This window comes from Meriones unguiculatus, assembly GCF_030254825.1.
Source record: "Meriones unguiculatus strain TT.TT164.6M chromosome 13 unlocalized genomic scaffold, Bangor_MerUng_6.1 Chr13_unordered_Scaffold_28, whole genome shotgun sequence".
Classification (NCBI taxonomy): Eukaryota; Metazoa; Chordata; class Mammalia; order Rodentia; family Muridae; genus Meriones; species Meriones unguiculatus.
The window spans coordinates 3,240,920-3,313,008 of NW_026843644.1; the positions used below are offsets into that span (position 1 = coordinate 3,240,920).

The following is a 72,089-nucleotide window of genomic DNA, read 5'->3' on the forward strand; positions in this document are numbered from 1 at the left end:
TGTCCACCTTATTTTTATCGCTGAAACCCTTACTTTCTGATTTTGCTGAATTCAGTGGATAGCTTTACCTAGGTTCTCTCTCTGTCTTCATGATCATAAAGTTTGGATTACAAGCCTATTTTTCTGCACCCAACTTTTCTTCCATCCTTTCATCATGATCAAATTTATGTTTTCCTGCTAATGTGGCAAGCATGTTAAATACTAAAATATCTCTTTAGTTCTGTTTGATGACTTTAAATCAGAAATGAATCAATATATTAGAATTACATATATGTATATATACATACACATATAAATATACATACAAATGCACACATAATTCAGCTAATTCCTTAGCTAGAATTAGGTGAATTGAATTTGAATGTTTGTGTTCATTCATAATGCAGTGAATGAATAATTGAGAGCTCATGGTTATATAGAGGCATGTATGAGTGTTTTTATATGTAAACACACACATGCACACAAACTTATGTAAATTTTCACATATGTTAATTATTCAGGCTACCTGATACTCAAGCATGCTTCCATTCACACAACTCACACTCAAGTATATCAATAATTTTACAACGTTGTGAGCTAGCATAAATAATTAATAAGATATGGATTTGGACACAAGACATTCCTGTAAACAATGTACATGATCTGCTCAATATATGTGTCAGGAACTGAACTTATGTTTAAGTGCAAGAGCTGTATACACTCTTAACAGCTGATCCAGCTATCCAGAAACATACTCCTGTTAATATGTACATATTTGTTAGACAGAAACTGAATCCAAACCAAGGCAGAAAAGAGGTCTAAGATAGAAATATTTCCTGTCCTACAAAATTTCTAACATATAACAAACTAAAATTGCATTAGAATTTTATTAGTTATGTGATTAAGAATGCAACTGATGAAAGTCCAGTTTGATGATGTCACTAACGTTTGAAAAAGGCATAGAACAATCCCTAGCATTGGGAGTCAAGGGTAAAAAACACAGTAACGGATTATAATTCACCATTGCCAAAACCATTTTCATGAGAAAATTGAACTTCCTTTTGCAGCTGAATCAGAGTGCATTGGGTGTTACTACAAGATTGGAAATATAAAGGTAGAAACAAGTGTGCTTGGAGGCAAGTATGATTGGATTCTTGTCTTAAAATCCATCTGTTCCAAAAATCATACAATAAAATGAGTTCTGGCTTACTGCCTAACAAAACAGAATATGTTGATGTCCTACACATTTGACACAAGATAGGCAGTAGTGAGTCATAGTTTGTTCACCATAAAGGGATATTAAACATTTAGTATTGGAAAGTGTGGTAAGTTTAAATCTCCATTCTACAGTCCCACATTAAAACCTCAGAGTTCCTCGTAAATAAATACAATTTCCATAGGTTATGTGTATTTAGCCAAAATATTTAAACTGATGTTTGATATCATGATCAGTTTTTCTGTGTTGCCTTTAGACTCCTCAATCTGTATGTACACAGAGCTGTGGTCCAGGATTCTGGAAAGTTTTACAAGAAGAAAGACCTGTCTGCTGTTTTTCTTGTGTATTTTGTCCAGAGCAGCACATTTCCAACCAGACAGGTAGAAACAAAAAAAAAAAAAAAAAAAAACATTTTAACATTTTAATTTAGTTTTGTCATGGAATATCTTGTTTCCTCCATCTCTGTTGATTATAAGTTTTGCTGAGTTCAGTAGTCTGCTCTGGCATCTGTGGTCTCTTCGCTTCTGCATGACATCCCCCCAGGGCCTTCTGGGTTTCATAGGCTCTGTTGGAAAGCCTGCTGTGGTCCTAATAGGTCTGCCTTTATATGTCACTTGATCTTTTTCCTTTGTGCTTTTGATATATTTTGATATATATTTGATATATTTTTTCTTCATTGTGTAGATTTATTGTTTTGATTATTTTATGGCAAGAGAATTTTCTTTTCTGTTCTAGTCTATTTAGTGTACTTTAAGCCTCTTGTATGTTTAAGGTTATCTCTTTCTTAAGATTGGAGAAATTTTCTTCTATGATTTTTATTAAAAATATATTCTGCACATTGGAGCCTGGAATCATCTGTTTAGTCTATTCCTATTGTTCCTATTGTTTCACATTTTCATGGCATCCTTGAACTTCTCTGATTATATGTTTTCTTTGAGAGATAGATCAGTTTCTTCAATTGTATCTTCAATGCCTGAGATTCTCTCCTCCATTTCTTGTATTTTGTAGGTGATGCTTATCTCTGTGGTACTTGATCTCTTCTCTATGTATTCCATCTCCAGGGTTTTCTGTGTGTTTTCTTATTGATTCAAATTCCATTTCCAAGAATTGAATAATTTTAATAATTTCCTTCACCTGTTTAATTGTGGTTTCTTGTATATGATGGTCTCTGTTTGCCCTCTATTTCCCTCTATTTCTTTGAGACATTTTTTTCTTCTTTATATGTCTCTAATAACTGCATAAATGTAGATTTAATGTCCCTTTTCTGTGTTTCGGCTGTATTAGAATATCCATTGCTCTCAGGGGTGGGTTCTGGTGGAGCCAGGATGTCCCAGTTTTTGTTGATTGTGTTTCTCTGTTGGCCTTTAGCCATCTGGTTGTCTGTAGCCTTACCTGTTTCTTACTGGAAACTGCATCAAAGACTGGATCCTCCTGTCTTTGAAGTTTAGAGTAGTATTCAGGAAGATGTCAAATGTACAGTTGCTCAGGAATGGATACTGGCAGTTCAGATGACAGCATCTTGAAGGTCAGGGCACATGGCAGTGTATGGACACAAATATGTAGGGACTGGTGAATTGAAGGACAAGGGTGTGCATGCACTGGAACCATAAATTTTGGAGTTCAGGTACTGGTGGTCATCATTAGCAAGGTGCAGGTGCGTCAGGTTGTGTCTGTGGGATTCCTCAGAATAAAGGTGGGCTGCCGCTTACAAGCCTGCCCCAAACTGTGCTCGCTGTACTCAGATTCCTCTGAGCTCTGCTTTCTTGGATCTACCATCCCTGTAATTTTATTGTTCAAGTGGTGTCCACAGGGTAACCAGTAGAACAGTGGCTTGGTGGCTAAGATGCTCTCCCAGTAAACCTGAAGCTGCCCTACAGGGAGTAGGAGGGATCCAAAGTCTGGCTTCTAGAGCAAACAGTCCCTGGATATGGAGAGCCAAACTCACTGGAGTATATTAAGGGGCAGGTGACCCAAATTTTGCTACTCCTGATTCCGTGAGATGGCCACAGAGGGCCTGGATTAGATGGACTCCATTTCCTGGATGACATGTCCAGAACAAGAAGCAGCAAAGTTAATGCTCTGGATCTAGCACCTGTCCATACACTGGTTTCAGAGTCTCTGCATCTCTGCCCCTCAGATAAGGTGTACACTGGTCTCCACCATCTTGGATTCTCCTTGTTTTGATCTTTCATCCTTTTCTTTTTTGGCAGGAGCCTTTTGTAATTTTTTGAATTTATACTTGGGTCTATTTAGGTCTATTTAGGTTGATGAATTATTGTTGAATTCATCTTTGACTAATGGTTGCTTGGACAAATCTAAAACTTATCTATCTCATTACCTTTTTAAGCTGATTAGAATATAATATGTTTTAAAAATATTTCCTGAGAATATTATGAATTTCGTTGAATTCTGTAGTAATGTTTTTCTGTAATTTCTGATTCTGTTAATTTGAGTACTCTATTTTTTCCTTAATTTACTTGAGCTATAGGTCTGTCAATTTTCCTTATCTTCAGAAAGAGACAGCTCTTCCTTTGGTTACTTCTATGTATTGTGTTCTTTGTTTCTGTTTCACTCATTTCTATTACAAAGTTATTATTTCTTTTTATTATATTATTAATTAATTTGTGTACTATCACAGCATTTGCTCACTCCCCTCCTCTCAGACCCTCCCTCTCACCTCACCTCCCAACCCAATGTACCCTCCTCCCTTTCTTTCCAAAAAAAGAAGTCCCCCATGGATATCAACCAGCCTTGGCATATAAAGTTTCAATAAGAATAAGCACAACTTCTGTTATTGAGGCTACACAAGGCAGTCAAATTAGGTGACAAAAGAGTCAGAGAAAGCTTTGGTCTTGCTCTTAGGTGTCCCCAAAAAGACAAAGCTGCACAACTGTTATATATGGGCAGAAATCCTATATCTGTCCCATACATGCTTTACTGTTGGCAGTTTATTCTCTGTGAGCTTGTGCAAGGAGCCTTTCTGTGGGGCAATCCCGAGCATGGAAAGGAGAGGTTTTTGCCTACAGGGTGCTCCAGAGAGCAGATGAGGGGTCAATGATGAGAGGGAGTTAGTCAGCTGATGTGGTCAGTGGAATCTAGCAGCTGACTTATAATATTAAGACCTTTCTTTGGCTCTGACTTATTGTTGACAAGGCTCTTCTTGTTTATACAAGTTTCACAGTACAAACACAGATTAATTATACAAGTGGTACAGAATGGGTGTTTGACTTTTTTTCATTATCCAGGGATAAAAGTTCCGTTACAATTTAAAAAGTACACACAAAACATATTTGATTATCATTATTAATTAGCCCTATAACTCTACTTTAAAGAATCTAAAGAATGTCTCCTTCACAGAAAACACATTTAATATGTGAAAGCCTGCTTTTAGGCTGGTATTGTTTGCAGTATGAGTGCAGTCCAGAGAAACAAAAAAAAAAAAAAAAAAACATTTTAACTGGTCTTTTTATGCATAGCAAATACAAAGAAATATCTTTTTTACTATATGTATCATTATTTATGCTACAAACTAGAAAAAGTTTATTTAAGTCAATCTATGTTATTTACTAAGTTTTACTCCATCAGGAGTGTATCCTCTGTGACCTTCTATCTTTAAACTACATTTTCAGGGAGCTCTAAGCCTATAATAAAAGATCTTAAACCTATACATGAATCTCCAGGCCTCTCAGGGTATGCATATTGCCTTTGTTTACCCTGCACCAATATACTATTTAGGGGCACATACCCCAAGAAAACTCCTGAAATAATGGTCTCATCTCTCTATCTGCTTAACACTGCTTAACAATTTCCAGGGCATAAAGAAGATTTTCAAACAGTGGACAGATAAAGTTAAGTTTAGTATTTTCATAAAGCTCAGGTCTCATCAGGGCTGGCTGCATTGTCTTCCTCTATGACCTGGTAAGGCTGCTCCCTGTTAAGGGAAGGTGATCAAAGAGCCAGCCACTGAGTTTAATTCAGAGGCAGTCCCTGTTCCCCTTACAATGCAGCCAGCTCTGATGAGACCTGATAGGCTAGGGTTAGAGGAAAGAGGAGGAAGACCTCCCTATCTACAGACTTGGAGAGGGGTATGGGAGTATATGCGTGTGAGAAGGTGTGGAGGGCATGAGCAAGGGTGCTACAGCTAAGATACAAAGTGAATAAACTATAAATAATTAAAAATTCCTAATTAAAAAAAAGACTCAGACATATATATTTTTTTTATTTTTTTCTCAGACATATTTTTATGTAGAAAAAAAAGAACAGAAATTGAATCAAAGTGCAGAAAGTCCCCAGTAATTCAACAAACAATTAAAAAAAAAACCCAGAAGTTAGAGACAGAACAATTGTAACAATCTCAGCTTTGCTGGAATATCACTAAGCAACTATACTGGCTCATGACTCTCAACAATTTCAGTGAATATGGCTCTGTCATTCTCCCTTTGTGATTTAACATTTTTGTAGATTTATGTTATTTATGACATGCAGGTCATTTTTCAGTCTTCAGAATATTACTGGAAGAACAAGAGTGAAAATTAGAACAATTCCCAGAATTATTCTGGAATTAATAATGAAAGACAAGGAGTCCTGTCCTGAGTCAAAGGATGTCAAAGACTATAGAAATTTATTTGAAACTTCCACAGCTTAGATAGGTAATTATTGGTCTGAGATTATAGCTGGAGTTTGTTGATGCAAGGGCTGGATATTTACCACCAAATCAGAACTGTTTCATAGGTCATGGAGGTGAGACCTAACTTATTCCCATGTTACCTTAGAAAAATCATAAGAGTGGGATAACAAATATCCACTGAAAAAGTGAGTAACAAGAAAAATGAGAAGAATCCATGATGGTGGAAACAATGAAGTATATTTATACATTGATGTCAGCAGAATACAGTGTACACATACTTAGAAACTCATCGTGTAAAAAAAAAGATTTGAAGGCTCACTTGACAGTATTACTTTATCTGAATACAGGTAAAATAGATTTTACTGTCCTTGAGAAACAGTGATAAGCTGCTGAGAAGAAAGCTTATTTTTGATTAAACAAGATAAACAGTACAAATGTGAATTATAAAGATTTCATGTACTTGGCAGTAACAGGAAGCAGAATATACCCGAATACACACATCACTGGAAAGCACTTTAAATGTTCAACAAATAGATATTCATATAAGGTGAAATGTTGATCCAATTTCTCCATACAGACCAGCAGGAGTGCATCACTTGCCCAAGTCATGAGTACCCAAACCCTGAGAGAAACAACTGTCTGCCGAAGGCAGTGACCTTCCTTTCATTTGAGGATCCTCTGGGCATGGCGCTGGCATGCACAGCTATGTCCTTCTCTGTCAGCACAATTGCAGTTTGGGGAGTCTTTCTCAAACACCGAGAATCAGCCATTGTTAAGGCCAATAACAGGACTCTCAGCTACACCCTGCTCATCTCCATCCTCCTCTGCTTCCTCTGTTCCTTTCTCTTCATTGGACGCCCAAACACAACCTCCTGCATACTGCAACAAATAACATTTGCACTTGTGTTCACCTTGGCTATTTCCACCATTTTGGCAAAAACTATAACTGTAATTCTGGCCTTTAGGGTCATGAAACCAGGAAGAACAATGAGAACAGGCGTCTATAATGCTGTCATCCCCATCTGTGTCCTGATCCAATTTATTCTCTCTGGAGTCTGGCTGGGAACCTCACCTCCTTATACTGACACCGATGAACACTCTGTACATGCTCATGTCATCATTTTATGCAACAAGGGCTCAGTTACTGCTTTCTACTGTGTGCTGGCTTACTTAGGGACCCTGGCCTTAGGCAGCTTCACTGTGGCTTTCCTGGTAAGGAACCTGCCTGACACATTCAATGAGGCCAAGTTCCTGACATTCAGCATGCTGGTCTTCCTCAGTGTCTGGGTCATCTTCATCCCTGTCTACCAGAGCACCAAAGGCAAAGCTGTCGTGGCTGTGGAGGTCTTCTCCATATTGGCCTCTAGTGCAGGGCTGCTGGGGTGCATCTTCTTCCCTAAATGCTACATTATTCTCTTAAGACCTGATAAAAACTCTTTGAGATGTATTAAAAATAAAAAATGATCATTTTGATATATTAGTTTTCTTTTTACTAATAAAACCTATTATTATACTAAAATTAAATTATTTTAAGTAACTTTTAAGTAACTTTTTAAGTAACTTAAAGTAACTTTTTTAAGTAACTTAAAGTAATTTTTTTAAGTAACTTAAAGTAACTTTTAAGTAACTTTTTTCTTAAATGTATATTTAAACAAAATAAGAGCCCCTCACTTTGTAGAACAATCACAGACATTCTATTTTAGAATAGAAGCTGCTGCTGAATACACATTGTAGTAAGTTATGCATGTTTTTTTATTAATTTTTGGACAATATACATATTCAAAATGTAATTACATGATAGTAATTGAGATAAATAGTACATGAACAAATACTTGTTTTCTTTGTTATTTTGTGGAGTATACAGGGCTTTCGGTGATATCTGAGATTTTTCTATAGACGAGGCATGAAAATCAATTTCTGGAAAGGGGTCTGTGGTGTGTCTTTTTTTTTTCCAGAGATGAGGACTGAACCCAGGGCCTTGTGCTTGCTAGGCAAGTGCTCTACCACTGAGCTAAATCCCCAAACCCTCCGTGGTGTGTCTTTTAAACAGGTTAAGCCATTCCCGAAATCAAAGTAGAGAATTTTCTAAACAGAAATTATAAATCTGCTGCCTGACTCTGCTCTCTTTTCTTTGACATACGTAAAAATGACTTGACATCCCACTCTACAAGTACTTGCTCAGTCACCTTCATTGCTATTCTGTCCACAATAGATAGGAAATGAAAACTCATAAATATGTTTATCATGATAAATATCATACATATAAATAGATGTAAGTAAAAAAAAAATAATTTAGGTAACCCATATCCATAAGACAAATATCTTTCATTCTCTACTCTGGGGCATCTAGCTCCAAATGTTGATTTGTGAGTATTGATCATGGAATAACTATAGAAACAAGAAGGCATGGTGGGTAAGCAATACAATGGCAGATACAATTGATCCGATTGGGATAAACCAAGGGAGGTACTCTAATTATGAAGGAGGATAAATATAAAAGAAGGAAGTGGGTGAAATAATAGTAAATTTTTGAAAGAGTTTTAAGCAATCATACTGTGAATTATCTACATAAAATCCCTATAATACATGTAAGTCCATTCATGAATATAAATATGTTGCAATCTAGATATTTTCAATAATGCACACAGATAAGTATAGTTCACCACTGACCAAATTTTATGCTACTGCCATCTAACCTGAAAACTACAGTCCATTTCCAGCCTGAAAAGATGTTTTTTGTTCGGTCTGAAATACCTGAAAATAACATGATACAGGAGGAAGTAGGAAAATGAAGAGGAGCCATGCTAACTCCTGAAAGTTTAATTTCCACCAAGTGTCAGATTCTTGGAGCATAACTTTATAGTTATTCTCAAGTGCCTGCTTTTTCAACAATACATAAGACATTGAAGACATGGCATGCATGCTTGTGGGTGCTCGTGTTTCCCTTAACATTCACCATAGTCCACCTAAAGAGGAATGTACACACCAATCCAGCCATACACCTTTCACTCTCCAATGGTAACTTGCCTACAAGATTTGCTGGTGTGCTTGTGGAACAAATTTCATGGAAGTGACCAATTAATATTTGGTTGAGTTTCAGGAGGCCCACTCCATGAAAAGGAACCTTGATCCAACATGGCTTGGGTGGCCAGGAGCCTGCATCTACACAGGCCAGGGACATCAGAGAAATGTAAATGCTATAGTTGCACTAAAGGAGCACAGCCATAATCACAGATCGATGCCTTACTCAGCCATCATAGAAAACTTCTTCCTGAAGCAGACGGGAACTAATACAGAGACCCACATCCAGTTGATTTGCAGACAGTGAGAGGCCTTGGACCATTCCACCCTAAATGAGATGTCTCCAGCAATTCCCTCCCCTAAGGGCTCAAGGAACTCTGTGCAGAGTGTAAGCACCAGAGGGGATGAAGGACACGAGGGTAACAAGGTCTTTTAAACACAGCAGGACCAACACACATATGAATGCACCCTCACCCACAAGCTAGGTTTCTATCACATTCCCCTGTTGTGGCTACCTTGCCATGCCACAGGGGAAGAGGATGCACTGAGTCCTGATGCGACTTGATATGGTGGACATAGGGTAGGGGTGATCCCCTTCTCTGAGGAGCCAGGTGATGGGTGATAGGGGAAACAGGGAGAGTAGGACCAGGAGGAGAGGAGGGAGGAGTCTACGACAGGGATGTAAAATGTATCAATAAAAATTTAAAAAATAAAATAATAATAAACGATGGGGCTGGAGAGATGTCACAGAGCTTAAGAGTGCAGGCTTCTCTTCCAAAGATCTGGAGTTCGATTTCCAGCACCCTCGTGGTGGCTCACAACCATCTATAGTGAGATCTGGCTCATTTTTTCTGGTATGCATTCAGAATACTCTACAAATAATAAATTTTCAAAGAAAATAAGAAATGTACCATGGATCACCAATAAAGTTCCCTTCCCTCCAAATAGAACACTCACTACCTCTTTAAATAATAATAATAATAATAATAATAAATTTTAAAGTTAGTTTTCTTCAAGGGGCCACAAACCAGACTAACTGGTTAGCCCCATGAGCAGCAACAGATGGCAACAGAAATAACTTAAGGGCATATTTGTGAGTTGTCAAGGCTACAATATATATTCAGTTCTTTTGCATGCATATGGCTTCTGGTTTCATGCTTTCATGGTATTTCTGTGTGAGCGAATATCTCTGCACCCACGTTTCCCTCATGAATTTTCTTTGCTCTTTTTATTAATAACATTAGACACCTCAGCGGTATTATTGATTTCTGGAAGATTGGAGCCTGACAATTTCCTCCTTATGAAATATGAAAGTGTGTGCCTGTGACATAAATCCACCTGCCCAAACTAATAATCTGGTCTGCCATTTAGGGTTTTCTGGTCATGGGTTTGGTGCATCTCTGTCCTTCTTTGCTATCACTGCTGTGGTTTTGGGTCACTTTGTGAAGTATTAAGCTTGTCCTGGCCATTGTCAAGGGCAATCCCAGAATTCTAAGCCATCTCTTGATTGTCTGCTGCTACTGCTTCCTCTACTATTTATTCTTCATTGGCCACCACAGCACAGTCATCTGTGTCGCCCAGCAAGCCTCTCTGAGGCTCTGTTCATGAGTCATTTGGGGTGTATATGTTTGAGAGAGAGAGAGAGAGAGAGAAAGGGAGACAAAGAGACAGAGACAGACAGTCAGAGACAGAGAGAGAATATTGCTATATGTGTGTGTGTGGACATTGCTATAATTCAGAAACACTGACATGTTTGCTGGTATCAGTCGCCTGTCTGTCCTCATTTGTGCTTGGATTCGACTTGTTCTCTGTGGAGTTTGGTGGGAAGGTCTCTCCCATGTTGACAGATTTGCACACCCTGAACCTGACTGCCCACCTCATCATGGGAATGAGCACTTCCACAGAGGAGTGGTGTTGACAGAATCTGACTGACTGAGCAGAACTGAAGTGATGTGGAGATGTTTGTGTGTCCAGAGCCTAATAACAATTTGTCTTGGGCCATCTTTAGTACCTATTAGTCATTCCTTGCTAGCCTCTTTGTTGGACCTAGTGTACTAGGACTAAGAATGCCTTTAGGATCATGATAACTAGAACACAAGCCTCTGCCAAGCCTGATGTTAAGAATTTCACCTGATGGCACTGGAGGCCCATAGCTGAGTTCTCTATGCTTTCCCATAACCCTTTATTCTAAGGTCTAACTAAAGAGCATTTATGGCTGTTCTGAAAGTATAAATCCTTCATGGGACTGCCTCTGTTGTGCCCAGTTTGTGAGACCACAAAAGATCACCAGGAGTCGAGCTGTTGCAGAACACATGAGGATCTTTTTATTACAAGCTATAGCTTTGGCCCACACCCTCAATGACTCAGCAGTTGAGAGTAGAGTACCTCGTGCTTAGGGTAGGTGGACTTGACTCCTTTCTTTTAGTGAGTGCCAACTCTCCTAGTCAAAACAGGCCTGGTCTCAGGAAGGCAGACACATACACAGAAATTATAAATCATTTTAAAGATTATAAAAAAAGCCAGGTATGGCATCACAGACCTGTGACCATCAGTGGGGCAAGCAGAGGCAGGTGTCAATTTCAAATCATCCAGGTTTGCAAAGTGAGTCCAGGACACACAAGGTCACACAGAGAAACCCTGTCTCCAAAAACAAGGGTTTGTACCCCCTGCCAGCTCTTCACACTCACATGTCTGGACATGTCCTAAGTTACATAGTATGACTTCAACCGAGCTATAAGAACATCCTGCCAAGCATGGTGGCAGACTTTTAATCCCAGCACTGGAGAGGAAAAGGCAGGAGGATCTCTTTGACTTTGAGGCCAGCCTGGCCTTCACAGCAAGTCCAAGACAGCCAGGGCTACACAGAAAAACCCTGTCTAAAGAAGTCAATAATAATAATAATAATAATAATAATAATAATAATAATAAACCAAACATCAGAGCCACACCTGCTGGCAGTTTGCAGGGTTCCTTTCACAAGGAAGGCTCACAGTAGTTTATAGAAAAAAATAGTGGATGGAAGAAAGATTTAAATCTTCATTTTATTTCAATTTTTAAATCTCCATTACAAGAAATTCTTAATGGGTTGAAAATGAAAGAAGTCAAAGATGGCAGGAGAAACTACAGAAGACCCATGGCAAGGGCTAGGGGGAGACACAGGGTTCTATTTTTATTTTGTATAGAGAACATTTAAGATCCTTCTACTGAAGATGAATTGTGTGAAACACTTGAGGAAATGTTCTGCACGTCAAGGTCATATCATCACGGTTCTTCTCAGTTGCACATTGCTTCAAAGTGTGCTTTTCTAGTTGTGATTGCACATTTACTTTTTAAAAGACACATATGTTGTGTGTGTGTGTGTGTATGTGTGTGTGTCCATGGATGATAGAAGAGGATAGTGGATCCTTTAAAGTTGGAATTACAGTTGATTCGGGGTTGCCTGACATCGATACATTTTAATATCTTATTAAATGTGTGAGATACATTAAACATACCAAGTTTGGAATTCTTAAAAGGTGATAATCCTCGCAAACAGATAAATGAACCATCTGCTTCAGTATTCTCATTTTAGCGTCCCAAGCTTTGAACCCCAGCATTCAGAAGGCTGACACAGGAGGATCACAAGTCCAAGGCTGGCCTCCCCACCTCCCCATGAAAAGGTGCAATTTACTCACCCATTCAGTTAGCTCAGCTAAGGCAGCATACAGCCTCCCAGTGGTCATGAGTAAGAAACATCCTGAAAACACAATGATAAATTTCATTCACCACATGGTGACATAAACTGTTGAGATATACTCGACAGTATTCATTCAAACTTATGTGTGACCATAGTAAAGAATCATTAACACATTTGTTAATAATCTTTTCATTTTCTTCCTTGAAAAACAATGCCTCATTCTACAGATGTTCATAACACATTCATTTATATTTTAGAAAATTTAAGTAACATGAAGTAAAGAAAAGTGGGACGAGGGCTAGAGAGGTAGCTCAGATGTTAAGAGCATTGGCTGTTCTTGTAAAGGTCCTAAGTTTAATTTTCAGTAACCACATGGTGGCTCACAACCATCTATAGTAAGATCTCATGCCCTCGTATGGCTTGCAGTGGTACATGCAGGCAGAACACTGTAAAATAAATGAATAAATAAACCAATAAATCAATAAATTAGAAGAAAGAAGGAAAGAAAAGATCACGAACAAATTAGTACCTTAAATTCCTTCTTAATGTTCTTGGATGAGGCTGAAGTGGTGGCTCCGAGGTTAAGGGCACTACTCGCTATCCTTCCAAAGGTTATGAGTTCAATTTCCAGCAACCACATGGTATCTCACAACCATCTATACTGAGATCTAATGTGCAGGCAGAATGTTGTATAAATAATAAATAATTCTTTAAAAAGTTTTGGAAACATGATCCCCCTCCTGAGTGCTTACCCTGCAGGTTTGTTCCCCACACCTAGCTTTATCAGGCCACAGAGGAAGACAATGCAGCCAATCCTGATGAGTCCTTATAGACTAGGATCAAAGGGAATGGGAGGAGGATCTCCTTTATCAGTGGATTGGGGGAGGGGTACTGGTAGGGGAAGAGGGAGGGATGGTAGGATTGGGAGGGAACGTGGAAGGGAGAGAACTACAAGGGGGATATAAAGTGAATAAACTGTAATTAATAAAAATAAAAAATAAAAAAAACATGTAGCCTTGTAAGATGTTACTTAACAGACATGAAGAGGGGGAGACAAGTAAACAGATCAACTGTGCTTACCCCATCTCAGAGAAATTGTATGAACAGTTCCTAAATATAAAAAGAGTAGGCAAGCTGGGTGTATTTTATCATGCCTTTAATTCCAACAACCCTCAGGAGGCAGAGGCAGGTATATCTCATAGAGCTGGATGGTAGCCTGGTCTATGCAATGAGTTCCAGAACAGTCAGGGGCACAAAATACTCTCCAAAAATTAATCAAACAAACAATAGATAGAAAGAACTGACAGCTCTTTGCTCCAGTTTCTACACAGAGCTATTCATTCCCTCTAGTTATGTACATATCTTCTAGAAACTTGAAGTGCCTCACTTTAAATTGTAACATTGATATGATCTTCCTAAAATGAAATCTATATTTAAACAGTTACAAATAACAGATGAAAGCATCATCAATGTAAATGTTGATCAAAAATAGGCAACATAGGGCATGAGATTTGGCTCAGCAGTGAAGCGGTTTTGCTGGTCTTGCAAATAACAAGTCCTGATTGCCAGTACTTACATCAATTTGGAAATCAGGAACCATAGGGAACTGGAATGAGTGGCAACAGAGCCACGCAGAATCCTGGGAATCAAACACCAGAGACAAGACTAAAAGGGGCAGATCTAACTTTATTATCCATTGTAACAGCCTGTAAATGACTGAAAGCCCAATCAGAACCTCCTATGCCATCCTCAAGTACCAGGAACAATCAACGCAGTTGGTTCAACTATGAGGAAAAATGGGAGTTGAGTGGAGAGGCAAGGTCATGTTAGGAGACAGATTGGGAAAGATTCTTCACCAACCCTTTATATGACAGAGGGCTAATATCCAGTATATATAAATAACTAAATAAGCTGAAAAGCAGCAAACCAAGTAATCCAATTAAAAAATGGGGAACAGAGCTAAACAGAGAATTCTCTGTAGAGGAATATCAAATGGCAGAGAAACACTTAAAAAATGTTCAACGTCATTAGCCATTAGGAAAATGCAAATCAAAATGACCCTGAGATTTCATCTTATACCTATCAGAATGTCAAAGATGAAAAACTAAAGTGACAACACATGCTGGAGAGGTTGTGGAGAAAGGGGAACCCTTCTCCACTGCTGGTGGGAATGTAAACTTGTACAATCACTCTGGAAATCAATCTGGCACTTTCTCAGACAACTAGAAATAGCGATTCCTCAAGATCCAGCTATACCACTCCTGGGCATATATCCAAAAGAGGCTCAAGTACACAAAAAGGACATTTGCTCAACCATGTTTGTAGCAGCTTTATTTGTAATAGCCAGAAGCTGAAAACATCCCAGATGCCCCTCAACTGAAGAATGGATGCAGAAATTGTGGTATTTCTACACAATGGAGTATTACTGTGCAATGAAAAATAAGGAAATCATGAAATTTGCAGGTAAATGGTGGGACTTGGAAAGGATCATCCTGAATGAGCTGTCCCAGAAGTAGAAAGACACACCTGGTATATATTCACTCGTATATACTTATAACATAGGATAAATCTACTAAAATCTGTACATCTAAAGAAACTAATTAAGAGAGAGGATCCTGACTAAAATGCTCAATCCCCATCCTGAAAGGCAAAGAGGATGGACGTCAGAAGAAGAAAACATGAAACAACCTAGAAACCTGCCACAGAGAGCCTCTGAAAGGCTCTGCCCTGCAGACTATCAAAGCAGATGCTGAGACTTATAGCCAACTGTTGGGAAGAGTGCATGGAATCTTATGTAAGAAGTGGGAAATAGCAAGACCTGGAGAGGACAGGAACTCCACAAGGAGAGCAACAGAACCAGAAAATTTGAACACAGGGGTCTCCCCAGAGACTCATACTCCAAGTACCAGACATGGAGATAACCTAGAACCACTGCACAGATGTAGCCCAGGGCAGTTTAGTGTCCAAGTGGGTTACACAGTAATGGGAAGAGGGACTGCCTCTGACATAATCTGATTGGCCTGCACTTTGATCACCTCCCCATGAGGGGGAAAAATCCTTACCAGGCCACAGAAGTTGACAATGCAGCCACTCCTGATGTGATCTGATAGACTAAGATCAGAAGGAAGGAGAGGAGGACCTCCCCTATCAGTGGACTTGGGGAGGGGTATGGGTGAAGAAGGAGGGAGGGTGGGACGGGGAGGGGAGGAGGGAGGGACTTATGGGAGGATACAAAGTGAATAAAGTGTAATTAATTAAATAAAATTTAATTAAAAAAATTCAGGCTTGGCATGAACACTCACTTTCTGTGTTTTTACCCATTCTGATTGAATAAAATTCTCATGGGATCTTTAGGAAGATGTGCTGCTATTCAGATGAATTAATTCCTGATTATCTAATTCCTGATTTGATTCAAACAAATTTAGAAGTTAACTTGCTTAGAACTTCTAAAACAATTTTACAGTTTTATGGCTGCAATAAATACTTCTGTGGTTCCCCGTAAGCCTCACTAAGAGAAGGGCTTGAGATAGATTGTGGCTTCAGATAATCTCAGTCTAGGAATAGCTCCATTCACTCTTGTATACAGTTAAAATATAGGCAAGTTTACTCTTCCAAAAATGCAAATTATAATGGGGCAACCAAGAAATGACTAAATTAAATACAAAACTTGACGTCAATATATACAAATTGTTTCACTGTAATTCCTTATGCCTTGTCAGCTTATGGCATAAAATACTGTCCAAGATACTTTGTATCTTGGAATGAAAGACAGATAAAATTTTGGTCCTGATCTCACTACAAACTAAGAGATAGCTGGAGAATGTGTAGTCAGGTCAGTCCTAATTGAGCAGACATATATCTTCTTTTAATCTCTTGGATCCTGTTAACCTTCAACCCCTGTCAACCTTTGTCATTCTGAACTCTCATGAACTATAATGGATACACAAATACAAAATGTTTAGTTTTAATGAAAATACATGTAACCTGTTACATTTTTTAATTCCTTTTTATCTGTAATCAATTACCTTTTTGACTATGAATTTACTCCTTTGTCTCAGAAATAAAAAAGCTAAGACCAGACCATAAGCAGGACTGAAGCCCACTGGAAGTTACTTCATCCATGAGTTGTAATTATGTAAATATGTGTATTGATGTGTTTGCATGAAATATGTCTGTTTTTGTACACGTTACATGAGTGCATGTCAGTTGCTGCCTGTAAGGTGCTCCTTTTGCATCATCCATGGAATATGTATATAAATATGTACAGGTTTATATATCTGATCATTTGTCTATGTGATTGTATGTGGGAACCAGCCATAACCGGTGGACAGGGAAGATGTTTTCCCAAAGGCAGCCTGAATTTGCTGCAGTTTATGCAGAGGGAATGCTAGCTAAAACCAACATGATCATCATCATCATATGTAAGCTTATGGGAATTTGTTTGAAAAATTTGTTTCAGTGAGTGTGTATGCCTGAGACCTCTTTTCTCTCCATTTCTCATTCATTCACAGAGGGCAATGGGACCCTAAATGTCTACCAGCCCTGGGAGCCTGCCTCAGAAAGAGGACAGAGGATGGCCAGTCAGCCCATAGTGGCCTGAAGAAAGTGTCTGAGTAAACAAGCCTGGATAACTTTGTCAGTCTAATTAAGACCACCTGTTGTTAAGTAATAACAACATTAGGAAAAGAGTAATTTTGGTGGGAGAGCAAAAAGCCTTAAGTGGCTCAAATGGTAAAGCACCAGGCTCTAAGTAAGGAGACTGGGGGTTAATACTGAAATAAAACTACTTTTGACTTCCTCATCAAGATGCTCAAACTAAGTTTAGGTATACAGAAAGATACAAATATTAGTCTCTGACCCTGAATTCATGTGCCACAGTCTTTTCACCCTCAGTATTCACTTCTGGATATTAAAATTTATCAATTATTTTGAGTCTATAGTTTCATCACAAAATTTCTTTCTTCCTTTTTTTCTCCCTCCAGGCCTTCCCACATACCCCTCCCACACACACATACTCACCTTCAAATCAAAGGGTACTTCATGTGTGATATATACATGTATGTTGAAATATAAACTGCTTATTTTTTACAATGCTAATTATAAGTATGTTTTCAAGGATGAACAACATTTCTTTTTATAAGAAAACTAAATGTTCTAAATGATTGTATTTAAATTATAGTTAAATAGATGAATGAACGTAACCAATGATAATCAATTTTAAAAAACTAAAGAAACACCAGAATGAACAAAATAATGGGAATTTATAAACATCTTTCAGTAAAACCTCAGTAGTAAGAGACCCAATCCTACAACAAAGTGGCAAAGATTGTTAGACAAAATATTTAGACAAAACAATTAGAATTTTTGCTGCATTCAAAGAAGTTTAATACATCAATGACAGTGAATTTATTTGTTGTTGTTATTATTTTTTAATTTTTTCAATTACAATGTTATTTCAAGCATAATGTACTTTCATCATTACCCCCCTCATTCCTCCTTTGAAACACTCTCATACACTCCTCATTTTTCTTTCACAAAGTTGTGGTGTCATTTTTCATTGTTATTACACAGGCACACACACACACACAAACAAACACACACAGTTTTTGAGCATAGCATTAGAAACAATAACAAAGAAAAAAATCAGGCTGGAAAATGCTTGCTTAAAAACTACCCCACCCTCAAGAATAACTGCCAGCACTCACAATTCCTAAATGAATCCTCAGAGGCAGAACTAAGCCCAGAAATTTATACACTGAAACCCCACAATATGTCCTCCAGCATATCAAGCCACTTAAAATCTCCAGCCCCTAGTACTACAGCACAGATTCTCCACTTCTTCTCTCAAAAGACTAGCACATCAGTGTTCTGACTGTGAGAAAAATCCTGCTCCTGGAAATGCCTGCCTTCTCTCTATTAATTCCATGTCAACTGCATCAATTTTGATATAACAGACAATACAGCATGCATTGAGGAAAACATAGGTTCATATTTTAACTCTTCATTCAACTAAACATTCAAATGTAAAATATAAATTGGTAGACTTCTACATGTATAAAATCTAACAAGATTAAATCAAGATGAAGTAGATTATTTAAACAGAAACATAACAACCAAAATAGAAAAAGTAATCTTTCAATTAAAAAAAAATAAAAGAAAGCAAGCATAGGTTTAGATTCAGCATGAATTCTACAAAAGTCTCAAAGAACTCACTGCAATACTCCTTAAAGTATTCCACAGAAGGGAAAAGGAAGAAACACTTCTATATTTTGTTAAGACACCAGTATTATCTTGATAACAAAAAGTCAACTCCTGAAAATTAATAACTCAACCTAATACTGTGATAACTAATTAATAATTCATGTTATTAAAGAACTTCTGTATAGGTATACAGTTATCTGAACAAGAGACATACTAACTTACTGAACATATTATGACTAGAAGCCATGATTATAGTCTATGTCAATATCTTTGTCAAATATTACTTATTCCCATAACACTAACTTACATAGTACAATAAAGATTCAGAGTTCATCTTGCATTTACCTATCATTGACTGAATGAAGAGATCTTGAAGAGACTTGCTCAACAATATTCTTGATGATACCCTATTTGAAGGTGATCTCCAAGGCTTGTTAAGTGTAAATGAGTCCTAAGTTTACATATTGTTTGTTTAAAACGCTCACATTACATTTATCACCAATACATTGAGATATGTCCCAGGCTCAAGAGCATTTTCTGTATTCTAAAATTTCATAATGGAAGCAGTTTTGGTTTTACCTTCATCTTACTTTACTAATACTAAATAATACTAAATTAAAAATTGAAAGCAAATTACTTTTCAGTTACTGTTGACTCTAGGACAGGGTATTTATTGTCCACAAAGGGATCTTCTCTATGGTCTTGTGTCATAAATATAGATTGTAATTTTGGTGAAATGGCTACTTTGGATATGATCCTCTTGTTTATATCTTATGGTGTTGGACATATTCCATGAATTATAAAAAAAAATTGTTACTGAACTTGCTATATTTTTGCAATGATTACACTTACAACTTACAGAATTCTATCTCACATTGGGAAAACACTTTTTTAAATATATTCAAATTTAATGTCTTCAAATTGGTGCTTTCAGTCTCAAAATCATGTAAGATAATTATAGACATATATGCATACATTGTAATAGTTTCCTTTTCCATTTTAACTTATACTTTTAATTATAAGATGAAAATGTTTTATTGGCTTGACCACAGTAAATAACTTACCAATAATGTAAGATCCTAGCGCTTCCCTTGCTTCTGAGTGAGGCTTACCTGCCATGGTAGAAATCTACCTTTGATTTTTGTCTTGTTTAGATCCTATTTCAGGTTTCTTCAACAGCATTTTACAGATAGTATATGCCACTGCATACACTACATTCCAGATAGAATAGCTGGGCTCAGAATTGGTCATTACAGCAATTTCTTCTGGATTAGTCTTCATAGAAATACGTGCTAGGTATGGCTTACAATTTCTACACAGCAAAGCAGGATGCGAGAAATTAAAATTGTCAATTCAGAATTTATGGAAGTAAGAATCTCCTGGGTACTGGGTGAGTGTAGGTGCCTTGAGAAAAATGCTTTAAGCAAGGGATGGTTCTTATCTTTGAATATGAGAAGCTTTCTCTGAAAAAGTTCATCAAGTCATTCTTATTTGATAGACTCTAAATATAATGTGCTGCGTTGCCATGTTCCACACCTTCCTTCTAGTTGAAAATATTTTATTTGCCACGCTGAAAAACATCATTTATTTATACAATTAGAGAGTATGTGCCTGTGTCTGGTTCGAGTTCAGCAAATCAACACCAAATAATACCCAAGTTTCAAAAATTTTTTCTGAAAGAAATGACAGATTGATTCATGTTCCTTCCTTCCTCCTCCACCTCCTCCTTTTTCTGTTTGCCCATGTGTGTATGCCTTGAGGTCAGTAGAGGTGGCAGGATCCTTATGTACTGTGTCCCCAGCACCCTAACCACTAAGCACAGTACAACTTACCTGTTCAGCTCCTTACCCTCTAACCGTTATTTATACTGACCTGTCTGCTCGTGAATTTGTCGGCCAGCAGAGGGCGCCCAGTACAAGGTCGTGCACAACCTCAGTCATGGGAAGGGTTAACCCATTTCTCCAGGATGCACGCAGGCGGAGTGGGAGAGGAGGCCTATGCCTCTCTCTTCCTGCCATCCCCCTGCCTGTGGTCAGCCCCACGCACAAGCCGCTGGGCAGGCAGATGAGCAGTGGACGGGGAAACGCCCGCAACCTCCCCTCGGACGATCATAATCTGGCGAAGAGCTTGAATAGGAAGAATGCTGACCTGGAAAAACCCGCAAAGGTACTGGTGCTCCTATTGCGGAAGTCCTGTCCCTTCCGGCTTTGATTCCGAATCTGCCCTGCAGAAAGCAGGGACTTAAGGACTTGGAGCCTCTGAGGCTCTCCTCCCCCACTTCCCTTTCCACTTCCCACCATCTCCCTGGCCTCGGACACGTATGTCCGAGGCCATACATGTAAACACAAAGTTTCTAGTCACAGACCGATCATTATCGTTGGTTTCCTGCTTGGGAGTGCTTGCTGGTCAGTGAAGTAACAACAGTCCCAAGATGCACTGCGTCAGAGGCCCACCTGCCTGGGAACTACATACATGGCTTCGGAGCAAGGACTTCTGGGATTGCATCTGAGAACTAAAAAAATGGCATCTGGTCCGCGAGATGCCTACCGGGATATCTTGCAGTCAAGCATTGGCCTCTCTCTTCTCCCGCATACACCTTGCCAGGGTACCGCCTACAAATCCCAGAACACCACGCGTGCTGTACGCACCAGCACATGTTGGCGTTCCTGGGCTTAACTCACCGGTTGTTAGGCCAGTAGCCTGGCAGTAGGCCCAGTAAGCCTCTTCACCGTGCTCATGGCCACTGTGGCACAACGTCGTCCTCAGAGCCCACACAGCCTTTACCCTGGTCAGGGTGTATGTAAATCTACCTGCCAAACCATACTGACCTTGGCATCACGATGGGTCAGAAGCTTTGTGATGTCACCGCCCCGCCCTCTGTCCCGGAAGTTAACACACATAGCTGCTGTTTTTGCTTCTGCTGCTCCTGCTACTACAGTAAAAAAGGCCCAGTTCCTGGTGGATGGAGGAGTCCTTGGGTCTCCTTTAATTACATTATTGGCAGTCAGACACAGATAATAATTCTCTTTCAAATATTAAAAAAAGATGGATGAGTCAAAAACATGCCTGTCGTCCCAGCATTCCTATAGGCAGTGGGAGTGGCATCTCTTGAGTTTTATTCACCCCAAAAATTTCACTATCTGATGAACTGTACCATTTTGTTTGACAGTGATTAATACTATATTTTTAAAATTACATAACGAACAGTGGTTAAAACAGTGTCTACTCTTCCAGATGGACCTAGGTGCAATTCCCAACACCTACCACTATCTGTGAATCCAGATCCAGGTTATATCACACCCTCACACACCCAGGAAAGCTAAGAGATATTTTTCTAAAGATATAAAATAAAATTTCTTAGTCATGGGAATAAAAGCTCTGCTCTGAGAAGGACTGTGAGAAAGGAAGCAATGACTGATTTAACATCTATTCACCCACAGACACACACACACTGATAATAATCAGAGGTCCCCTCATCCACCGACTCAGAACCTTATAAAAAGATTAGGATATATGAGTCCCTCCCTTAAACAAATCCTTAAAAGTCTAAGGTCCTGCCAGATGTGCTTGCACAAGCCTTTAATCCAGGCACATAAGAGGCAGGCACAGGCCAGTCTCAGTGAGTTCAGTGTGTGCCTTGTTGACAAAGAGAGTCCAGGATAGACAGGTATACACAATGAAACCCGATTTTTAAAAAAAAATAAGATTAAAACAAAAAATGTAAGCCGGGTTTGGTGGAACAGACCTTTAATCCCAGCACTCTGCCAGGAAAAAGCATAGCTATTCTCTTTGAGTTCAAGGTCAGGTTGGTTTACACGTCTAGTTTAAAATACCCAGGGCTAAAAGGAGAAATCCTGTCTCAAAATACCAAATCATTAATATATATATAATATATACTTATTAATATAGTAATATTAACTCATATATTTAATAAATATATATTATATTAATATATGTTTAATATATTATATACATTTTGTTTTAGTCATATATAATCATATTATATATCATTTTGATATACATATGATTTTGTTTAATCAGATATATATAATATATGATTGTATGATATATATAATCTTTTGATATATATGATTATATATTATATATTATACATAAATATTACATACAATATAATTATAATATATATTATAATATAATATTATATATTATACTTCTTATAATCATATATCATATGATTTAAATGAAATATATTTTATTCACATATATATTATAGATATGTTTTAATCATATATATGTAATTAAAATAGAAAATCTGAGCCAGACACAAAGCAAGTCCAGGACATACACGGATACAGAGAGAAACTTTGTCTAAAAAAACAGGCTCCTTCACACCCACATGACAAGATATGTCTGAAATCACATAGTGTGACTTCAACTAGACAATAAGAAAGTCTTGCCAGGCACGGTGGCACACATCCTTAGTCCCAGCACTTGGGAGGCAGATGAAGGTGGGTCTCTGTAAATTCAAGGTCAGCCTGGTTACAAAGAGAGTCCTGGCCTGCAATGATGCACTGAGACACCATGTCTCAAAAACCAAACACATTAAATTAACTTAAATATTAAATTAAAAAATCAAAGTGTGCACTGTTGGCAAATGCCTCTAATAACAGCACTATGACTGGCAGAGGGAGCTCTATCTGTGTTAGTTCAAGGCTTACCTGGTCTAGAAAGCACAACAGGTCAGTCAAGGCCATACAGAGAATCTCTTTTTCAAAAAACAACGTCCTGGAATGTAAAAAAAAAAAAAAAAAAAAAAAAAAAAACTAATAACAGAAGATCATTTCTGTTTTTTCACTTTAAAAATATCATTTATATTTTTTATAAATTACAGTTTATTCACATTGTATCCATGCTGTAGTCCCATCCTTCATCCCCTCCTTTACCCTCCCTCTAAACTTCCTCTTATTTCCCTCTGCAAGTCCACTGATAGGGAGGTCCTCCTCCACTTCTATCTTCCCAGAGCCTATCAGGTCTCATCAGGACTGGCTGCATTATCCTCCTCTGTATCCTGCTGCCCCCTCAGGGGGAGGTGATCAAAGAGTCAGCCATTGAGTTAATGTCAGAGACAGTTCCTGTTCTGATTACTAGGGAACTCACTTGGAGACTGAACTGCCATGGACTACATCTGGCAGGGGTTGTAGGAATTCTAGGATATCTCCATGCATGTTCCTTGGTTGGAGCATCAGTCTCAGAAAAGACCCCTGTGCCCAGTATTTTTTTTTATCTGTTGCTCTCTTTGTGGAACTCCTATCCCTTCCAAGTCTTCTTTAGTCATCAGGGAAATGCAAATCAAAATGACCCTGAGATTTCACCTTACACCCATCAAAATGGCTAAGATCAAAAACTCAAGTGACAACACATGCTAGAGAGGATTTGGAGAAAGGGGAATCCTCCTCCACTGCTGATGGTAATGTAAACTTGTACAACCACTTTGGAAATCAATATGGCCCTTTCTCAGAAAATTAGGAATAGTGCTACCTCAAGATCCAGCTATACCACTCCTAGGCATATGTCCAAAATATGATCAAGTATACAACAAGGACATTTGCTCAACCATGTTTGTAGCTGCTTTATTTGTAATAACCAGAAGCTGGAAACAACCCAGGTGCCACTCAGTTGAGTAATGGATACAGAAATTGTGGTACATTTGCACAAAGGAATACTACTCAGCATTTAAAAATAAGGAAATCATGAAATTGGCCGGCCAATGGGGGGATCTAGAAAAGATCATCCTGAATGAGGTATCCCAGAATCAGAAAGACACACAGAGTATAAACTCAATGATAAGTGGGTATTAGACATATAATATAGGATAAACATACTAAAATCTGTACACCCAGAAAGCTAATCATGAAAAGAAACATTTTAATCTGTTTTTCATCATAACATTTGAGGAAATAAATTATTTACATGTTCACTTATAATGTAATGGAGGAGATCACCAGTTATGGTTGTGTTCTGTATTTGTACACATTCGAGTAAATATTGTAGCTGTATGTGTATCAAATCCAAACACAGAAGTTTATTAGGTCATTCTGATATTCTTTCTGTGGCTGCTGTTGATCTAATGCATTTCCACTTGGTGATAGGTATTTTTCTGCTGAAAAGTATAGAATGAGATACCCATCATCAATATGTTCGTTCCATTGCTTATTTATATCAGGCAGTGTGTGATCTTCAATGTGATTTTCAATGAAGGGTCTCTGAGAAAGTGTGGATTTTTTTTCATTTTCACAAATTCCTATAAAATGTTTGTTTTCAAGCCTGATTTGGATGTCAGTAATTATGCAAAGCTGCATTTGAAGTATTGATTCTCATGTGTCAGCCTTCTGAGTACATATCCAAGAGTGGAAGATGTTCCCCCAATGTGTTCTGTTTTTACCAACGTTAATGTTAAAATGCTTAATAGTGTATATGTGTGTATGTATGTATGTAACTTCAATATATATATATTGAACAATTTATATATTGTTTGAAGTTCCATTCTTTCTATATTCCCATTAGTTACTATATGGCACCTATTGTTGAAGTACTGCCTTCTGAGAGAATTATCTTGGGGTGCTAAATAATGTAACAGAAATGATATTTATTTCAAAAAAGCATGTCGTGGGTGTGTAATGTTAGTATGGGTTCTTAGGCCATGACAGATGTGTGAAGACTTGGTGACAGCTTTGTGGGGTTTATTTTGGTCATTGTTATATGATGTTCAAAGTCATGTTGCCAGTTTTGCTTACCACAGACATTCCCCACTAAGTTCATTGATACTCAAATAAACTTAATTGAAATATTACATCAGTAAAATATTGTCTTCTATCCAGATTATAAACCTGTTGTCATATAAGGATGGAAGAACATGAAATAATAATAATAATAATAATAATAAATACTATGTACAAATTTAAAATGATATAATGCTGTCTTTTTTTGGAATGTGTTAGTTCATTCTTAGGAGTAAAGATTTATTCATAACACTGTCTCAGATCTACAAGTGAATGTCAGAGAATTGTCTCAGTGGGAATAGTTGGTTGTTTCTAAGCCTGATGATTTGAGCTCAAATTCTAAGTAGCCAATATTACTCCTATAGAAGTTTTCTAATATTTCTATACTTGGGCCTTTGTATATACAAATTCACACACCAGTACATACATAAATAATTTTTAAACCTTTTGGCCAGTGAAAAAACTGGCCCTTATTTAGGTTTAAAAACACTCTTTGGGTTTCATGTCAAAAACTCATATATGGGATGTAAACAGATAGTAAATAGCAATAAGTTGTCCTCTCACTGGCACATACATACTCAAACATTTTTCAATGGATGAAATTAAAGCAAAGGAGAAAACCCACTTACTGACAACATCAGAAATGATTTTGCAATTGTAAATAAATATTTAATCTGAAGACTTATTACTGTTCATTAAAAGAAAAAATGTTACCTTTGTACATCTTATTTTATCCTTTCATTCCTTGATTCAAGAATAAGTAATTAAAAAAATATCTTAGCTTTGCTCAGAGGTGCATCCCTGTCATCCTAGACCTGGAAGTCCATGGCAACCTAATCTTTCTGAGATTATGGTCAGCTAGGTCCACAGAGTGATTTCTCTTTTCTGTTTGTTCGTTCATTTATTTTTTTGTTTTTTAGACAGAATTTTCTTGTGTAGTCTTGGCTGTCCTAGGCTTACTTTGTAGACCTGGCTTGCCTCAAATTCAGGTCTCTTCTTCCCTGAGTGCTGGGGTTACAGGTGTGTGCCACCATGCCCAGCTCCAAAGACTGAGTTCTAAAACAGGCATGGCTATGTAGAAATATCATGTATTTAAATGATCCCCCAAAATGTACTCTGTATCTCAAATTATAGGGGTTTTTTTCCCCTCAGGGATAGTGTCCACAGAGCTGGGTCCTGGTACTGTTCCTGGTCCTGGTCCTGGTCCTGGTCCTCAGAGCCTAGCTCTTGGCCCAGCTGTGGCCGCAAAATTCTGCTGTCAAGCACTGGCCCTGTTGGGCTTTTTTTTCTGGGGCTCAATCTATCCCAGTAGACCCCCTGCGCACCAACTACACACCTGGCAGCATCTTCTATAGATGGATGCACATGCCCAACTCGCAGGAAACTCTCAACAAAAACAGGCTCCATACCCCTTGGCTAAGCCACCCACTGTGGGCCGATGGGGAGGCCCCATCTCTGAATACATCACTTAAGTTGAGTAAGCAACACGTTTTAAATAATAATAATATGAAACCAACAACAATAACACAAGAGTGAAAAACAGCAATTTAAAAATATACAAAATTAAGGGAATCTTTTCTCTAAGGGGAGAAGGCGCTGGATGCAGCTCAGCCGGCAATTGTACGAACTATATGTCTACCTCGGGCAGCGGGGACAGGGGAATGGGTGCCCCCAAGTGCACTACAGTGGAGAGAAACAGTAGCTCATCCGCCAAGTCCACAAGGGCCTGTGTGTCCTCTGATGCTAAAGCCAGAGGTTGCACTGGTCCAGCTTCTGGCAAGACTGGGGATCCTGCAGCCATGGGATCCAGGATCTCAGCATCCTCTTTGGGCTTAGCATCTGCCTCCAAAACCAGGCTCCGTTTCTCCTGTACCACCAAGGTGTCTTGCATGGACAGCTCTGCAGTTGAGGCCCCAAGTAGCCCCGGATCTGGGCAAAGAAAGGGGTGAGCCGTCATCTGGGATAAGGGAGCAGCCTGAAGGCACGCAGAATGGGGTGAGCTAACCCAAGATGGCCTCTCCATGCCAGGGAAGGCACAGTCCCCTCTCCTACCCGCAGGACAGTCGATTTGACAGTCTTCCTCCTCTGCTTCCTTGGCCAGAGCTTCAGGACACTTCCCCTGTGGGACACGGGGTTGGAATCAGCTGCTACCTCACTAGGCGCCTCCCTCGGGTCCTCATCCTCCTCCTAATTCTCCTCCTCCTTCTCAGGCTTAAGCTTATCTAGGGCTTATCCATTGCCCGGAGGATCTCCCCAGATTGGCAGTCCGACTCTGCAGTGGGCACATGGATCCTTGCATAGTCCAGCAGCCGTCTCACGATGGCCAGGTCCGGGGGCCCAGAGAAATCCTGGGGGAATTTCTGCAGCCACTGGGACAAGAACGAGAAGATGGCACTGTGGGTGAGAGCAGGGCAAAGGGACACTGTGTCGGGAGTCTGGCCTCTCTTTGGAACTGCGGGGGGGCATTGGTATCCCCCAGGGCCTTTCCTTTTTTGTCTCTCCCTCTGCTGCTCAAAACCTAGGAGCCCAGTGGGAAACCTCTATCCTCTACCAGCAGGTTAGGTCGTGAGGACAGTCCCTAGGTAGAGAACCCCAAAGGTGAGGCTCCTGGCCAAAATTGGCCCTCCACCCTGGCCTTAAACGCCCCTTCCTGCTCACCTCCCCCTCCACCCCAAGCCTACTCATGTCTTTGTCTGCTTTTCCGCCTGAAGGATCTATACCTGTGACAGTTCATGGGGGTGATACCCCTACTGCCCCATGTCCCCAAGCCACCCAGACATCTAGAAGGAACTATTAGAATCTTCCCAGGGATGGGTGTGGGGGTGCTAGGGGCTCCATCCATAACAAACAGTGCAAATGGGGTCCAGAATCCTTTACACAAACGGGGAAAGGTCGCTCAGGGCATGAGAAATGGTGGTGTGTGAGATTCCCTGGGGAAGGTGAATGGCACCTGTGAGAGCCCCACCCTGCCACAATCACCCATGTTTGGCCATGTCACTTTAAGGGGTCTGGCCTGGGACTCAGGCTGCTGGGACTCACACGTCCGGTTCTGTGAGGGCACAGGGCACTGGCCCTGGGAAACAGCAGGAGAAGATCTGAGAGCTGGCTAGATCCCTGGTGGAACCACTCTCCTGCCTTTTCAGCATCAGGTCCAGAACCAACCAGATGGTGGCAATCTTTGGATAAAGGGCCAGAAGGTGGGCAAATAGGGAATCATCTGCTTCACATAGTCCATGTGATCATTGCTGAGCATGAGGATGCCATGAAGGAAGGCTCACTACCTTTCGCTATGAGGAAGGACCAGGGCAGGAGGGAGGCTTTAAGTGTGCAAACCCCGAGGGGCACCAATGACCAATTTCCCTACACCTAAGCGGGAAGCAGGCATGAAAAGCGTTCCTCAGTGTCCCAACAGGAACACTCTTCCAGGCTGCGATCGCGGTGGATGGGGGGTGGGGTGGACCAGAAAGCTTCCCTGCTGCAGGACGGCCCTGGTTACCTTGGTCTCCCAGTGGGGAACAGGCCAGAAATGTGTCAGGGAGCGCACCACATGTCTCCAGCAGCGGCACAGGCGACCACCGCTGTCTTCTCTGAGACCTGAGCCCGTGGAGGTCTGGAAGCAGAAGAGACTCATCTCTCCAGCTCCTCTGGACCGGCTGGTCTGTCCAGGCTGCTGTTGCTGCTGCTGGCCTCCCGTTACCTGGCAACCAGGGTTCCGAGTTCCATCCAGAACCGGGCTGAGGAAGCATGGTCACTTCCTGGAGTCACCCTGCCAGAGCCTCCAGTTCATGGGTTCTCCCTGGAGGCCACCAGCCCTGCAGGCTCTGCTGATTAAACAAACCATCAACAGTTCCAGAGAGAAATGATGGAGAAGTTGCCTCCCGTCACCACTAGAGGGCATAGAGTCACATGAGAGGATGCAAGGATGAAAAAAACAGCAGCAGCAGAGAGGGATGGCTACCATCCTTCTTTAATCTTTTTATTATTATCATCATCATCATCATCATCATCATCATCATCATCATCATCATCATCATCATCATTCCATTCTTCCCTAGTATACTGAAAACAAATTCACCTTCTTTCATTTCACCTACTGAACTAAAATGTTCTCATCTCTCAGCCTTTGAATATGTATGTTCTTTATCTTTTCTGGGGTGTTAGGTACCTCTTGCTTTCCTTTAGGTTTCATAGTGGAATTTATAGTGATGTATACATTTCTATGCATGGTCTATGGGTTTGTTTATGGTGGATTACCCCACAAGACTGTAAGCTTATAGAGAAAGTGGTGTTTACATCAATCATTTTTGTGTGTTCAGGACTTAGCAGAGTATTGGGTACCTAATTCACAATAACTCTCTGTGAAAGGACAAATAACCTTTTAAAAAGTAAATTCCTTTAACAAAGTCTTCATAATCTGATAGTAAAACAGAATTCTCACCTAAAGGATGGGAGCATGTAGCATTTTATTTGTTAATGCCAGCCATTGTGCCATCTGTAAAAAACTTTTCCTGGAGTCTTTTTATCTTGTTCTGTTACTGCTGTTACTAGGACAGCCTACTCTATGCCTGTTGCCTTCTCTGTGTTCTCTTTAATTTATCCCATAACAAGTTACTTCCTTTAAGCTTTAGTGAGATTTAGCATCTGGCTTCATTATATCCAAAGATTATCTGTTTCTGCCTGTTTTGTACAGAAGGCAGGAATACAACTAAGAGGTAGAACATTTGCTTCATATATAGGAGGTAAGGAAGGAGGAGGAAGGGGAGAAGAAAAAAAGAACAGGAGAATTGAAACATTGCTTTTCTTTATGCAGATGCACTTCCTTCAATACAGGAGTTAACAGTCTTCTTGTCTCTGCATTCCAAATAAGGTAGAAATTCCAGATACAGCAACAGTGATACTTATTTGGTGTTAGTTTTTAACCTGGTCCTTCTCCTGACATTTACCTGCTTTATATGTATTTGGTTTTATGTATATGTTCATTTTCTGGGATGAATCAATTTTTTCATTAGGTTTTATGAGAAGTCATATTCTCAGAAAGTGTCCTGAGCTTTGAATCCTACCATACTTATCCCTAGGAGCCCATATCTGCAAAGGTGATTATGTCCTCTCTGTACATCATTTGATGTTATGACTTCAGGATTCATCTTGAACCTTGTTTTCAAGAGAATGTTGTAAACAAGCCTTAAGCTTAGCAGGCATTTTGTGCCTCATGAAAAAAATTTCATCATAAAATGTCCTGTCTGAAAAGAGCATCTGAGATCATTGTACAATGCACTCAGTTATTTTCATTTTAGTCATTAACATTATTAGTACTATTTAATGTTTTTCATTACTTTGTTAGAGACACAAATATGATGACCCTGGTGTAAGGGACTGTGTACACACTGTTAACTAAGAAAATAAAACCACACATTGGAGAAAGTAAAACCTCCAAATATGGATAAGAATTAGGTTTAGATTTAGTGCCCAAAAATAATTCAGTTGAAATGTGGGAACGACATTGAAACACCATTATTCAGCAAACGTTTAGAGTATATATGTAAATATGATGAAAGGAATGTACACATAAACACAACTTAAAAATTCTTGGCACACGGTATATACTCACTCATATAGACATATAATATAGGATAAACCTACTAAAATCTGTACATCCAAAGAAACTAATCAAGAGGGAGGATCCTGACTAAAACGCTCAATCCCTATCCTGTAAGGCAAAGAGGATGGACATCAGAAGAAGAAGAAAACAGGAAACAAGTTCGGAACCTGCCACAGAGGCCCTCTAAAAGGCTCTGCCCTGCAGACTATCAAAGCAGATGCTGAGACTTATGGCCAAGTGTTGGGCAGAGTACATGGAATCTTATGAAAGAAGTGGGAAATAGTAAGATCTGGAGAGGACAGAAACTCCACAAGGAGAGCAACAGAATGAGAAAATTTGAACACCAAGGTCTTTCCAGAGACTCATACTCCAACCAAGTACCATGCATGGAGATAACCTAGAACCCCTGCATAGATGTAGCCCATGACAGTTAGTGTCCAAGTGGGTTACATAGTAATGGGAAGAGGGACTGCCTGTAACATAAACTGATTGGCCTGCTCTTTGATCTCAGGCCACAGAGGAAGACAATGCAGCCACTCCTCATGAGACCTAACAGACTAAGATCAGAAGGAAGGAAAGGGAGACCTCCCCTATCAGTGGACTTGGGGAGGATCATTCATGAAGAAAGGGAAAAGTAGGTGGGGTTAGGAGGGGAGGAAGGAGGGGCTTATGGGGGGATACAAAGTGAATAAAGTGTAATTAATAAAAGTTTAAAAAATTAAAAAAATATTTGACACAAATAATTAAATAAATAATGATAAAAAAATTCTTGGGCACACATACAAAAAGTGGGACTTCATTAAGATTTTTTTTTCTTTTCGTTTTCTTGACAGGAAAAGTTTGAACCTGTTTCTCCCCTGTCCTCCTTTTTATTCTCCTCCCTCCCCTTCCCTTCCCTGCCTTCCTTGCTCAGTGTGAATTTACAAACATTGCACTTGAATGGATGCAGTTCTTCAAAGCATTGCCAAAAGGACCCCTGCAGCCTCACTTCTAAACCTTGAACCTCAAATGCATTCTAGCTATTTTTTTTCTTGCATTGGTGATTAATTAAAGCAACTCATTTTCTGGGGGGTAGGGGTAGATACTCAGACATGTAGATGAATTCCTCATCTACTCCTCCCCATTCCCCATGCTTACGACCTTTAGCACTTTGGGGAGCACATTGACAGAGGTTCCCCACCCATTCAAACCACAATCATACATGTGCTTTCTAAGATTTTCTAATAAAATTCTTTTAGTTGCCAGTATGAGACCTTAACTAAAAAAGAATTGTTTTCATTCTCAGGTGACAATCTCATAAGTACAGCCATGATAATAAGTGACATATCAAGATGCTCAGGTGGGTATTCTGTGTACAGTGCCAGTACACAGGCTCAGACCCAGGAACTCAGTGGAGCCAAGCCTTCCCTATTTGAGTTTGGTTCACTTCCTTGTTGAAGCCACCTATGGCTAAAAAAAAGAAGTTTGTGGGATTGGGAGTGTACCTCACTTGATACGAGGTGGAGCAGAAGGATCAGAAATTCAAGGTCATCTTATAGCTGTTTAGTTTAAGGCCGGGCTGGGCTACAGGGGACCCTAACCAAATAATAATAATAGTAATAACTACAATACCTTTCAACTAAGAGCATTATTTGGTGGTCATTGTTCCAAGCTAGAGCTAACCTCAGGTCACCGAACTTCCTCATAGAGATAGCAAGGAGGCAACAAGGTCAAGCCCAGAAAGACTATCTGCACACAGACCCCTCTCCAACCGAGCCTTCCTCGCCAAATATGTGGAAATATGTGTTTCCACTGATGACCAGAGGTGCCCCAGCTTGTAGTGTTGGGAGCATGGGGAAGGCAAAGTCACAATGGAGCACAGTTGTTTGATCACCAGCCCACTGAGACCATCACAAGCAAACAAAATCACAAAAGTACAACAAAGGAAAAAAAAATGTACTGGGTATAATGCGCTCGAAGAGAATGGAAGAAAAAATACCAAAAACTCAGAACAGTGGCCTGTCTCTCTATGGGCCCTCTATCCTATTCCATTAGTGGTGACCTACCCCCAAATCAGGCTCCATCCAACTACACCCGAGTTTGGAATGATGACCTGCATTCAGCCAGACCAGAGAATGGAGCAGCAACATATTTGTTGATCTCTGTCTACCAGACCAGAGCCCAAAGCACCAGCCAAACTCTGCCAGACCAGAGACCACAGCAGCAGCAAATTTCTGCCAGATCAGAGGCCAGAGCAGGGGACACACTCTGCCAGACCCGAGGCCAGAGTAGTGGATAAGATCTGCCAGACCAGAGACCAGAGAACATTGGCAGAGGTGCCAATCCTGAGCTCCACATACTGTATCAATCCCTTGCCACATTCTTGCCACTCTCACTGGAGACTGTGAAGCATGGCTCAAGCCTCCTGAAATGGGAAAAAAATCAGGTCTAGGGGGATAGAAGGATTTTGTCCCATGTCCTCAGTCAGCCCCAGAGACAAAAAATGACAGCGAGAGTCAAAACAGTTAAACAAGACACAGACTAGATCCCATTGCTTGTGCAGCAGAAAAATACACAGAGCCAGACAGCAGATCCCACCACTCCTGCAGTGGAAAAGGAAAGTAGGATATCAGTGAATCTCTGCTGCAGGAGCTACCTGCATTATCCTTGTCCAAAGATCCAGAGATCAAAGAAAACTCGGTGCTCAACTCCTTTTACAGATGTGCCCTTTTGGGGGGGTCCCTGTGGCCCACAGCTGTCCAGAGCATCAGCTCTAACCTTTCTGACGACACATATTACACATTTTGCCTTGAGTCCCAAAAAAACAAACTAGAGAAACACCGAGAAAGACACAGACAGATACAGAGTGCTCATTTACTGGCTGTTGTTCAGCTCCATTTGCCTGGGGTGCTTGGGAGACTTGGGGATCCAATATAAGAACCCATATGTTATGGCCAGATCTTAGGGTGACCAAAGATCATCAGGAGCCAGACCACATATGCAAGAGCAAAGAGTTTTATTTGGGCTTATGCTGGGTCTCTCCATTTTTACAAACACAGTGGATCAGAGAGAGCCCTGAGCAGGTGCATGGCAGGGTTTTGATTGGGGTTTTAGGAAGGACCAGGAAGTTCTGGTTTAATAGTTACAGGGTTGGTTGACATTCAGCAAGGGCAAGCTTTTTACAAAGTGATTGGCTAGCTAACATAACTAACATTGAGGGAGCTATCTCTAGGCCTCAGGAATGTTGGGTATTTTCTTTGTCACTGAAGGTTCTACTACAAAGTTGGTAGACTGCTCAGCACAAATGCCCCACTTTGAGATAAGATACCTTCCCATTCTTGTTATCCTCAGGCTGTTCCTTGGGTAAGGAATCTTACGACCTTGTATTTGGAATTGGTGACCCATGGTCCAATTCCTGGTGGCTTTATAATAGAGTCACTATTCTGGTGAAATTTAAGTGCCCTTTTTTAGGCCTAGTTCCTGGTGACCTTTGAAGATGTCTCTCCATTCTAAAAGATCCATTTGGATTTTGTGGGGGTTATAAATTATATGTCCTGTGTCAGAGAGCACTCAAATATTAAGCTGTGATATAGAAGAGTAGAACTGATGATGTAAAGGATTTACTATCGCTGAGAAACTAGTGGTACCAGTTAGAATTTAGCTGAGGGAAGACTGCCTGTAAAACACTCCACAGATAAGCAGTATGTTAACCAGACCTGTTAGAGATTAGGATCCCGGGATACACATGTTTGCTCACCAGGATTGTGTAGAAATGTGTCAGGGTTATGTCTTTTTAATTTGTAAATTCCCAATGTGTATTTATTAATTCATGAATGCAAATGAAAGCAGACAAGATTGGTGGGTGTACAATTTGGGTCAGGTATCTTGCTCCAGTAAATATTGAATTTCAAATTAAGGGACTGTCCTATGCCCATATGTACAATCCTCATTGACACAGTTCTGTCAGTTCAAATTTGAGACACAGGCTATGGGCTTAAGCTGTGTCTGTCAGGTTACAGGTCTCAGCAGCTAACATTGTACACAGGGATAACATCAAACAGTATCTTATTAATGGCTTTCCCTCTACAAGAGAATGGCCTGTGTTTTTCAAAGTCAGTATGCTATGTGTTTTTTTTTTTTTTTTTCCAACTCTGAGTTTAAGAGCACTGGCTGCTCTTCCAGAGGTCAGGAGTTCAATTCCCACCAACCACATGGTGGCTTACAACATCTATAATGAGATATGGTGCTCTTTTCTGGCATGCAAGTGTAGATGCATGCAGAACACTGTATCAATAATGAATAAATATATGAATAAATAAATAAATAAATAAGTCAGTTGTTGGTATTATTAAATTTTATTTTGTTGATGCATTACTGCTCTAGTCTCTTATTAGATAATATTCTTTGATAATCCAGTCATTAAGAATTTCATTCCTTTTCCCCTAGTGCTTTGATATTTGTTTTTGTTAAAGCAATGTCTCCTGTAGATCAGCCTTTCACATGCTATGTAGTTTACACTTTATTGGAACACTGAATGCTGACCCTGCTGCCTAGTGCCTAGAACATAGTCCTGCAGCTCTTTTTAGGTGGGCCCTGACTAGTGAGTGTGAAGTAAAATAGAACAGTGAATTAATGTCCCCTGAAGACCCTAAATTTTTAGAGGTGGGCAATTAAAAATAAAGAGGGACCTGTGTAAGAATTGAGTTCACTAACCTACTTTGAAGCTGGTGTAGTCACAACACAGAAAGGGAGGGGGAGAAGGGAAGATGGTAATGAGTCATGTAATCAATTTTAGATGGTCAATAAAAGTGAAAACTGTACATTTGGGGGGAGTCATACACAAAGGAAATCAAGAATATGGATTAGTTGCTGAGCTTGTTTCTGGGAAGCAAATTTCTATAGTTGCATGAGTTCAAACAAAACAGAAGTTCTGGATAAACTGCTGTGGTAGTGACTATCAGGGATGTTTCCCCTCCCCACATTTGAAAGTGCACAACCTGAGAAAAGAAGTTGTGAGTAATACTTGGTGTTCTCTAATACATATTCAAAGTCTCTGAAGAATATTGGACCATAAGGCCATTTTCAACTTTTAAAAATAATTTTAAGGTTATAATGAAATCATTTCAACCTTTTCATTCCTCTCTTCTCTTACATCTCAAATGCTGGGATGAATCTTTAAGGAGGCTACTTAACAATCAAAGCAGACCTGGCTGTCAGGTTCTCCCAGCATCCCTCAATCTTTTCCTGTTACAAGGTATGGGTGTCATACACAGATCTCTACCTCAGAAGTTGAGCTGCCCTCCTCCCAGCTCTCATTCTTTATGTATTCCAACCATTTTGGTTACCTGGTCTTTTTCATTTATCATTTACCTTCCCACCCTTTTCATCTGGCTTTCTTCTCCTCTCACATGGCTCAAGTTCATGTCAATCCTAGACTGTCCCAGATGTTCCTGTGTCTGACTATGTTCTCTCATATATCTATAATAAACTTTCTATTCCAACATTCCTAGGTACAGCCATATCCTTTTTGTTTTATTTCTCATTTTCATTGAGCTCCCATTACCTACTCCTTTCTTTCAAATTCATGGCCATTTGTTTCTTTAATGGTTGTTACTATTTGACATTGACTAAAGATTGGCTGAAGGACTACCCAAATATGAGGTAGAGATGACTGCGTTGGACACTGATCATGTAATGGAATGTGCAACATAAATGACCTGTATCTTGGAAGATGAGCAGGTGCCCTGGGAAAGTAGAAGATTGTATTTTAAAACATTTCCAAGATGAGGATGTTGCAGGATATTTGATCCCAGTGTGATGCCATAGATTGTGAACAGTAAAAACCTGTGCTTTGTTTGGTATGGTTGAGCCCTAACACAAACCTTAATTCCAAGAACTTTCTGTTTATTCTAAAGAGGTGATTATGGTATGGTTCCGTCAGCCCTGGAACATACCTTTAATTCAAAAGCTCTCTGTGCACAGGATTTAATAATGTTAACCCTAGATCAAGAGGCAAAGCAAGAAGCCAGCTGACAGGGATTAAAGAGTAAGTGGAACTTTCAGCTGAAATGTATTTAAGAAAGAGTGTAAAAGTGGAAGGAGTTTTAGCATAGTAGATTTTGGGCTTTTTGAGCTTTGAGCTAGAAAGCCTTTGGCCTTGGGTTCCTTTGGCCTATCCACCCTGATCTGTCATCTGAACTGGTGAGCTTTTCGGGCTTTTTACTCTTGGAGTTGAGGTGAGTAGGATGGTCAGATGGGTGCTTTCTCTGCCTCTCTTCACTGGAAGGTTTTAAAATAGAATAATTGGAATTTTCATTCTTTTATAACAACATTAGCATTCTGTGTGCCCATAGGGGTTAGGGCAAAGCTAGAATGCCTCTGCTATCAGCATCATTTGATCTTTGATCCACTGGTAGAGGAGCTACTACTGTCCTAAGACTCAGCTGTATTGTTCAAGCTAATGAGGGATTCTGGGTAGGCCTAGCAGTCAGGAGCAATAGTGGGAGGTAATTTATGGGTTTGTTTTGGGATTTTCCTCTGATATAGCTCTAAAGAGCTGTGAGTGAGACCAGAGGCCATGTCATGCTGAGTGTGGGGCCATTGTCCCCAGGCCAGGAATAGCAGGCTCCTGAGCTATCACAGCCTGATCTGCTTTGAATGAGATGGACTGTGGTTCAGGCTGTGGTTCTGTTGGTCTCCATGTGGTGATCTTGACAGAGACCCTTGGCCTCTGACCCTTCCTGAGTGTTGATTGTCCAGAGAAGTGAGGACTTTGCCGCCTGGGCAGTAGAAAATTGTGGTGCTTATAATATCACTATCTAGTGTACACACGCAAGCATTGGTTTTGCAGTGGACAGATTGGAAAACTGAAGGTCTCATTTCTAGAAATGATTAATGTTGTATTCCACATAGAGATTTGCATAACAAATTTTACAACTCGTTTTGAAACTGGAAGAAAAGAGGGGGTGGTGGTCATCTTTCAGCAATACTTGATTACATTTTTTTAACCTTTCAACTACCACCAGTCACAATGGCATGATTTAGGGAAATTCAATTCCAGGGTACAAAAGGAATTTCTGAGATGCAGAATTTTGTCAGGTGTGCCTGGTTTTAAATATGAGGATAGGAAAGATTCCACATATTGTGACATAAATCATGCTGAAGGAAACAGAAACTAAATTATTCTCCATCATTTTTTGTGTGTGAGTGTCTGCAAGGGCTGGGCTGTGCCTGAACCCACAAGGGGACATGAGGGACTGCAAGCCATAGCCCAGCTTATGATCACCTCCATTTTTTAAGAGACTTCTAAAGCAAAAGGACTCTCTGTAAAGGAGGTTAGTAGTAGCTGGAGGGTCAGGAAAATATAACTGTTTATGTGTCACTTTGAGTTTGTCTTCTAGCAGTTGTGAAATCTGTGTTTATTTAATTTGTATTAATTAGAAAATCAAAGGTATCTCTGGTTCCATGCCAATTTTTCATGCTAGAAGTTACTTATGTCTTTTCATGTTAGCTTGGCTATATTTTAGGCTTATTTTTTGGCTTTTTTTCTCACCCCCTTATTCTTTCACAAACACTGTACACATTCTTGATTATTGAAGTTTGTAGTAAGTACAAAAGTCACATCATGCCAGAAGATTATGAGATTCATGGCAATGGAATCATCCCTTATTTTTCTGTTTTCCTCTGTTTCTTACCAGGTGGCTTTTCTGATATGAGATAGAGACTTTGGATTGTTCTTTAGCAATCACATAAAGACAATTTGCACTTATGTCTGTAGAAGACAGAAGAGATAACATGAAGGTGAGTGATACCAGTTGGCCAGTTTACTCTTCTTTTCACATTTTTTTGGTGATCTGTCATTTTCTTCAGAAGTTTCATGTGTCCAGTGGTCTCCATATTCTTTAGTTGGATGATTTTATTCTCCTGAAAAGATTAAATCAAAACCCTGCCCCATCCCTAATTCTGGGGTGAGGGTTGTAGCTTTTTAGGCATGTTATATCTTTTATAGAGCAAAATGGTTTTTTCGAAATAGAAAAAGTATATCTCAATTAAAGTTAAAAAAAATCTTTGAAAGTTTCCAAATATACCTTAAAGTGTATTTATTTCTAGATAATAAAGGATATTCACTTTGATTTTCAGCCTGCCTTTTACAAGCAGCTTTTAAATAAAATCAGTGTAAATCCTGTGTGCCTGCCTCTGCCTCCCAGGTGGTATGAAAAGGCACGTGCCTCCCAAATGCTGGGATTAAGGCTATGAACCACCAACACCCTGTCATTGTAACTCCTGAATTTAGAAAACAACTAATTAATATAGAACTGCTTGTCTCTTCTGGGATTAAATGCATGGTCTATCACCATGCTGCTCAGATATGTTATAGTCACTTCAAATTATTCCAACTCAAAAAATTTATACCTTAGAATTTACTTAAAACTTTTTAAAGCTCTTAACTGTTTTTAATATGAAACAACAAAAGTATCTTTTTTTATTTAAGAAAAAAAAAACTTCAGTCTTTATTAAGTTAGTTTGGAGTGAATGACCACACTGTCTGATGAAAAGTTACCTCTGCTTATTCAGGAGATCTCCACTATTAAAATCTAATCATTATCAATTTTGTTAGGATCCTCCTTTCTTTTCCTGTGCTAACATTTGGTTTTACCAGTGAAGACATAGTTCAGTAATTTCTCACTGTCTACTCCTTTTAGTTTTGTTTACTTCATTTTTTTTCTAGAGTATTTAGGTGTGCTGTTAAGTTGCTACTAAGAGATCTTTCTGATTATTTTTTCTGAATGTACTTAGTGGTATGAACTGTCTTCTGGTCAACAATTCCGTTGTGTACTATGACTTTTGATATCTTATGTATTCATTTCATCGACTATTAGAAAGTCTTTAATTTCTTTCTTTATTTCAGTTTTGATCCAATTTTTATTTAATAGAGTGTTGTTCAATTTTTATGAGTTTGTAAGCTTTCTGTTGTTTTTGTTATTGGTGATGTGCTGCTTTAAACCTTAGTGGTCTGATAGGATGCAGGAGGTTATTGAAAGTTTCTTATATCTTTTGAGACTTCCACAGTTCAAGTATATCATCAATTTTGGAGAACAATATATGTGTTGCTGAGAAGAGGGAACAATCTTTTTGTTTGGGTGGATGTTCTGTAAACATCATTTGGGTAGTGTTTTGATGTCAGTTATCTGGACCATTTCTCTGTTCAGTTTGGTCAGGAGGACCTGTCCATTGGTGAGAGTGATATATTGAAGTCTTCCCCTATCGGTTTATGAGGGCCAGGATGTGATGCCAGCTGCAGAAGTGTTTCTTTTATAACTTGGGTGCTCTTAGGTTAGGGGCATTGATGTTAAGTATTGAAATGTTATATTGCTGGATGTTTTTTTAATATGTCATGTCTTTTGCCATCTTTTGATTAGTTGATTTTGAAGTCTGTTTTGTTAGATATTAAAATTGCTTTACAAGCTTGATACTCTAATTCATTTATTTGGAATATCTTTTCCAACCCTTTACCTTGAGATAATGTCTATCTTGATGTGAAGCTGTGTTTGATGTATTTAGAAGAAGGGTGGATTTTGTTTTATCATCCATTTTTGTGAGCCTGTGTCTTTTTATTGGTGAATTTGGCTCAATGGTATTAAGAGATATCAACAAACAGTGATTGTAAATCCTGGTATTTTGGTGGTGGTGGTGGTGGTGATTTTAGCACCCTGTGTTGGGCTATATTTATAGATACATATTGTTTAAATTTGACCTTATCATGAAACATCTTATTTTTCTTCATTTGCTGATTGAAACTTTCTGGGCATGATTAGTAATTTGTCTTGGCTTCTGTAGTTTTTTAGAGTCAGAAGCACTCTGTCTAAGCTGTTCAACTTCTAGCATTTTTACTGAGAATACAGGATTAATTCCAATAGATCTGCATTTTTTGGTTGGTTTTTGTGGGTTATTTTTTGTTTTGTTTTGTTTTGTTTGGTTTGTCTGGTTGGTTAGTTTGGTTTGTTTTTGTTTTTGTTTTTGTTTTCAGTTGCAGCTTTTTATATTCTTTCTTTGTTCTGCATGTTTTGTATTTTGATTATTCTGTGCTAAGAGGACTTTCTTTTCTGGTCCAGTCTCTTTGGTGTTTTTATGCTTCTTGTGCCTTCATAGACATCTTCTTTAGGTTAAGAAATTTTTCTTGTATGATTTTGTTGAAAATATCTTCTGGAACTTTGATCTCATCCTTCTTCTTCTAATCTGAGTATTAGTATGTTTTGTGTTATCATAATGTTCCAGAGTTCCTGGATGTTTCCTGAAAGTTTGTATGTAGACCAGGCTGGTTTTGAACTTAACAGCTCTAACTCAAGTCAAGTGTTGGGCTTAAATCTAGGCCAACATGCCTGGCATCAACATCACCATCATTGGCTGCTGAGCATGGAATATAGAGTTTTAGGTATTTATTTTCTTTTGTTTTGTATATTTAAGCATAGGTTATTGTGTTGATATTCATCAACATCTTGCATTTGAAATTTGGCAGGGAGTATATTTAATTTCTTAGGATGCCCTTTATTCATGACACTAATACTATCTGAGCTTTCCGAGTCATTGAATTGTAGGTGTGTGACGCTCTTCTTACCAGTTGTATTTGTTTTATTTTAATTTTGTTTGTTTTATTCACATTTAATTTATTTTTAATTTAAATTTGTTTTTTGTTTTTATTTATTCTCTGACATGAACTTGAGTCTTTGATCACCTCCTCCTGGGTGGTGCAACCTTGCAAGGCCACAGAGGATGACCTTGATGAGGTCTGATGAGACCTGATAATCTAGAAGGGAAGGAATCCCTCCCCAATTAGGAGACTAGAGAAAGGGCATAGGAGCAGAAGAAGGAGGGTGGGTGGGACTGGCAGAAGATGAGGGAGGGGGCTATGGCAAGGATACAAAGTGAACACATTGTAATAAATAACTTAATTAAATTAAAAAAATAATTTATCCACTTAACATCCCAATTGTAATCTTCTCCCTTGACTTTTCCTTGTCTCACCCTCCATTTTTTTCCTCCTTATCCCATTTCCTATATCTCAGATACAGGGAACCCTCCTCTCCTACCATCTGAACCCAGCCTATCAAGTCTCACTAGGACTTCCTGCATCCTCTTCCTCTGTGGCATAGCAATGCCCCTCCACCAAGGGGAAATGATCAAATAGCACACAACAGAGTCCATGTCAAAGCCAGCCCCTTCTCCCCTTACTATGGATCAAACATGGAGACTGAGCTGCCTATCAGCTACATCTGAGCAGGGGTCTGTTTCCTCTTCATGAATGGTCTTTGGTGGGTCCATCAATCTCTGCAAGTCCCCATGGGCCCAGATTTGTTGTCCTTGTTGGTCTTCTTATGGAGGTCCTGCCAGCTCTGGGTCTTTCTACATTTTATCCTCTCACTCTTTCCTATGATTCCCTGTGCTCTACCCAAAGTTTGGCTGTGAATCTTCACATCTGTTTCGAACCCCTGCTGGGCGTCTTTCAGAGGATATGTATGTTAGGCTCTCATCCTCTTCCCTCTCCTCAGTCACTTCTGGTGTCGATTTTATTTGCACTTTTGCATAAGAATTAAGCATCCTCCATAGGGTCCTCCTTTTTATTTAGCTCCTTTAGGTCTATAGATTGTAGTATGTTTATCCTATATTATGGCCATTATCCATTTACAAATGAGTATATACCATGCATGTCTTTCTGGTTTTGGAATAACTCACTTAGGATGATCATTTCTAGTTCCATCTACTTGCCTGAAAATTTTATAGTTTCCTTTTTTTTTAATACCCGAGGTGCATTCCATTGTGTAAATGTACCACAATTTCTGTAAAACAATGGTTTGGTTGAGAGACATATAGTTTGTTTCCCTATTATGGCTATTATGAATATAAATGTTATGAACACAGTTGAGCAAATATCTTTGTTGAATGGTGGAGCATCTTTTTGATATATGCCCAGAAATGGTATAGCTGGGTCTTGAAGTAACACTATTTCTAATTGTCTGAGAAAGTATCAGATTCATTTCTAAAGCAGTTGTATAAGTTTTCACTCCCACAGCAATGGAGGAGTGTTCCTTTCTTCACATTCTCAGTAACTTGCTGTCACTTCAGGTTTTGACCTTAGCCATGATGGGTTTAAGATGGAATGTCATTTGCATTTCCATGATGACTACAGATATTGAGCATTTAATGTCCACCATTTGATATTCCTCTGTGGAGAAATCTTTGTATAGTTCTGTACCCCAGTTTTAAATTGGATTATTTGGATTATTGGAGTTTAATTTCTTCAGCTCTTTATATATATTGTTTATTAGCTCTTTCAGTTGTATGAAGGGTTGGTGAAGATCTTTTGTCAGTCGGTAGGCAGTCATTTTGTTCTATTGACAGAGTTCTTTGCTTCATAGAAGCTTTTTGTTTCATGAGATCCTATTCATTAATTCTTGATCTTAGAGCCAGTGTTCTTGGTGTTCTGTTGAGGAAGTTACCTTCTATGCCAATGAGATCGAGGATCTTTCCCACTATTTTTTCTAACAGATTTAGTGTATCTGGTTTTATGTTGAGGTCTTTGAACAACTTGGACTGCAGTTTAGTGCAGGGTGATAAATATGGATCTATTTTCATTTTTCCACATGTAAACTTCAGGTTAGACCAGCACTGTTTGTTGAAGATGCTGTCCTTTTTCCATTGCATGGTTTTGGCTTCTTTGTCAAAAATCAAGTGGCCATAGGTGTGTGGGTTTATTTATGTGTCTTCACTTCAATTCCATTGATCCACTGATTGTTTTTATTATAGTACCATGCAGTTTTTATTACTATTGATTTATAATAGAGCTTGAGATGAAGAATGGTGATACCTCCTGAAGATCTCCTATTGTACAAGATTGTTTTAGCTATTCTGGCTTTTTTATTTTTCCATATGAAGCTGAGAATTGTTCTTTCAAGTTCTTTAATGAATTGTGTTGATATTTTGATGGGAATATCATTGAATCTGTAGATTGTTTTGTTATGATGGCAATTTTTACTATGTTGGTCCTACTGATCCATGAGCACGAGAGATATTTCTATCTTCTGGTTTCTTTTTTCAATTTCTTTCTTCAGAGGCTTGAAGTTTTTGGTTTTGTTGTTGTTGTTGTTCATATAGGCTTTTTACTGGCTTGTTGAGGATAACACCAAAATACATTTTTTTTAATGCCTATTGTGAAGGGTGTTATTTTCCTATTTTTTTTCAGTCCATTTGTCTTTGGCATACAGGAGTGTATTTTTTGAGGTTCCCTACAGTAGAATTTTGGGGGTCATTTTTGTATACTGTCATATCATCTGTGAATAGAGATACTTTGACTTCTTCCTTATCACTTTGTATCCCCTTAATTTCCTTTAGTTGTCTTATTGCCCTAGATAGGACTTTGAGTACTGTATTGAAGAGATTTGGAGAGAGTGTGTAGCCTTGTCTTTTCCCCAAGTCCAGTGGAATTGACTTAACAATCTTTTCATTTAGTTTGATGTTAGCTATATACTATTCTGTATATTTTCTGTATACTATCTTTACTCTTTTTAGATATGTGCCTTTGTCCCTGGTCTCTCCAAGACTTTAAACAAGAATAACTGTTGGATATTGTCAAATGCTTTTTCAGCATCTAACGAAATGGCTTTTTTTTCAATTTGTTTATACAGTGGATTACATTGATGGATTCCATATACTTAACCACCCTCGCATGCCTGGGATGAAGCCTACTTGGTCATGGTGGATGATACCTTTGATATGTTCTTGGATTTGGTTTGCAAGTATTTTATTGAGTATTTTTACATCATTGTTCATAAAAGAGATTGGTCTGAAGTTCTCTTTCTTTTTGGGGATCTTTGAGGATTTATCAAGTTGACTGTGGTCTCACCAAAGGAATTTGGTCATGTTGCATCCATTTCTATTTTATGAAATAATTTGGAGAATATCAGTATTCACTCTTCTTTGAAGGTCTTGTAGAATTCTGCTCTGAAATTATCTGGCCCTTGGCTTTTTTTTGGTTGGGAGTATTTTGATGGATGCCTCTATTGCCTTATTTACTATAAGACTGTTTAATATCTTTACCTGATGTTGATTCAACTTTGCTAAGTGGATTTTAAATAGAATTGTATATTTCATTTAGATTTTCAAATTTTGGGGCATATAGGCTTTTGACATAAAAGGTAATGGTTCTTTGGATTTTCTCAGTGTCTATTATATCTTTTTCTTTCAGACTTTGTTGGTTTGGATAGTATCTTTCTACCATTTACTTAGTTTGGCTAAGAATTTGTCTGTGTTTTTTATTTTCTCAAAGAACTAGCTCTTGGTTTCGTTGATTCTTTGAATTATTATCTTTGTTTCTAATTTATTGATATCAGCCCTGAGTTTGTTTTTTCCTAGTGGTCTACTCTTGCTGGGTGTGTCTGCTTCTTTTTTCCTAGGTCTTTCAGGTATACCATTAAGTTGCTTGTATGAGATGTCTCCAATAGCTTATGATGGCCTCTGTTGCTATTCAAACTCCTCTTAGGACTGCTTTCATTGCATCGCATATGAAGTTGAGAACTCTTCTATCAAGGTCTGTAAAGTATTCTGTTGGTATTTTGATGGAAATTGCATTGAATCTGTAGATTGTTTTTGGTAAGATGTCCATTTTTACTATGTTAACTCTGCCAAGCCATGAGTATCAGATAGTTCCATATTCTGATATCTTCTTCTAATCTTTCTTCAGAGACTTGAAGTTTTTTCATACAAGTCTTTGACTTAATTGATTATGGTCACACCAAAGTACTTTATGTCCTTTGAGGCTATTGCGAAGGGTGTTGTTTCCCTGATTTCTTTCTCAGCCCTTTTATCTTTTGTATACAGGAGGGCTAAATTTTTTATGAATTAATTTTGTATCCAGCCACTTTGCTGATGCTGTTTATCATCTGTAGAAGTTCCCTAGTAGAAGTTTTGGAGTTATTCAGGTATACTATCATATCATCTGCAAATAGTGATACTTTGACTTCTCCCTTTGCAATTGGTATTCTTTTGATCTCCTTTAATTGTCTTATTGCTCTAGTAAGGACTTCAAGAACTATGTTGAAGAGATATGGAGAGAGTGGACAGCCTTGCCTTGTCCCTGAGTTCAGTGGGACTGCTTTAATTTTCTCTCCATTTAGCTTGATGTTGGCTATAGGCTTGTTGTATATTGCCTTTACTATGTTTAGGTATGTGCCCTTTATCCCTGATCTCTCCAATACTTTAAACATGAATGGATGCTGGATTTTTTCAAATGCTTTTTTAGCAACTAAGGAGATTATCATGTGTTTATTTTTCTTTCAATTTGTTAATATGGTGGATCATATCAATGGATTTTTGTATATTGAACCACCCCTGTATACCTGCCATGAAGCCTGCTTGGTTGTAGTGGATGATATCTTTGATGTGTTCTTTTATTGGGTTTGCAAAGTATTTTGTTGAGTATTTTTGCATCAATGTTCATAAGGGAAATTGGCCTGAAATTGTTTTTTATGCTGCGGTATCAAGGGCTGCTTGCTCCTGGATAACTGGGTTCTGGAGATGCCATATTGCTCTGTCTTTTGTTGGTTGAGCTTTTATGCTGGCCTTTATCCATTTGGCTATCTTAGGTGTTGGGTGTTAGTTTCTGGTGGTTCCTAGAATCCTGTGCTGGGGAGAAGGAGAATCCCTTTGGCAGGAAGAAGATTTTTTCAAAGGAGGCTTCCTTAGCTTTTGGGGTATGGTCACTGAATGACAGGTGTTTTTCAGGAATTGTCACAGCTCACCTTAGGCATACAGACCTTAGTGGAAATTTTCCATGTTAGTCAAGGGGGCTCTCTTCTCACCCAGAGAAATCCTGGAGACAGCTGCCCTGATGCTGGGGTTCTTGCTGTAAATTTAGTGAGCTGAAGCTGTAATCTGGGTACCCCATGGTTTGGTCAGTTTAGTTAGGGATAACTGGTTGTCCCTTGGAGCAGTATCTGGGGGTTGTTCTCAGGGAACCCAGGCTTCTGTAGGTCTGAGTTTGGAGCTCTGTGCCCCAGTACCCAGGTGGTAATCAGTGGCAGGTGAGCACCACTCTCATGTGTACAGCAGGAGGCTAGAGTCTGGAGCCTGTAGATAACCAGAAACTTTTCTGGAGCTAGGTGTCCTAAAGTAGGGCCAGATATTTCCCCCACCTTTGGGTTTTCTCCCAACAGAAAGATCCAGTCTGTACTGTTGGGGGATGTAGAGTGCATAGGCACTTGCTTGCGAATGGTGGCTCCAAGCTGGTGACTGGACAGGAACCTGGAAAATTTTTCCGATAATATTCCCATATGTGGTCGTGGTAGTGGTGGTGGTAGTGGTGGTGGGAGGGTCAGCTGAGTGCTCTAAGTTGGGACCTGCTGTTTCCCTCCCTGTGGGGTTTTCTTTCTACAGGGAAACCCATCCTTTAGTTCCCTGGGGCACACAGTTCTGTCTGTGATGGAGAATTGGTTACGTGGGTCTGGCGGGTGAAGTCCCACTCAGGGATGGCTGCTGTGCACCTGCAAGTCTACAGGACCTTTTCCATGGATAGACTGGATGACATTCAGTCAGTCCCACTTGCTTCCTTCCCTGTGGGTTTTTCTTGAGAGTGGGACTCCCAGTCTCTTGTGCTCTGGGGCACACAGTTCAGCCTGGGAAGGTGATCAGGACACACTTCTTGGGTCTATTTTCTTGAAAACTTTATTCCTGCCAAAACAGCCCAGGAAATTTTCCAGGGATTAGCTGGGTGCTCTGAGGTTGAACCCAATTGTTTTTCTCATCATTGGGTTTCTTATCACCTGGTAAACACAGTCAATGTTGTTTAGGGACCAACTGTTCCAACTATTTGTCACTGTGCAGTCTCTGTTACCCCACTGATCAGTATGCAATCAGCCCTGCCATCTGGAATTTGTTTTTAATTTTTACTGAATATGAGTATTTTGATTGAAGTCATGAATATGAACCTCTTGTGTGCCTGATCGTCACAGTAGTCCAAAGATGTGTTCAGAACTTATGAACTTATAGCAATTGATAATAGTGGGTCCCAGTTAAACACTGACATTTCAGACCAATTATTTGCAAGAGCAGCAAGAACTCCTCACTGCTGAGCCATCTCTCCTGCCTTATGTTGCTTACATATATCATCATTTACATTGCTAATATTTTCATCTTTCTATTTTTAGCTATTTAAACATGCATTCCTTTTAGTAAGATCTTATTAAAGTTACAGTTTAAGCTAGGGCATTGTAGATTTCTGAAAATTGAATACACAACTGGAGTGAATGTATAATTCCTTGTAGAAGCTTCAGTAAACACCTCTCAGTTCTTTCCATGTTTTATGTTTGTTTTATTGATTTAAAGGGGAGACTCTGTCTTACTATATAGGTCTGGCTGTCCTAGAACTCTTTGTATAGATCATGCTGGCATCCAATTAAATAATATATACCTGTGTCTGCCTCCTGAGTGATGGAATTAAAGGCATGACAGAATATACCCAGCTTGTCCATCATTTTTTTTGTAGTTAGTAACTGTTCATATTTCTCTGATGTGTACTTAGTACTGTTCATCTGTTAATTTCTCTCTGTGTGTCTCTGTCTCTCTCTTTCTATTTTGCTCTCTTCTCTCTGTTTGTCTTTGTCCACATTAATTGCCATGAGTATTCCAAACCTCTATCCTATTCAGATATGGCACAGTTAAACTTTTTTATTCCGTTTTATTCTAAAATGACTTAGTGATAACATTCACACTTATTTTTTTAATAGAAAAGTTTTAATCTTTATTTTAAACTATAGCCTATACATGATTTAAAAAGGAAAATATACAAAACAATGATCAAAGAATAATCATGTGTTCTATGCCTTTTCTTTTGTCTGGGAACTCAGAAATATGATGTTATCAGCTATGATTATTGTTGCTTGCCACTCACATTATTTTTATCCATCTATTCACTGTAATACAATTTCCCCTCCACAAATATATGAGCCCCCATTTTCATATATTGGTATGCCACATCTCTGATCCCTGGTCAAAACATGATATCCAGTGCCATGTTGTCTTTTGACTGACACCACCCATCTGTTCAGTGTCACCTGATAGCCACATCTCATTTGTTGCTAGATAAAATATGATGACTGTGTTTTTTCCTTCTACCTGTCTCATGACAGGGTCCTGACCTACTTGCCCAAGTAACTAAAGATGATTCATACATTACTCAAGAACCCAACTAATGTCTAATTCATATTCATGCCTTACAAACTAATGAAACGCCTTTAACAAAGGTTTCCAAAGCATGCCTTTGGTTTTCCTTACAATCTAACCTTTAAGCTTTTTCTTCTCCTCTTGTTCACCTCATGCACAACACCCAACTATCTAACACTAGCACTTCTGTGTCAGAAAATAAATGGAAGCAGTACTATAATTATATGATTCTATTGCCAATGAAGTATAAATTAATATTGTTGCTACTCTTTCTGTTGTACAAATGCATGGCATATTTTAGGATTCAGTGACCTTCAATGATGTGCATGTGAAATTCAGCCAAGAAGAGTGGGCTTTGCTGGAACCATCACAGAAACAACTCTACAATGATGTGATGCTAGAGACCTGTAAAAACCTCACTGCTATAGGTAAGACAGCAAATTTTCTTTCACTTTTAAAATAAGGAGACAAGTCTTACTTTGTTATTTATCCTTTACTATGATTCCAATTGAGAATGAGGAGGAATGAGGTGACTAAATCAGGTATGGTTCTAAGGGTCATAGAAGATAGTGATTTAAGTTTTGCTTTAATAATAATATGATATTTCCAGTCATATATATTTTCTGGTACTCTATTTTAGGCTACAATTTGGAAGACTGTATCATTGAAGAACATTTTCAAAGTTCTACAAGTAATAAAAGGTAACTTTATGTGCACACTGATATAGATATGAATCTTAAGAAATTTTAATGTGTCCTGGAAGTTTGTTTTTTTTTTGTTTGTTTGTTTGTTGGCTGCTTTTTATTTTCTGTTTTTGAAATAGTTTTTTATTCTGTGTAGCTGTGGCTTGACTTAGACTTGCTTGTTAGAACAATGTGATCTCAAAATCACACAGATCTGCCTGCTTCTGCCTCCACAAATGCTGGGATTAAAGGAATGTACCAGCACACCTGGCTGTGTCCAGGAGGTTTTAAAGAAAAGCAACAGTGTAAAAAGAGCACTGCTTTAAGTGTACTGATGATCATTAAAATATCATAATTCCACGTACCTCAATGTCAGGTATCTGATTTGTGTTTGCAAGGTACTCCCCTAAGATAGAAGAAAATAAAATAATGTTGTAACAAAAAATGCCATTGAAATCATATAGACATTACAGCTACTGAGTTAAACTGCCAATCTGTTTAGTCTCATTCTATCTACTCAGATATTGTAAGAGGTATACACATTGAATAGGTGATCAGTATGTTTCAAAACCTTCTAATGAGCAGATATTTCATAGTACAACCAGTGTTACACATATTCATGTAGTAACACTGTAAAGTTTAGTGAAAGGAGAAGCTTCTGAGAGTCAATAATAAAATTGTGGAGAAACCTTAATCCCTATATGACATGTCTATGTTGAACAAAAAAAAAGTGTTAATTCAATGTGGAAATCTTTTATTATTCTTGTAATTTAAATTGGTATATCATATGTAACAATGTTTATAAGACACATGAGCATAGAGATATTGAAAGAAGCAGTGTAACTATGTTTCTCCAAGAATAATTAATTTTGTAAAAGTCCCCACTTTGAGTAGATTTTCTGAATGTGATAAAAGGTAACAGTTAATTGGTTTTGCAACTTCACTGAGAATTCATTAGCAAAATCATACTGCTGAAAATACCTATGAATACTAGAAATTTGGAACTTCTTCTGCTTGTCCTGGCTCACTTTGTAAATGAAGTGTCATTCATACCGTACAAAAATTTGTGAATGGGATTGCTTTGGTAAAACTCTGAATTCTTACAATACTCTTCATATACACGAGAAAACCTCTTATAGAAAAATGATGCTATAAAAGTGAACCACATAATAAATGCTCTTACCATCACAGAGATCTTCAAAAATACCCATAATGAAGGGGAATGCCATGAATGTAAATAAAATGATAAAAGTTTAAGATTTGATTCTTCTTTTTATCATTAGACCAAATTATAAAATTGATTCACATAGATAAATATATTTATTAGTGTAATCAAATGACTGTGGTCAATATTTCACATGTGCCAATTATCTTTGCAGGCATGAAAGCAGTTGTACTGGAGAGAAACCTTTTAAACACACTCTATGTGGTAAATCCTTCCACCATACCACTGTTCTCATAAGCCATGAAAGAACACACACTGGAGAGAAGCCTTACAAATGTAATCAGTGGGGTAAAGCCTTTACAAAAAACAGTCAGCTCATAAGGCATAAAAGAACACATACTGGAGAGAAACCTTATGAATGTAAACAGTGTGGTAAAGCCTTTGCACAAAACAGTCATCTCATAAGCCATAAAAGAACACACACTGGAGAGAAACCATATGAATGTAATGAGTGTGGCAAAGCCTTTGCACAAAACAGTAATCTCATAAGCCATAAAAGAACACACACTGGAGAGAAACCTTATGAGTGTAATCAGTGTGGTAAAGCTTTTGCAAAGAACAGTCATCTCATAAGCCATGAAAGAACACACACTGGAGAGAAACCTTATGAATGTAACCAGTGTGGTAAAGCCTTTGCAAAAAACAGTACTCTCTTAAGCCATAAAAGAACACACACTGGAGAGAAATCTTATAAATGTAACCAGTGTGGTAAAGCCTTTGCAGAAAACAGTACTCTGATACAGCATAAAAGAACACACACTGGAGAGAAACCATATGAATGTAACCAGTGTGGTAAAGCCTTTGCACGAAACAATCATCTCTTAAGTCATAAAAGAACACACACTGGAGAGAAACCTCATGAATGTAATCAGTGTGGTAAAGCCTTCGCACATAACAGTACTCTCATACGGCATAAAAGAACACACACTGGAGAGAAGCCTTACAAATGTAACCAGTGTGGCAAAGCCTTTGCAGAAAACAGTACTCTCTTAAGCCATAAAAGAACACACACTGGAGAGAAATCTTATAAATGTAACCAGTGTTGTAAAGCCTTTGCACAAAACAGTCATCTCATAAGCCATAAAAGAACACACAATGTAGAGAAACCTTATGAATGTAATGAGTGTGGTAAAGCCTTTGCACGCCACAATAATCTCATAAGCCATAAAAGAGCACATACTGGAAAGAAACCTTATGAATATACCCAATATGATAAAGCCTTTGCACAGCTGTCTCCGGAAACATGAAAAAACGCACAGTGGAGAGAAGCCTGGTGAGGATAATTAGTGTGATAAAACCTTTGCATATTACAGTCATCTCCTAAGACAACAACACATTTTGGAGGGAAACCATATGAATTAACTGTGTGGCAAAGCCTTTGCACATAACATCTCCTAATACATACAAGAAAACATACTGGAAAGAAGCTATCTGACTTTAACCAATGTGAAAAAACTTTTGCACTTCAGAATCATCCTCACAATCATGAAAGAAATCCTAATGGACAGTGGTTTTAAGATGGTGAAACCATTCCATATTTGTATAATCTTCATCATCATGAAAGGATTCATACTGGAGAGAGCTTTTGAATGTGTTAAAATGGTGAAGCCTTGCACAAATCTAGAGTCATCATCATCATAAAAGTATCCTTACTGGAGAGGAATTCTTTGACTATAACCAATATGGAAAGGCCTTTGTGTTCTTTGGTCTACTGAGATCCAACAGAACTGAAAAACTAGCTCAATGGAAATGACTTCCCTTTTGTGAAGGGGAAGGGGAAAGGGAATGGGGCAATAGGAATGGAGGGTAGTAATGGGGGAGAGAAGGGAGTGGGACTACAATTGGAATTTAAAGCAAATAAAATTATTTTAAAAAGAATACAATGAATGGTGAATATCAATTACATGCAAAAGTATTATAAAATGTGTTTAGGGAAGACTTATTGATAAATCTGATTCTCAATATTTACTGTTTTCCATTGCCTCACTTTAGACAAGAAAAGTTCAGTCCAGTGGATGAATATGTAGGGAATGGTGAACTAACATCAGCCAGGAAGTTCTCTGAGAGTAATATAATAGTGGTAACCTGTAGAAGTTTCTTTGTGTATACATATATATTGTTCCAGGGGTTCTATTGAAAACCATCACAACCCAGACTGAATTTTGAGATGTGAAGGAGGAGGCTTTCTCTTCCATGTATGACCCTGATGCTGGCCTAGTTGTGTAACAATGTAAGGGTGAGTTTTCTGTGCCTGACTTCAACTGGGGAGTGTCTTTAGACATAGATGCTACTAGCCAAATTTCATAGATGGCTTTTGACACTGATCCCTGCGAACTCTCTCCTCCTTTTAAATATAGGATGATTAGGATCTATGCTCTTGTTCATATGATAGGAATGTGCTATCTAATGCAAATCAAGCATTCTTGAAGTACCTAGTTTTGAACGATTATATACACCTATCCATGGAGCATTCCAATCATTTCCCAAGGGGTATATAGCCTCTGTTTTCTGGAATTCAATTTGAACTTATTTCCTGAGGTGGTTCCTCTAGACAGAAGGAGAACCAAATTCTTTGAAATGCGTGTGATCAAATGTTTCAGACTTCATAGCATTTCATATTTCACATGTTTCTGGATGTGAGATGGTCAATTAAACATTGTCTTGTGTGTGGGACTCTATAAAATGAGTTATACTTAGTGTTAATTTCACAGTAAGGTTGCAGGCAAGCTTCAGGGTATGGAGTCTTCTGACGTGAGCAGAGTGGCCTATGGAGAAGTAATAAGAGCACAAATATTATTTCCTTGTTTTAATAGCTGAGTAGTATTGTGATAAGACATGGGTGGATGGCAGAGGAGGGAAACTCACCTTTTGAGTGGGATAGAGGGAAGAGAAAGGATTTGACCAGTAGGAGTTGAGGGAGGGGCCTTCAGTCAGGATATATAATGAATAAACTGTGAAAAAATTAAAAATAACTAATAAAAGAAAAACGAATTAGAAAAACAAAACCAGAGAGCAAAAATTTGAGTTCAGTCTTGGTAACTGCCCTTGCTCAAAAAAAAAAAAAAAAGATATAAAGAAAGAAAAGATTAAGCATCTTACCATGGTCTTCCTTCTTGATTACCTTTCCTAGGTCTACAGATTTTAATATGAGCATCCTATATTATATGTCTAATATCCACTTATATGTGAGTATGTACCATGTGTGTCTTTTTGCTTCTGAGATACCTTACTCAGGATGATAATTTCTAGATCTCACCATTTGCCAGCAAATTTCGTGATTTCTTCGTTTTTAATTGCTGAGTAGTATTCCATTGTGTAAATGTACCACAATTTCTTTATCCATTCCTCAACTGAGGGATATCTGGCTTGTTTCCAGCTTCTGGCTATTACAAGTAAAGCTGCTGTGAACATGGTTGAGCAAATATCCTAGTTGTATACTTGAGCATTTTTTGGATATATGCCTAGGCGTGGTATAGCTGGATCTTGAGGTATCACTATTCCTAATTGTCTGAGAAATAACAGGAGCCTATCACAGAGGTCCTCTGAAAGACTCTACCCAGCAGGGTATCAAAACATATGCTGAGATTCAGAGCTAAACATTTTGCAGAGTGTAGGGAATGTTATGAAAGAAGGGGGAGATAGAAATATCTGGATGGAACAGAAGCTCCACAAGGAGAACAACAGAATCAAAAGGTCTGGGCACAGGAGTCTTTTTGAGACTGATATGCTAAACAAGGACCATGCATGGAGATAAATTAGAACCCTTACACAAAAATAGTCCAATGCGTCTCTGTATCCAAGAGGGTTCCCAATAATAGTACTAGGGACCAACTCTGACATGAACTCATGGGCTAGTTCTTGGATCAGCTCCACCTGAGTGGGGAACTATCCTTCCAGTCCACAGAGAAAGATAAAAAAGCCAGTCCTGATGAGACCTGATTGACTATAGTCAGATGGAAGGGGAGGAAGTCCTCCCCTATTACTGGACTGGGGGAGAGACATAGGAGAAGAGGGAGGGAGGGTGAGATTGAAAGGGGGTGGTGGAGGGGCTACAGCTGGGATACAGAGTGAATAAACTGTAATTATTAAAACAAAAAAGAAAAGAAAAATTAAAAAAAATGTTTAATAAAAGAAAGGAGAATCAAAGATGGTGGTACCAAGAGGACAGTTTCTGCAGAGCAGTAGAGCAGTGACTACACAGCAAGCAACAGACCAAACTCTGAGCCCTAAAACAACAGCAATTGTGTTTCCAAGTTAAGAACAAACCCCACGGAGTGGGAAGTAATCACTTCTTTTCTCAGGCCACCCAGATAAACCATGGAAGATTTCCTGGGTCCCTGCAGGCAATAGGTCACCAGCCCAGAGCCACATGACTGTGCTCTGGCTCTGGTCACCATCCCAGACTGTACTGTGGGCCCCACAACACCAGAGATTGGGATTTCCAGGCTATAGAAAACCCCATGGAGTAGGAAGCAATCAGGACTGACCTCAGGTCACCCAGAAAATCCCTGAAAAAGGTCTGGGCTCTAGAAGGTGCTCAGGCCAGAGAGCTGCTTGTATGCCCAAATCACTGTCCCACACAGAACTGTGGGTACCAAAGCACCAGGGACCAGGTTTCCTGTTATGAGGAAACCCCATGGTGAAAGAAACATCAAGTCCAACCTCAGGGCATCCAGTGGAATTCCACCACACTCCCCCAACAACTTCTAATGAAAAGTTTTTGGGTTCCTTCAGATGCCCAGTCAGCAGCATAGAGCCACTTACCTGCTCCTGTTTGTTCTACTCAACATCCTAGACTGAACTGTGGACCCGAAAACAGGACAGACTGGGTCACCCTGTTGGGAGGTAACCATAGGGTGGGGGAAACATCAGTTCCAAACTCAGGACAGCAGTTCAGGAAAAGTTTCTGGGTTCCCACTGGCTCCAGGATCTAGCATCCTGCTGTATGCATGACTGCTGCACTTACCTGCTGCTGATTACCCCTTGGGTACTGAGGCACAGAGCTCCAACCTCAGATCTACAGAAACCTGGGATCCACAGATCAACACTAGACAAAACAGTCCCAGCATGATTCTTTTTTTTTTTTTCCTTTTTTTTTTCAATGCAGTTTATTCAGGAACATTGAACAATCATCGGACCCCGGGGAAAGCCAGCCCACAGCTTAAATAGCATCTGGGTAGCCAACCCAGGCGTGCCAAGGGGGCAATGCAGATAGGTCCACATACATGGAAGCAAGCCAGATCCTCGGCCTTAGCCAAATGTGGAGTTGTTCGTGACAGAGAGCACTCACCATCGGGAAGGTGGAAGGCGGAAACCAGCTCCATCTTTAAGGCATAGCATTCCGCAGCTCTCTACAGTTCCCCCTTTTTGTTTTAGACGCATCAGGCAAGAGTAGAGGTCTGATCTCTGATATTAGAAATAAATTGGGACTTTGTACAGATGTTCATTTAGGTGTCATCCACCCAAAGAGCATCAGACCCGTCCGATACCTTTTTCTCAGAGGCGGGACCTGGGGCATCAACCTGCATGCAATCAGACATGCTCTTCTCTGGGTCCAAAGCGGCTGACCCTGAGTGCAGTGCTTAGCCTCGCATCCTGAGCGTATCATTTTAGCTTTTTATCCAACCATGCTTGGGGAGAATGTCTTGCTTCAATGGCTGTAAAGGCCTGAATGATCATGGCTGCATCACACTGTTGTGAGACTCTAATCTTGCATATATACCACATGCAAACCAAGGAGACCAACACCAGAAGGCCTGCTAACACTCCCATGCCCGCCCATTCCTTCAGATGATTCATGGCTGCAGCAATCCATGTTGATAATCCTGTGGCTAGTCCTGCGTCCACTCCGGTAGAATTTACTGTGACAATGGCCACTCTCAGCTGCTCCATCGTAGTATCGAATTCTCCAGTCCAATTACCTAAAATATAGATCGACAATTGTTTAGACAGATTTGCAGCACAGGAAAAATTCTCATGTTGTATGCTAGTGACACAAAGTCCAGCATACTTTCATTGAGAGCCAGGTTGAGCGATTTGCCATAGGGTATCAATTTGCTCCTGCAAGAGGTCAATCCTCTGATTGAACACCATCAAGCTTCCTTTTAGTTGAGCATTAATTCCTTTATGTACAACTAAGGCATGAGCTACATTGGCTAAATGATTATTCAGGGTCTGAGCAGTCTGCCCAGTATGACTCATGGCTAATTCCCTGGTGGTAGCTCCAACAGCCGTCAATGAGATGGTAGTAACAATGGTGGCTGTAGTTCCAAGATCCCTTTTCTGTCTGAAGAGAGTCATAGTGTGAGGGGCATCAATGGGCACAGGCACCCAGTGAGGCATGCGAGTAACCACGGCATACCTAAATTTACTAGCATTCCAGCATTGGGCAAAAAAGCAAGTATCATTACCACAATTACTTGGCTCTATCTGGCTAATAATGAATGAAAATGGGGGATATAGACAAACAGGTGTGGGCTTATAGGAAATATTATGAGAAGCCTTAACCCCTCGTTGGAACATCCTGCGTCAGTTCTAGAACTAGCAGTGGTGGTGTCTGAGGTCTGAGTAGGTTCAGGAGACCATTGCCCCCAGGGGCGAGACGTGCTCCATGCCAATTGACTAACTCCATGTTTTCCTCCAATTTTAAAAGTCATTTAAGGTTCTTAAATTATTTTTTTCCCTTTTTTCTTAAATTTTTAATCAATTACACTTTATTCATTCTGCATCCCCCCATAAGCCCCTCCCTCCTCTCCTCCCAATCCCACCCTCCCTCCTCCCTCTGCTTGCATGCCACTCCCCAAGTCCACTAATAGGGGAGGTTCTCCTCTCCTTTCTGATCTTAGTCTGTCAGTTCACATCAAAAGTGGCTGTATTGTCCTCTACTGTGGCCTGGTAAGGCTGCCCCCCCCAGAGGGAGGTGATCAAAGAGCAGGCCAATCAGATTATGTCAGAGGCAGTCCCTCTTCACATTACTATGTAACCCAATTGGACTCTGATCTGCCCTGGGCTACATCTGTGCAGGGGTTCTAGGTTATCTCCATGAATAGTCCTTGGTTGGAGTATGAGTCTCTGGGAAGTTCCCTATGTTCAAATTTTCTTGTTCTGTTGCTCTCCTTGTGGAGACCCTGTCCTCTCCAGCTCTTACTATTTCCCAGTTCTTACCTAAAATTCCGTTCACCTGCCCAACAGTTGCCCATCAGGCTCAGCATCTGCTTTGATAGTCTGAAGGGCAGAGGCTTTCAGAGGCCTTCTGTGGTAGGTTCCTAGGTTGTTTCATGTTTTCTTCTTCTTCTGACGTCCATCCTCTTTGCCTTTCTGGATGGGGATTGGACGTTTTAGTTAGGGTCCTCTCTCTTGCTTAGTTTCTTTAGATGCACAGGTTTTAGTGGGTTTGTCCTATGTTGTATGTCTATATGAGTGAGTATATACCATGTGTGTCTTTTTGCTTCTGGGACAACTCACTCAGGATGATCCTTTCCAGATCCCACCATTTACCTGCAAATTTCATGATTTCCTTATTTTTGATTGCTGAGTAATATTCTATTGTGTAGATGTACCACAATTTCTGCATCCATTCTTCAGTTGAGGGGCATCTGGGTTGTTTCCAGCTTCTGGCTATTACAAATAAAGCTGCTACAAACATGGTTGAGCAAATGTCCTTTTTGTGTACTTGAGCCTCTTTTGGATATATGCCCAGTAGTGGTAGGGCTGGATCTTGAGGAAGCGCTATTCCTAGTTGTCTGAGAAAGCGCCAGATTGATTTCCAGAGTGGTTGTACAAGTTTACATTCCCACCAGCAGTGGAGAAGGGTTCCCCTTTCTCCACAACCTCTCCAGCATGTGTTGTCACTTGAGTTTTTGATCTTGGCCATTCTCATGGGTGTAAGGTGAAATCTCAGGGTTGTTTTGATTTGCATTTCCCTAATGGCTAGTGAGGTTGAGCATTTCTTTAAGTGCTTCTCTGCCATTCGGTATTCCTCTACAGAGAATTCTCTGTTTAGCTCTGTTCCCCATTTTTTAAGTGGATTACTTGGTTTGCTGCTTTTCAGCTTCTTTAGTTCTTTATATATACTGGATATGAGTCCTCTGTCAGATAAAGGGTTGGTGAAGATTCTTTCCCAATCTGTAGGTGGTCGCTTTGTTTTGATGACGGTGTCCTTTGCTTTACAGAAGCTTTTCAGTTTCATGAGGTCCCATTTATTGGTTGTTGCTCTTAGAGCCTGTGCTGTTGGTGTTCTGTTCAGGAAGTTTCCCCCTGTACCAATGAGTTCTAGGGTATTTCCCACTTTTTTTTCAAGCCGAATTAATGTGTCTGGTTTTATGTTGAGGTCTTTGATCCACTTGGACTTCAGTTTTGTGCAGGGTGACAAGTATGGATCTATTTTCATTTTTCTACATGTAGACATCCAGTTAGACCAGCACCATTTGTTGAAGATGCTATCTTTTTTCCATTGTATGGTTTTGGCGTCTTTGTCAAAGATCAGGTGTCCATAAGTGTGTGGGTTTATTTCTGGGTCCTCTGTTCGGTTCCATTGATCCACCATTCTGTTTCTATGCCAGTACCATGCAGTTTTTAAAACTGTTGCTCTATAGTACAACTTAAGATCAGGGATGGAGATACCTCCAGAAGATCTTTTATTGTAGAGGATTGTTTTAGCAATTCTGGGTTTCTTATTATTCCATATGAAGTTGAGAATTTTCCTTTCCAGGTCTGTAAAGAATTGTGTTGGTAATTTGATGGGCATTGCATTGAATCTGTAGATTGCTTTTGGTAAGATGGCCATTTTTACTATGTTAATCCTACCAAGCCATGAGCATGGGAGATCTTTCCATCTTCTCATATCTTCTTCTAATTCTTTCTTCAGAGATTTGAAATTTTTTTCATACAAGTCTTTGACTTCCTTGGTTAGGGTTACTCCGAGGTACCTTATGTCATTTGTGGCAATTGTGAAGGGTGTTGTTTCCTTAATTTCTTTCTCAGCCCTTTTGTCTTTTGTATACAGGAGGGCTACTGATTTTTTTGAGTTAATTTTGTATCCTGCCACTTTGCTGAAGGTGTTTATCAGCTGTAGGAGTTCCCTGGTAGAGTTTTTGGGGTCACTCACGTATACTATCATATCATCTGCAAATAGTGATAATTTGACTTCTTCCTTTCCAATTTGTATCCCCTTGATCTCCTTCAACTGTCTTATTGCTCTAGCAAGGACTTCCAACACTATGTTGAAGAGATATGGAGAGAGTGGGCAGCCTTGTCTTGTCCCTGATTTCAGTGGGATTGCTTTAAGTTTCTCTCCCTTCAGTTTGATGTTGGCTATAGGCTTGCTGTATATCGCCTTTACTATGTTTAGATATGTGCCTTGTATCCCTGATCTCTCCAATACTTTGAACATGAATGGATGTTGGATTTTGTCAAAGGCTTTTTCAGCATCTAGGGAGATTATCATGTGTTTTTTTTCTTTCAGTTTGTTAATATGGTGGATCACATTGATGGATTTCCGTATATTGAACCACCCCTGCATACCTGGGATGAAGCCTACTTGATCATAGTGGATAATATCTTTGATGTGTTCTTGGATTTGGTTTGCAAGTATTTTATTAAGTATTTTTGCATCAATGTTCATAAGGGAGATTGGCCGGAAATTCTCTTTCTTTGTTGAGTCTTTGTGAGGTTTAGGTACCAAGGTGACTGAGGCTTCATAGAATGAGTTTGGTAATGTTCCTTCTGTTTCTATTTTGTGGAATAGTTTGAAGAGAATTGGTGTTAGCTCTTCTTTGAAGGTCTGGTAGAATTCTGCCCTGAAGCCATCTGGTCCTGGGCTTTTTTTGGATGGGAGACTTTTGATGACCACTTCTATTTCTTTGGGGGATATAGGTCTATTTAGTTGATTTACCTGGTCCTGATTCAGCTTTGGTAAGTCAAATCTATCAAGAAAATTGTCCATTTCATTTAGATTGTCAAATTTTGTGGCATATAGACTTTTGAAGTAAGTCCTAATGATTGTTTGGATTTCCTCAGTGTCTGTAGTTATATCCCCCTTTTCATTTCTGATCTTGTTGATTTGGGTGGTGTCTCTCTGTCTTTTAGTTAGGTTGGCTAAGGATTTGTCGATCTTGTTGATTTTCTCAAAGAACCAGCTCTTGGTTTCATTGATTCTTTGAATTGTTTTATTTGTTTCCAATTGATTGATTTTAGCCCTGAGTTTGATTATTTCCAGCCTTATACTCCTTCTTGGGGTGTCTGCTTCTTGTTTTTCTAGGGTTTTCAAGTGAGCCATTAAGGTGCTTGAATGAGCTGTCTCGAATTTCTTCTTGAAGGCACTTAGTGCTATGAAATTTCCTCTTAGCACTGCTTTCATTGTGTCCCACAAGTTTGGGTATGTTGTGTCTTCATTTTCATTGATTTCTAGAAAGACTTTAATTTCTTTCTTTATTTCTTCCCTGACCCAGCTGTCATTTAGTAACAAGTTGTTCAGTTTCCATGTGTGTGTAGGCTTTTTGCTATTTCTGTTATTGTTGAGGTCCAGCTTTATTCCATGGTGATCAGACAAGATACAAGGGATTATTTCAATCTTCGTGTATCTGTTGAGGCTTGCTTTGTGACCAACTATGTGGTCTATTTTGGAGAAGGTTCCATGAGGTGCTGAGAAGAAGGTAAATTCTTTTGTGTTTGGGTGTAAGGTTCTGTAAATGTCTGTTAGGTCCATTTGATTCATGACCTCTGTTAGAGATATTGTTTCTTTGTTTAATTTCTGTTTAGTTGACCTGTCCTTTGTTGAGAGTGGGGTGTTGAAGTCTCCCACTATTAGTGTGTGGGGACCTATGTGTGGTTTAAGTTTTATCAGTGTTTCTTTCACATATGTGGGTGCCCTTGTATTTGGGGCATAGATGTTCAGGATTGTGATGTCTTCTTGGTGGAATTTTCCCTTGATGAGTGTGAAGTGTCCTTTCCCATCTCTTTTGATTAATTTTGGTTGAAAGACTATTTTATCAGATATTAGAATGGCTACTCCTGCTTGCTTCTTGGGTCCATTTGCTTGAAAAGCCATCTTCCATCCCTTTACCCTCAGGTAATGTCTATCTTTGTGACGTAGGTGTGTTTCTTGTATACAACAGATTGTTGGGTTTTGTTTACGCATCCATTCTGCTAGTCTGTGTCTTTTTATTGGAGAATTAAGTCCATTGATATTGAGGGAGATTAATGACCAGTGGCTGTTAGATCCTTTGAATTTGATGTTGGCTGTGGTCATAAGGTTGTGTGCTTGGTTGCTTTTTGTTTTACTGTAGTGAAGTTATTTATTTTCTGTGTTTTCTTGAATGTAGCTAGCTTTCTTGGGCTGTATTTTCCCTTCCAGTGTCTTCTGTACTGCAGGATTTGTTTGTAGGTATTGTTGAAATTTGTTTTTGTCATTGAATATCTTGTTTTCTCCGTCTATGAGGACTGAGAGTTTTGCAGGGTATAGTAGCCTGGGCTGACATCTGTGTTCTCTTAGGGTCTGCATGATATCAGTCCAGGCCCTTCTGGCTTTCATAGTCTCTGTTGAAAAGTCAGGTGTGATTCTAATGGGTTTGCCATTATATGTTAGTTGGCCTTTTTCTCTTGCAGCTTTTAGTATTTTTTCTTTGTTCTGTATACTTACGGTTTTGATTATTATGTGGCAGGAGGATTTTCTTTTCTGTTCTAATTTATTGGGTGTTCTATAGGCCTCTTGTATTCTTATTGTTCTCTCCTTTAAGTTGGGGAAATTTTCTTCAATGATTTTGTTGAAAATATTTTCTGGGCCTTGGTGCAGGGAATCTTCTTTTTCCTCTATTCCTATTATTCTTAGGTTTTGTCTTTTTATGTTGTCTTGAATTTCTTGGACGGTCTGTGTCAGGAATTTTTTAGATTTAACATTTTCTTTGACAGATACATCTATTTCTTCCATTGTATCTTCCACACCTGAGACTCTTTCTTCTATTTCTTGTATCCTATTGGTTATGCTAACCTCTGTAGTTCCTGCCTTCTTCCCTAAGTTCTTTCTCTCCACAATTTCTTCCATTTGTTTTTTTTTTTCAATGTTTCCAATTCTATCTTTAGGTCTTGAGCTATTTTGTTGGTCTCCTTCCCCTGTCTGACTGTATTTCATGTTTTTTCCATCAATTCCTTCAGCTGTTTGTTTGAACAATCCACTCTTTCTTTTATTTCATTCAGTGATTTAAGCATTTCCTCTCTAAAGGCCACAGACTGTTTGGCTGCAGCTTCCTGTAGTTCTTCACGGATGGCCATAATCTCCTTGTGTTTAATTTCCTCCATTTCTTTATGGATAGCCATGATCTGTTTGTTTTTATCTTCCTCTAATTCTTTTCATATTTTATTTGTTTCCTCTGTTATCTTCCTCATGAGCATAGATGTTAGGTCATCTCCTTGAATTTCATTTATGCTGGGGTGTCTAGGGCTATTTGCCCCTTGATAACGGGGTTCTGGAGATGCCATATTGCTCTGGCTTTTGTTGGTTGGACTTTTATGCTGTCCTCTAACCATTGGGCTATCTTAGTTGTTTGAATATAGTTTCTGGTTGTTCCTGGACTCTTGTAGAGGAGAGAATCCCTTTGGCAGGAAGATGTTTTTTCCTGAAGGAAGCTTTTCCAGCTTTTTGGGTATAGTCACTGGATGTCCAGTGTTTTTCAGGAGTTGCTACAGCTCACCTCAGGCATAGAGACCTGGGTAGTAACTGTGGTCCTGATTAGTCGAGAGGGCTCTCCTCTCATTGGGAGAAGTCCTGGAGACAGTTGCCCTCCTTCTGGGTTTCTTGCTGTAAATTTAGTAAATTTAGTATTTCCTGTTTGCTCCTGTTTTTAGGTAGTAATTTTTCATACAATGTCTGTGATCTGTGTTCTGTACTTTTCATCTACTTGCATGTCTTGCTTTCTTTATGTTTATTAATTTTCATTTCTCTTGAAAGGCTGAATTCTATTCAAAGGTTGCTGAAAGGAGGTGAACCTCCTCATTTAGTTTCCTTCTAAAATGACTTGGTGAGTACATCAAAACTTCTGTGTCAGTAGATGTCAGGGAAGCACCAGAATTATATGAATATATTGTCAATGAAGTATGCATTTACACTGTTGTCACTATTGTGCTTTCTGTTATCCTCATGTATGGGATCATTTAGAATTCATTTACCTATGCTGATGTGGATGTGAACTTCACTCTGGAAGAGTGGGCTCTGCTGGATCCTTCCCAGAAGATTCTCTACAAAGATGTGATGATAGACACCTACAAGCACCTTACAGCTATAGGTAAGACAGTGAATTTTCTTTCTCTATTCAGGTAAAGGAGACAACTGTTGTTGCTGTTGACTTTTCTTATTGATGTTCTTATATAAGTTCACTTGGAATTAGGAAGAAAAATTCAGGCATGTTTCTAAGGTTCACTGAATATAGAAACTTAAATTTTGCCTAATTTTTAATCCTCTCTCATTGACTTTTTGGTCCATATTTCAGGCTACAATTGGGAAGAGTATAATACTGAAGAACATTATCGACTATTTACTAGATATGGAAGGTAATTACTCATGGAAGCTTCTATAAATATGCCTATAAAGAAATTTTTAAGATGATTAATTTATCCATTATTTATACATTATTCAACCTGCACAACAGAAGAGGGCACAGGATCTCATTAGAGATGGTTGTGAGCCACCTTGTGTTTGCTGGGAATTGAACTCAGGAGCTCTGTAGGAACAGCCAGTGCTCTTAATGTCTGAGCCAGCTTGCCATCTCAGAGGCGAAAACATTTTAATGTGTCCCAGAAATTTTAAAGAAAACCAACAGTGGAAAATCAAACACCACTTTAAGAGTGGTAAGGAACATTAAATTCTCCCAAACCCATGTTCCGCACTGTTAGGTATATTATATTATTTATGTTTGCCAGGCATTTCAATGCAAAAAAAGACAGTGAAACCCTTGCTAAATAGATATTGGTGTACAAATGACATTTACTCAATCTAGAAATTATGATCTCTGAAAATTACTGCCCCTCTGTCTGCTACCCTATGTCTGGGCAGGGTAGCTTCTAGGTTCCATACACTCTTTCTTTGGCCTAGATTTTCTGTCCTTGAGAATTACTGCTTAAACTGGCTTTTGTCCTGAACTCTAAATTGCTTTGTTTAGTCTCAAACTTAAGTCCATCAGTCTTTTCTAATCTTCAGGCTCTTTTTTATCCTATGGCTCATTTGATCTTCACCTTAGTTTTCTCTCTCCAACCTGCCTATTACTGCCCAGTAAAACTCCCTTCTCTCTCCAGGTAGCACCACTTTTGGGAGATTCATTTCCTCTCTTTTCTCATGAGAGATACATGTATCCTATGCAGTCAATTATTTCTCTGAATATGTCATCTTTGCTGCCACTGAATGAGACAGCATTTTCAAATATGGGTGCTTCCTTCTACCTGCTATTTTTACACCCATAGTTTGGGATTAAAAGCATGTACCACCATGCCTGAATCCAAGCTTTTCTTTACTGGACATTGCTCTATACCATGCTGGCATTGAAATCAGATCTACTTGCCTCTGTCTCCTGGATTAAAGGCATGTTTGTATTCTAGCCAGATCACATTGACATAGAAGGTATTTGGATGGGGTCTTTTGCCAGAGCAGCCATGTTCTAAATTAAAATTCCTCTACAAATGATAAATCATTAATCATATCCACGTTGCAGATGTTCTTTAGAAATCCCTATCTGTTGAGACTCTCGCCACTCATATTGTAAACAGCATACTCATTAAATAGGTGATAATTCTGTGTACAAAACCTGCTTATGAGCAAATATTCCATAGCAAAGGTTATGTTACTCAAATACTTGAAGTAAAGTTTCATGGTTTAATCAGATGGAAATTATGAGGGTCAAGAATACTGTTGTGGAGGAACCATAATCCCAATGGCACATGTTTTTGAAGAACAAAAAGGAAAAATGTGTTTATGTGGAAATATTTCATTTGTTGTTCTTCCTTTTAATTTATATTTTAATATTAATTACATTTTATTCACATTATATCCCAGCTGTACCCCATTACCTCCCAATTCTCCCTCCCTTCCTCATATCCTCTCAAGCCCCTCCTCAAGTTCACTGATATTTCAGACCCTCCTCCCCTTCAGTCTGACACTAGCTTCCCAGGTTTCTTCAGGACAGGCTACATAGTCCTCCTTTGTGGCCTGCCAAGGCTGTTCTGCCCGCAGCAAGGGTTGGTCAAAGAGCTAGTGACTGAGTTCATATCAGAGACAGTTCCTGTTCCTATTACTAGGGAATTTCACTTGGACACTGAGCTGCCATGGGCTATATCTGAGCAGGGGTTATATATGTGAATTATCCTTGGTTGAAGTATTAGTCTTAGAAAATACCCCTGTGCCCAAATATATTGATTCAATTGTTCTCCTTGTGAAGCTTCTGTCCTCCCCTTGTTATCTTCCATTCATTCATAAAATTCCCTCCACTATGCAGAGAATTGTTAAAGAGTATTTATTGTCTCCTCAATAGAAGTGATGATCTTGTAGATCTCCATCATTACATCTGTGTAGAGATGCTTTTGGGAAATATCCAGCAATGCCCACTTTTCCTGATTGGGTTTTTCCAGATACACATCATCACAGACTATTGCATTCTAAACTATCCTGTACATGTGTACAGTAGAAAGCATGAAAGTGACAACACTATAAATTTATATTTTTTCATGTGTTCATTCATCCATTCATGATTAATAACGAATGAATTATGAACTCCTATCACCTTCAGAAAGTCTACTCAAAAGAGAGGACTGTTAAAAATCAAACTAATATACTTAATTAGATTTCCAAGCTCAATGAAAATATAGCCAAAGAAATCACATTACAGAAAACTGCTATGTTTACTGGCCCTGTTGAAATTGTTGTGTTTATTTTGGTTCCCTTTATAAATGCAGTGTGATTACAACTATAGGAAAATTTATGACTACAGTCCCTGTGTTAAAGCTGACTCCTTCTAGTTCTTTTTAAATATGAAAAACCACTTACAGAACAATGATGCTGTCAGTGAGCCATGTAATGAAGTATCTTACCATCAAAGTTATCATGTAAGGTACAGAAACCCACAATCAAGGGGGAAACTATGAATGTAAAGAAAGTGATGAGGTTAAGATGTAACTTCAGTTTATGATTAAACCAAATTGCAAACATAATTTACACTAACATAAAGATTCATCAGTGGCTGGAGAGATGGTTCAGAGGTTAAGAGCACTGGCTGTTCTTCCAAAGGTCCTGAGTTCATTTTCCAGCCAACCACATGGTGGCATGTAACTATCTATACTAAGATCCTGTGTCCTCATCTAGCATGCAGGCAGAACACAGTATAAATATTAAGTAAATAAATCTTTAAAAAAAATGAGGGTAATGAATATGGTAAAGCTTACACATATCTGAATTATCTTTGCAGAAAGAAAAGAATACATATTTATGAGAAACCCTATGAATGTAAACAGTGTGGTAAAGCCTTTTCCCTATCCAGTAGTCTCCAACTGCATAAAAGAACACATACTGGAGAGAAACCATACAAATGTAATCAGTGTGGAAAAGCCTTTTCACAACACGGACATCTCCAGAGGCATGAAAGAACACATACTGGAGAGAAACCCTATGAATGTAATCAGTGTGGTAAAGCCTTTTCAGTAACTGGTACTCTCAAACTACATAAAAGAACACATAGTGGAGAGAAGCCCTATGAATGTAATCAATGTGGTAAAGCCTTTGCACATTGTAACAGTCTCCAAATACATAAAAGAACACATACTGGAGAGAAACCCTACGAATGTAATCCGTGTGGTAAAGCCTTTTCAGAAACCTGTACTCTCAAACTACATAAAAGAACACATAGTGGAGAGAAATGCTATGAATGTAATCAATGTCGTAAAGCCTTTGCACGTTGCAACAGTCTCCAGAGACATAAAAGAACACATAGTGGAGAGAAACCCTATGAATGTAATCAATGTGGCAAAGCCTTTTCAGAAACCGGTAGTCTCAAAAAACATAAAAGAACACATAGTGGAGAGAAACCCTATGAATGTAATCAGTGTGGGAAAGCCTTTCCACGACACGGAAATCTGAAAAAGCATAAAAGAATACATACTGGGGAGAAACCCTGTGAATGTAATCAATGAGGTAAAGCCTTTGCATTTTGCTGATACCTCCAGAGGCATGAAAGGATTCATACTGGAGAGAAACATTATGAATGTAATCAAAGTGGTAAAGCCTTTTCACAATTCAGTAGTCTTCAAGTACATAAAAGAACACATACTGGAGAGAACCCCTAAGAATGTAATCAGTGTGGTAAAGCCTCTGAACATTGATGTGATCTCTGAAGGCATGAAAGGTTTCATACTAGAAATAAACCCTATGACTATAACTAGTAAAGCCTTTGCATGTCACATTTTTTCAAAGCCATAAAAGAAATCATACTCAAGAGAAAACCTTATGAATACATTCACTGTGATGAAGACTTTGTAAATTTCTATAGGCTTCACTTTCATGAATGAAACATACTGAAGAGAAACCCTATGTATGTGTTCATTTTGTTAACTCAAAGCTTTGTGATATCAAGTATCCTGAAGATGTAATGAAGTAGTTTAATCATCCATCAACTGCATCTCACTACATAGCTTGATGTGATATGAATATATACATAAGATTGGATTCTGTGAATCTATATGTTCCTCCGAATTATCCATGTCCTTTCATCTTAAAGTTCTGCATTGTATAGGAAGTATGTAATATAAAGGTTATAGATATAGTAACAACAAGGATATTGACTTAAAAAGAAATATTTCTGGTGTGTGTGTAAGGTGATTATGGGGTTTTAAGCCATACCTGATATGTTCAGAGTGGGAGACAAGTTTGTTGGATCTCCTTTGGCCTTCTTAATATGATGATTGAAGACTGATTGCCAGCTTTGGACACCAAAACCCTTTTCTACAGCTCTGTTTCCCTGATGCTCAAATAAGATTTGTTGAGATATTACATCAATAAAATATTGTCTTCTTTTTACATTGTAAACATATTGTCATGTAATAGTTGAGGGATTCAGGACAGTTTGAATGATAAAATTTGTTTGAAAATGAGAGTGTGTAGCCAGTTCTCCTAGGTGCTGAGCCATGTATTTAGCCCCATAATCATGTCAAGAGTAGCATTTTTAGGTGTGAAAGGTTAATTCGAAGTTCATCTTTAACTCAGCCCTGATGACCGAGAAGAAAGAGAAGATTGATAGCATAAAAAGTAACTTAGGCTGCATGCTGAAAGAAGTTTCTAATCCAATATCTTCACAAAAATATGGAACTATCCAAAAGTGATCAGGACAGAAACTGACAGTACACTTGTTTAAAAAGTGCTTGACTATGTGACCAAAGGCACAATCTGAGTTAATCTCAAATACGCAGCAATGGGAGTCCAAAAGGACATGTGTCAGGTGTACCCCTTCTTGAGATTATGCCTAACTGAAAGAGAGAAAAAGAACTTGAAAGCATGAAGACCAACTTTTCAGAAGTGAATTGTATTCTGCTTCCCTGATGCATGCAAACATTCATTTAGGAGCCCTGAGTGGTGAAGACTCCAGATGTTGTGGAGATTGTTGACAGGGGATCCTGAGATTCAAACAGATGTCAATAGAAGGCTGGAGAAATCAGGAATTTACAGAGACCTGTGGAGCCTTGAGGAACTATAAGGGAAGGAGATTTGGATGTTAAAGAAAGGATTAAAGTCCCAGGAATTAATCAAAGCAATTAATTCTTGGGTTGTACCTAAGGACAAGCTGCCTTCTATTGTATTCTCTGTTTCTACTCAGATGTGGTGGCTCAATTCTCCAGTTCTTCCACTCTTTCCTTGTCTTCTCAGGTAAGTGTACATGTCAGTCAGAATACCATGCAGGCTGCCACTTGGTGGTCTCGAATTGGACTTCAAATCTCCTCAGGCGTAACTCTGTCATCCCTGTAACATCTCTACCTGGCAGGAATAACAATATTCTGAATAAACATTTCTATATCTCCCTTAGGTCTAATAAATCAATGGACTCCGTGTAATTCTATTTTCCTCTGGAATGTCATTGTTGAATAGACCTATTCTCCTAGATGAGATATTTTCTGCTCTGTAACATTATGTCATGTGAATACCTTGCAGGAAATAAATAATGTGAGAATGGGGGAGGAATTTATAGATAGGAAGTTTTTAATATATGGCCCAGTAAGATTACTTAGTTGTGTCCATCTCTGGCCTTCTATTTAAACCTATTAAACCTAAAGGATGATTTACTTATCATATGTTGTGCTTCACACCCATGACAAGCTGCTGAGTTGCCTCTTTGACAGCATCCCTCAGTCCCTACCTTCTAAAGGACATGATTGGCTTACCCCACCTCTACCTTTAACTTTCCAGTCCAAAAGAATGCGTTTGCCCTCTCCCAGACACTCTTTCCTGTAGAGCCAGATTGTTTTTGTTTTCTTCTATATGCTTTTCTTCTCTCCCTCTTTCTTTCTGTGTTTCTTCTCCTCCTATCTTTTTTTCTCTCTGTTCTCTCTCCCTCTCTCTACATACACTTCTCTTTGCCCACACTTATGTCTCCTACTTGGGAGCTTCCATGGACCTATTCCTTAGGGAATGAGAACCCTCTGTGAACTGTTTCAGCAAGCCTGAATTTAAATGTTTATCATGTCTTCAATTAGTAAATTTCACGTGTGGGAAGAAAAAGTATAACCTTATATATTCATCAGTGGTCGAAATTAGTCACACTAAATAAATATATTAATATATTTTCAGTTTTCATTAATAATTTGTGTTTTAAACATTGTGTTCTCTTTTTTTCCTTAGCCAATTATCAGAGGACAGGGAAGGTGCACATTGGGAAATTGGGAGGGTGGGTGGGAATGGGTTGAGATAGAAAGGGATACAGCCAGGATACAAAATGAATAACTTGTGATAAATAAATAATTAAAAATAATTTTATTTTCAAACATTGTTCTCTTTTTTTTTCAGTTGAATGAGTAGTCTCAGTATGATTCTCAGGCTGACCTGGAACTTAGTGTACATACTAGATCTGCTTACCATGCCTCCCTAGTGTCTGCAGGATATTTGGGCATTGTCTACCACGATAACATAGTTCTTTCAATGGGATTATTAAGAATGAGTCACTGAGTCCAAATAGTCATGGTAGCTAGGGAACAGGCTCTGGTCCTAACTACAGGAATAGAAAGAAAGTGTTCTTCAATTGCCATTGATTGTCTTGAAATCCTCTCCTTTAATTTTAAAGAAAATTGTTGTTTTTCTTTAACATTGAGTTTTTAATACTCATCATAGTAGATTGGAGTTCTAACGTTATGCAACAGATAGTGAAAACCAGCCTCACAGACATAAGTTCTCAATATAGTTAAGTGTAACTACGTATTACACTCATCCCAAGATTCTATTAAATCACTGAGGTTAAAACCACCTAAGCCAGGCATGGTAACACAGGCCTGTAGTCAGGGTGTTCAGAAAAAGGAGGCAGGAACTTCAAGATGTCAAAGTAATCCAAGGAAACATCCTAGGTCAATAATATAATGGGAGGTCCACAGAACAAAGAGAGACTGATTGGTTAAGATTAATGTGCATAGTCCTCCTTACAGCTCCAGAATTTCAAGGCTATGCCAGTATTATATGTTATCTAAGCAATTTGCCAACCAATGCTTGGTAATGTTTCCTGTCCAATACAGGTTAGGTCACTTCTGGTCAGGCTCCTGTTGGGCATTGAACACTCGAACTCTCCTGCAAGTGTGGGAATTTGCCACAGACAGAGATATGCTCCTTAATTATATATCCTATAGAAAGGGTTCAGCACACACACCTTACACACACAATCAATGAAATGGATTCAGCTTATATATATAGGTCCATAATTATTCACACC

At 39.0% G+C, this 72,089-nt stretch overlaps 1 protein-coding gene across 1 annotated transcript; it reads left to right on the forward strand.

Annotated features, from left to right (window-relative positions):
• Window positions 1-21,456: 21,456 nt before the first annotated feature.
• LOC132650707 (zinc finger protein 431-like) lies at window positions 21,457-52,187 on the forward strand (the record flags this gene model as incomplete). Its single annotated transcript, XM_060376048.1, has 4 exons — window positions 21,457-21,508; window positions 49,557-49,676; window positions 49,889-49,949; window positions 51,311-52,187. Coding segments are annotated over exons 1-4 (1,110 nt in total), but the record flags the coding sequence as incomplete, so codon positions are not given.
• Between the last annotated feature and the right edge of the window lie 19,902 nt (window positions 52,188-72,089).